The 72,089-nt window shown below is 40.3% G+C and overlaps 1 protein-coding gene across 1 annotated transcript; it reads left to right on the forward strand.

The window, feature by feature from the left end:
* Positions 1 to 31,392: 31,392 nt before the first annotated feature.
* Positions 31,393 to 45,408, forward strand: LOC128736795 (chondroadherin). Its single transcript, XM_053831288.1, has 4 exons — positions 31,393 to 31,452; positions 33,824 to 34,309; positions 34,400 to 35,064; positions 45,147 to 45,408. Exons 1-4 carry the CDS (start codon positions 31,393 to 31,395, stop codon positions 45,406 to 45,408), a joined length of 1,473 nt encoding a protein of 490 aa, XP_053687263.1.
* The last annotated feature ends 26,681 nt before the right edge of the window (positions 45,409 to 72,089 follow it).

The following is a 72,089-nucleotide window of genomic DNA, read 5'->3' on the forward strand; positions in this document are numbered from 1 at the left end:
GTTGGTAATAAAAACAACCCTTGATTACTTTAGGGTAACAGGAGAGCAGCAGTTTAGTTCTTGATTTTGTTAAATTGTTTGCAAATACGCATTTTCACCTGGGTAACTCTGATGTTTTCTCATGGTTTGGTTCAAATGTCTAAATACATTAAAGCGCAAAAGCGCGCTATTTAAATTTACAAATCCAATGCACGCTATGATCTTTATGAGCAATGATTCGAAAATCATTAACTAAAGGCTGTTTCTATGATACTTCTGGACTGTAACAGCGAGTTTGGAAGACGTAGATACCAAAGGATTGATATCTTTCAAATTTGATATCTTTATACGAAATCTGTAGAAAGGTCCGTAGTAGGTATCAACATTAAGGGATTTGGAAGTGCCGTGCAGTATTGCAGGCACTTGTTTCAAGTACCACATCTACCACAGTGGTGGTAGAAAGGCAGTATTGTGGGGAAAGCAAAAGCAACAAGTTATGCGGTGGAGGCCCTTAGATGACCGCATCTCTGTGTGGATAATTAAGGGCAAATTCTACAGTCTAATTAACGTATACGCACCGAGGAATGATAAATCCGATGATGGTTAGGACGAGTTCTATGACAGACTCCAGTAGATCTATGGAGAGTGTCCAAAACATGCTTAAAATGCGCAAATCGAAAGGGAGGAATTTATCCTGTCAGTGAAAGACATACCAAAGTAACAATTCTAAGTTTTATTACGTTCGTATAGTGGTTTTCACGACCAATTTTGTAAAACCGCTAATAAAACTATGAGCTCCACCAGAACTTTGATGACCGCAATAAAACTGCTTTCCAATCAAGTGGCCCACTCCTCAGAATGTTTTCATAACCTCTACAAGAATCAGGTTATTAGCTCAAGTAGTCGTATCACGCTTTACTGACAGCAGCTATAAAACCGATTAAGCTTTAACTGCTTGACAGCCACCGCCATAATATAATAAAGCTTTTCGCTCACCGCTCTGATAAAAGCTAAATCAGTTAGCCAGCTTTGTCAACTTGAAAATACATCCGTGAGCAGATAAGTTAAAGTTTTACTGTCGGATCCTTCTGAATGATTTTGTTCATAGAATAAATCTGGCCTGATTTTTGAACAGGTCATAACTGCAAATGAGAGATTCTTTTCGTGTCTCCTCACTTACGGCTGCATGAAAGCATTCCAATGCAATTTTTCTTAACGATTTGCTAGTCCTATATGACGCCAACAATCATGTCGTGCGAAAAAAAAAATGCCGTCAAGCGCATTTACAGCGTCGTGATAGACGTAAGAGAGGAGAATCCCTCATTTGCATTTGCATTATGATCTATTCAAAAATCAGGCCAGAAATAATGTATTTTGAGCAGCCTTTTCAGCATGTGTGCATTAAATTTTATCGTGCTTATTCATATAATAGGTAGATAAAATTACGGCGCCACTGAAATTTTGTAATTTCTGAAAACTGGTTGTTTTAACAAAATTAATATATTCAGTTAGTCAATCTTAATATCTAGCAAAATCATTTTAGTTGCTTCCTGTGACAGGAAAACCGATCGATAATAACTTTCTTTCTGCAAAACACTTTGCTTTGATGAATTTTGGTTTGCAAGCTAAAACAAAATACTAGAATATGGCAATATGGCCTCCCAGAATAAAAATGATTTTGGTGTTGAACTTCAGTATTCTTCATAATAGCAGCAAAAACCTGTTTGGTCAGGGTTTCGCGCTTTAATAGTACTATAAAACCAACAGATTTATTGCGGTTTGGCTAGCAACCGCGATAAGATCGATTTTAATGGATGCCGGAGGAGTGAATGGATGGCCTCATTTGACCTATTTTTAAAACAGGACTTCGAGTCGAATATAAAAACTATCGAGGCATCAATTTAGGCACTTTAACAACTTTTCAGATCATAATTGTACATGTATATTATCACTTATATACGATCTTCGTAGCCCGATTTCGTCGATAACCTTACCAGTCGAACCGTGCATCAAATGCGTTCTGGTGCAAAATACGCTACGAATGTGTTTTCGTACAACCTCCTGTTCAACGGACCCCCGGATCAAGTATTTACGAATTTCTCCAAACTATACGTTTTTTTTGCCAAAAAATGCTATTGAGCTTCCGCGTCAAAGTGCTCGACGAAACTCATATGTACAATAATTCGAGACATCTGAAAAATGTGTTAAAAAATATTATTTTTCTATATGGAAATATGCTACATTCGAAAATAATTACCTCAGATTACACTCCACTAAGCCGAAATATTCTGACAGATTCAATCGGGTTGGCCGCACGTTAACGACAAAAACAAGCAATCGAAGCCGCTTTCAACTAACTACGCTCGTATACGCTTGTAACGTTAATTGTTTCAATTTACAACTGCTCCACCCTTCGTGCCTCGTAGGTACTAATGGATTAAAACTTACGTTTGGCCAATTTTCGCTGATGATGACCGTGTCATTCGAATTCCTCTTCATAATTTTTCATATCTATCAAACGTTGAAAACCGTTAAAATAAAATAAAACGAATTGAATGTTACTTGCAGCGTGCCAATTAACCCGTGTAACCTACCGTTCTATGCAAATTGGGCTCGAACGCGCGAAGCCAACCTCGTTATCCGGCTGGAACCAAATTTTTATTGCCCGAAATATTTCACCGCAAATAACCATGATTTTCGAAAACGTTGATTATGCTCATCAGCCGCGGCAGGTACCGCGGTGGCTTTCCTTCGAACGAACGCACGAACGTCCTCCGCCGCTGCTGCCGTGTTCTTACCTGCTGACGCCGCAGAAACCCTCGCCAGCCAGTCATTCCGCATAAACCTTGTAATCAAGCAAGTCGAGAAAATTAGATACTCTACCCCGGCTGCTTTCACCCCCGGCTCCGGGGTACGATGGGCCCCCTTTTTCCAGCCTATCGCCGCCCAACCATCCATTGACGAGCGAAGGATAATTTGAAAGTAATATGCGAAGTAAATTACGGAAGCGATTGTCGGGATGCTTGGCGCTTGGCGCTTTGAAAGCAGGTCCTCTGCTAGCTTCGGTTCCGCATTTCGTTACCACATATCTATTGCCAACCGAAAATGCCTTCGGTACGGGCGAATTATTTTTCCTCTGTGTTTGCTCTACTTCGTTAGCTTCGTTGCTTCCGTCCAAAAAGGGAACTCATGCCAATGTTTTAGTTTTCCACTGGGGAAGCTGGGGAGTTTAGGAACGAATTAAGTTTGATGAGTTTTGATATCTAACTATTTCAAAATATAGAAACTAAATTTGGAATAATATTTTCACAGTCAAAAATTGTAATCTAGAAGAGGTACATTTTCGTATGTTTATTCAACATTTTAAAATAATGGTAAAGTTCCGGAAGCTAACTACCGACGGGCGGACCTGGCGGACCAAAGAATGCTCGCCGCTAATAAGGTTATAGTTCATTATTCAAACTGATACACCACTTGGTGGCATTGGAACTCCTGCATGCCAAATTTTCACCAGCTCCACGCTTACCATAACGAATTCGTTCCACCCTATCAAGTAAAGTCAAGTCGAATCCGAGCGTAACCGAAACCCTAATGCAGTCGAGGGTTCGAAAATCGTCGGGCATTCAAGCAAATCTCGCACCGCTGCTGTGCTGCTGCTGCTGCTGGGAAGAAAGACGCTCCTAGCAAGCAATCCTACCGTGTCGTATCGCGTCCCGTCATCGAAGGCAACGTTGCATGAAACAAAGACCCCACTTGGTCTCTAGCCTGCCGGGCCGCGCCGTCACGACTGTGGATGCCATCACGGCCGGAAAAGTCCCTAGGCTCGGTTGGTGTAGCGGAATTTTGAGTTAACATAGGTGTACGTCTTTCCGCTAGCAACGTTTCTTGCCTTTTTCGTTCCGGCAGTGCTATCATCGGGCAGGACGCGATGTTCAACAAAGTGTGAAAATAGTTTCTGTCAGCAAGTGTAAAATTTTCGGATGGAGATACAGCCGGTTTAGGAAAAGCCAGTAGCGTCGCTACGGCGGAGGAAAAACTTGAATGAAATTTTTCTCAGTTGGGGGAAAATTTACATTTCAATTCACTCACTATGACCGAATAGGGCATTGATTAACACTTTTTGTTAGCCAATTTAAATTGCTCCTCAGAATGGTCAATAGACAATGATTTTCGTGTATGACTAAGGAACAAATTTGACGAGGAATTCATTAAAGGACGATTAAATAGAATGATAGTGGATGAACTTTGTAAATCAAGTGCTTTTTTTTCAAGCGAGGGGTATGGTTCGACTGTGATCTTAAAATCGACATTTGTTACCGACTGATTTCGGCCAAAAATTTCCTCCGCGTGTTAACTGGCATTTAATTTTATTATTTTACTTGTTTTAGGGTAACTAAAACATCGTGGATAAAAACGAATATTCAAATCAACTAACTTATTCATGTTTTCATGATACGACATGATTAGCATAAACTAACAGACCTAACACCTGCTGTCTCATTATTCCGAATTAACTTGGTTAATTTGTCGTTCTTCTTAGAAAATTGCTTTTATCTCACAAACTTATTTTTATGTAACCGATTCAATTCCAAAGCTAGAATCACCACTAAACTTGTGATTAAACCACGGAAAACACTCCATTCGGTTTGAAGTTTGCGGAATCAAACTTCCACTTCATCTTGCTAATGTGTAATTAATAGCTTAGGCACCTCTCTTTCACACCTTGTTTGAATACAATGACTGTGAAAAAAATTCTGTAAAGTTCAATATAATTCAAACCAGGTAGGTATTACACAGATTCAAATTACTGTGCCTGAACCAACCACGGTTGGCCTCCATGTTCATGCATACATCGCAGTGCGGTACCTACATGGCAGTCTCCGTATGCCACTCATGATGGTGCCGGGACGTGAAAATAACCCAAGAGTGACTGCAAACTCTAATTACATCGATATCGGTGTACCGATTTGCCCAATGGAAATCGAATGGTAATTTACACCTCATTGGCATTTGTGTAGGGAAACGATCTGAGAGCACGACATATGCGGCACTACTAATCACGGCACTTGAAGGTGGGAGACTCTTCAAACCAACGAAACAGTGTATGGGTGTTCGATGCATAGCGCAAACTGTGAATTAAATAAAATACAAAGTTGCACGAGTTGCAATTAACGAAACGATTCAACTTAAGCATAATAGGTTTATTTTCTAAATGTAGTTATACGACCGCTATTAATAGACTGCTTGTTAATTCTAACGACCTGTAACCGACTAATGTTGTTTATGTTGCTTTTGTGAACTATTCTGTCAGTTATCAGGTTCCCAGCAAACAAATTGGTTTGTATATTTCGGTTGCAACTGAGAAATACGAAATCATATCTGCACGAAAAAGTCATATTTTACACCACATAAGAACATATAAGTACCAAAGTGGAGGCAATAAACGAGCGAAAGTTTTCATAATCATTTGTAATTCTTTGTTATTATTTGTTATCTGGGTTAGGGTAACACTTTAAATAAAATCGAAGTTTAAGACTTGACCCTTCTTTATCGACAGACTTCACAACCTTCTATTAGAGTATAGGACAATTACGGGGCTAGTGCAAAAATCCTACTGGCCCTATCTAGCAGCACCGCACAGTGGTCCAAAAGGGCGGAAAGCGGAACTTTTTTCCTAGAGTTTTTGCTTTCATTTTATCATTTATGGTCTTCAGCACTTTTGTTCGTATAAATATCCCCCTTAATCTAAAGTTGTCTAAAGTTAGTCATTGCTTACTATTATGAAAATAAAAAAACAACTTTTTTTGCGTTAGGAAAAATAGATGTAGTTTTTTTCGGCAAAGTTCTTTATTGAGTGCTGAGCTATAGGGCATATTCTTTGAAATTTCTTTAAAAATTAGTTTTCCATGCTTAGCTTTTGTTAGTTGCATTTTACAAGAATACAATGTTCTAGGCAATTATCGAAGCTCGCAAAACACACGTTTTTGAGGAAGCACACAAACCTGTGGGACTTTTATTTTCTAAGTTATCATATAGTCAAGCTTTAAATTTCCATAGTTTCACGAGCCCATGGGGTAAAATGGGGCAAGCGGATTTATGAAATCAGCACTTCATCTTAAAGCTAAAGGCTCGATACACGTCCATTTTTTGTGTTAGTAGATAGACACATGGTTTCTTCGGCAAAGTTATGGAAAATATAAAGGCAAACAGCTTTGCTAAAGAAATGACATTTCTATAACTATCGAATGCAGAGTTATAGAGCATTTTCCTTGGAAATTCTTTAAAAATTAGTTTTTCATACTATCGCGGTATCGCGTTTGACTCGTGAAGTTAAGGAAAAATAAAGCTTAAATAAGCGGTAACTTTGTAAGGAAAGGTCCTAGAGATTTGCAACCTTCTGCCAAAACATGTGTTTTGAGTCTTTCAATTATCGCCTAGAACCATATACCCCTGTAAAATGCAACCGACATACGCTAAATATGAAAAACTTATTTTTTAAGAATTTCCAAAGAAAATGCTCTATAGCTCTGCACTCAATAGAGAGAGAAATGTCATTTCTTTAGCAAAATTGTTAACCTTTATATTTTCCATAACTTTGACGAAGAAACCATGTGTATCTACTAACATAAAAAATGAACGTGTATCGAGCCTTTAGCGAACGCGAAACACATAAAACGTATGCTTGCCGTACTCTCATTTGGGTAGTTGGGGACAATCGGAACCCGTATAAGTTTATGGTACTCAACTTAACCTTTAAGATGAAGTGCTGATTTCATAAATCCGCTTGCCCCATTTTACCCCACGGGCTCGTGAAACTATGGAAATTTAAAGCTTGAATATATGATAACTTGGAAAATAAAAGTCCCACAGGATTGTGGTCTTCTGCAAAAACGTGTGTTTTGCGAGCTTCGATAATTGCCTAGAACATTGTCTTCTTGTAAAATGCAACTAACAAAAGCTAAGCAAGGAAAACTAATTTTTAAAGAAATTTCAAAGAATATGCCCTATAGTCCAGCACTCGATAAAGATAGAAATTTTATTTCTTCAGCAAAGTTGCTTATCTTTACAATATTTACAACTTTGCCGAAAAAACTACATCTATATTTCCTAGCACAAAAAAGTTATTTGGTTATTTTCATTATAGTAAGCGATGACTAACTTTTGACAGTTTTCAATTAAGGGGGATATTCATACGAACAAAAGTGCTGAAGACCATAAATGATAAAATGAAAACAAAAAACTCTAGGAAAAATGTTCCACTTTTCGCCCTTTTGGACTACTGTGCACCGCCTAGCCGAAATTCGAACATACGACGACTGGCTTGTTAGACTAGCATCGTACCTCGAAACCAACTGAGCAGTTCTACCGAAATGAATAGATATCAAATTAAAGCCAAAGATACGCACTCAGGGTAAAATGACCGAATTTAGCTGGACACTCAGATCAGAGATTTAGTTGATTTATCCAATGGTATACGTCAAATAACCATAAAAACAATAGGTCGTTAAGAATGTTCACCATACGAAAACGAGTAATTTTCCATGTGACATATTCTAGCGTTACGGGACATCATCTCTACTATGCAAATCAGTTGCTATTTCCTCAAATCCCTGGCATTCAAGTGGAAGATAATGTCCTCGTTAATTAACTATTTTACAAGATATTTGTCAAAAAATTGGTGAAACAAGATGCAGCTCACACAGTAAAAAAGTCTAATTGTGTCCCGTAACGTTGGAATGTGTCGTGTACATTTTTGAAGTGTAGGATATGTTGAACGTAATGATAATGGTTGAACCATAATATAAATGGTTACACCGTTGAAAAATTCGGCTTTTGGAATGTACTGTAACCTTCGATCTTATGGTGAATATAAACATTACTAGTTGAGCCCGAATTTTACGATCCGGAAAATATAAATGTCGGTTCAGAATTCAGAAAACTGCGGTTACATTCCATTGGCCAGCGATTGCGAAGATGTTTAATCTTTGTATTAGTTCTTTGAGTTCTTATATGCATAATATAGCTCTAAGATGTTGTACATAAAAGAGTCATAGCCGGAAACAAATAGTTTTTATGGTCGAATTGGATTTTATATAACTGAATAAAACATTATCTCCACTGTGCTGATTCTATAGGCGGGCAATACGGCTCCTTTGCGTGAGTGGCTCTGAAACGTCTATTGTCTGCCGCAAATCGATTCATATGGTCGGTGTTAAGTCAGAAGTCAGTTAAGTGGCAAAATTCTGACTTCGAGAAAAATGCATTCAAAGTTTGGTGCATTCGAAATCATCTTCTAACTTTGGCTGTTTGCAACATTTATTTAGTCTGATTAGAGTAAAATGTTGCTTAGAAAATTCTTATCGTTTGCTATCATTAACTAATTTTTTAAAATTTTGCGGCTTGACCCAGTCTGATTTAGCATCAACCATATGATATTACGACAAACAATCGAGTTGAGCAGGCGAGTCGAGCAGTCGAATCAAGCAATCGAGTTAAGCAGTTGGGTCGAGCAGTCGAGTCGAACAGTCAAGTCGAGCAGTCAAGTCGAGCAGTCACATCGAGCAGTTCAGTTGAGCAGTCGAATAGAACAGTCCAGTCGAGCAATTCAATCGTGCAGTTAAGTCGAGCAGTCGGGTCGAGTAGTAAGTCAAGCAGTCGAATCGAGTAGTAAAGTCGAGTAGTCCACTCGAGCAATTAAATCGAGCTGTTCAGTCAAGTAGTCAAGTCAATGTGTCCAATCAAACTGTTGAGTCGAGCAGTCGAATCGAACAGTTCAGTTAAGCAGTCCAGTCGAGCAGTCTAATTGACCAGTCTAGTCGAGCAGTCTAGACACCAGTTGAGCAATCGACCACTCCAGCAGTCGACCAGTGAGGTGACTGAGAATACAACCCATCATTGCTACGAAAGCATGACGTCCTGTCAGGGACCTGTTTTTAGACTGTTTAGTCTCTCTCTCTCTCTCTCTCTCTCTCTCTCTCTCTCTCTCTCTCTCTCTCTCTCTCTCTCTCTCTCTCTCTCTCTCTCTCTCTCTCTCTCTCTCTCTCTCGCTCTTTCGTGTTCCCTATCTCTCTTGCTCTCGTTTTGTATTGCTTTGTGCCATCTATCTCTCTCGTTCTTCATAATATTCTATGTTGTTATTGGTGTTGGTGTTTTTGTTACATACAATGTCACTTGGCAGTTGCTTGCACTCATTCAAATGCATAATCTTTAAAGCATATTTTTCTCTTATATATTGTATAGACATGGTTTATTTCACAAGTGAATATTTCGTCAAAATATTGATTTAACCCTATATAAGGCCGTGGCAATTATTTTGCCACCAACGAAAAATATTTGTTTTGCGTTTATAATGACATCAGTATAATTTTAGAAGCAAAATAAAAAAATTTTGTTGGTGGCAATATAGTTGCCACTGCCTTATAAAGGGTTAAGCATTTCATCAGTGGGAACATATTAGATTCAATAACCCCAAATATCATATTATTTTGAAACATATTTTTACAATCGCAATAGCCTAACCCCAGTCAGCGGCGATGATTCATGTGCCTCCTCGAAATGAACCCTTCCTCGTGTGCCTTCGGCCATATTTCTATACGGCAGATAAATTTCCAATTATTTGCAGCGAATGAATGGGAATCCTTTCCTTCCGTAATGTCAACCAGTTACTAAATCTGTACAAACACATTTTTTTGACTTCCACCGGATTGCTGCGCGACGGCGCTCATCCCATCGGGTTGCCATAGTCTGTAGCTACGGTCTAAGCCTCGCGGATATCTGGCACGACAAATGACCCGAGAAAAAATAACTAAATATTCAGCGATAACAAATTTTAATCACCTACACTTTATAATCCATTCGGTGGGTGTGTGTGAGAAACGGGGAAAAAAATTGGGACGGCGGCGATGGGATTCCCGGTCGCGTATTCGCCAGCAGCCAGCCGGGTTGCCTCGTAGGACAATGGTATAATAGCATCGTACCTATAGTGTTGTACTTACTTAACGCTACTTGATTCACACATATTCAACGGGGGGAAATGGTGCTGCAGAAGGGCCCACCGGATCCGACTGAGCATAGAAAAATCTGTGTATTACCATTTTAATGCATACCGGATAAAGAACCCGGGGGAGCGAGATTGGCGGAACAACACTTTATAATCCGACCGCTATTCCAGCGCTACTACCTACAAACACAAACACATAGGCACAAATATGCATTGCTTTTGCATGACTTTTTTGCTGGTATGTTACGATTGTCAAGTATTAAATCACTCGGTGGTTGATTTGGGGTGGGCACATTTATATCCGCGGATTATTTTTGTGAACGTATGCGGATTGCTTTTGATATTTGAATTATACACAGAAAATGCAAGTAAAATCCGCTCTGCAATCCACAATTCGCAATCCGCCACGACACCTTGGAATCAACAATACATAAGTATAAGCCAACTGTCTTCTAGACAAAACATTATTCTGTGTGGTGAATCCGCACCTGAACTTAACCTGGACCAAGGTGGAAAGCTTCAGAACAACCAAAGGAACCGTCTCTGCTGCTGATGCTGGTAATGCTGCAGCAGGGATTTCGATTTGCACCATTCCTCGTTTGTTTCTAAGTGATTGTTTTCTCACTGTTTATTTTTCCTTCGGTCGGGTCACTATTTCTGAGGGCCAAACAACTGGATTTGAACTGGTAAAAAAAATTACACATTTCGAGTAAGTCTAACAAAGGCGTGTTAACAGTGTGGATTGAAAACCAAATGGATAGAACTAATTATTCGCTACGATGTCCCCAGTAGACAAAACTTTTACATAAAAAAATCGAACCAAACAAGAAGAAACGAAACAGCTGCTCTACTTGTGCTTAATTGTGTTAAGAATTATGCAAAGTGCATTTGGACCTTTTCCGTGGCCTTCCGTAAGTTGACTGCGGAGCAGGAAAAGATCAACATGAAAGTCACGCTGCTTGCAAACCCAAAATTAAGAAATTTCCCAGATTTAGCAAACAAGAAAGCTCATATGCTCAGCTTGTTAACATCCTACCAGCTTCGTTTGGATCTTTTCTGTTTATTTTGCGATGATCCGAAGAAGGCGCAACAAAACCTACAGACATACAGAACAGAACCGGGATGATATCTGTTTAACGTAACAGGAAAGAGGAAGGATAGCAAAAGAGGGTAGAAGTGGGAAATCTGAGCCAAAGTAAACCATATAAGCAGACGGCTGTACCCAGCGCAACCCTGCATTCCGGGAAAAGTGAATAAATATGTTTACGGGAACGCAGGACGGGAACGTTAGTAAATCCCGTCGGTATGGTTTCATGCTGTGATTCCGGATTTTCCCCGCTGAGCTCACGAATGGGTGCAGTAACCGCTTGCGGTTTTTCACCACCACCCAGTGGTACTGGTGCTGCTGCTGCTGCTGCTGCTGTTACTGCCAGGTTCAGCAAACAACCAGCCCGCAACAGTCTTTATAAGAAGAAATAATTTATGATCATTTGAATTTCTGATGTCACATCATTTATGGTTTTTGCTTTCTTCGGGTTAGGGTTGACACAACTGTTAGCAGTTTCGCCCGGCAGGATTCGATCATTAAGCAAAGGTCTCTTCATTGGTATTCTTATCTGGAGAAGATAACATTGCTGAGTATTTAATTAATTTTTCTAACGTCACATGTTACATGCGAGTACAAAATTTCTTTTATTCATATGTGTTCTTTAAGACACAAATTATGATAAAAAATATGCTTTTTTGTCTTTTCATCCTCTTGTCTTTTTGTTTTTCTATCTTTCCATTTTTTGTCATTCTGTCTTTCTGTCTTTCTATCTTTCTGCTTTTCTGCCATTCTGTCTTTCTGCATTTCTGCCATTATGTCTTCCTGTCATTCTGTCTTTCTGCCTTTCTGCTTTTCTGTTATTCTGTCTTTATGTCTTTCTGCGATTCCGTCTTACGGTCTTTCTGTCTTTCTGCCCTTCTATATTTTATTCGGTGCGGTAGGCGTACTTTTTAAATCTACGCAAATGTAAGTTTAAGTCTGGCCATCCTCCTGTATTTTTGTTTTTTTATCTTTCTATTTTTTGTCTTTCTGTCTTTCTATCTTCCTGTCTTTCTGCTTTTTTTTTGTCGGAAGCTTTGACCACTGCGACCATTATTTTCATCTATTGTGGTCATTCTGTCTTTCTGTCTATCTATCTTTCTGTCTTTCTGCTTTTGTATCTTTCTGCTTTTCTATCTTTCTGCTATTCTGCCACTCTGTCTTTTTGTCTTCCTGTCTTGCTGTCTATCGGTCTTTCTGTCATTCTACTTTTCTGCCATTCTGCTTTTCTGTCATTCTGTCTTTCTGCATTTCTGCCAATATGTCTTCCTGTCTCTCTGTCTTTCTGCTATTCTGCCATTCTGTCTTTATGTCTTTCTGCGATTCTGTCTTACGGCCTTTCTGTCTTTCTGCTTTTCTACCATTCTGTCTTTCTGTCTTTTTGTCTTGCTGTCTAGTTGTCTTTCTATTTTCTGTCTTTCTGCTTTTTTTGCCGGAAGATTTGAGCACTGCGACCATTATTTTGATCTATTGTGGTCATTCTGTCTTTCTGCTTTTCTGCCATTCTGTCTTTCTGCCTTCCTAAATTTTATTCGGTGCGGTTGGATCTATTGAAGACTTTCAGAAAATTTTCAGAATTTTCATAAGAAAATACTGAAAAAAATAAAACTTAATTTCTCCACTGAGAAAAAAGCATTTTAAAAACTAAAAATCGATTTTCCAAAAAAAGGCGTCTCAGAAATTGATGAAATCTTTTTTGAAGATAGATAATTATATGCCCTACAATTCTTTCATACATCGCAAAATGGGCATATTTAAGGGAAAAAAGTTGTTCTAACAAAAACTTTTTTAAGTCCTTTCCGGAAAAAAGGTATTCAAGTATTTTCGAAAATTATAGCACCTACAAAAAATTATGTATGAGTGACTTATAGAAAATCTTCTGAATTTTCATAAAAAAAAATCAAAAGTAATTTCTACACTGAGAAAAATGCATTTTAAAAACTAAAAACCGATTTTCCAAAAAATTTCATCTCAGAAATTGATGAATTTTTTTTTGGAGGATAGATAAATATATGGACTACAATTCTTCCATACGTCACAAAATGGGTATATTAATATTTAGGGGAAAAAAGTTTTTCTAACAAAAACTTTTTCCGGAAAAAAGGTATTTCAGTATTTTTGAAAATTACAGCATCTACAAAAAAATGATTTATGGGTGACTTTTACAAAATTTGCTGAATTTTTATAAAAAAAATACTGAAAGAAAATTAAAAATTGTTTCCACACTGAGAAAAAAAGCATTTTAAAAACTAAAGTTCGATTTTCTAAAAATGCCCATCTCGGAAATTGATGAAATTTGTTCTGAAAGTAGATATTATATGGCCTACAAGTCTTTCATATATTGTAAAATGGACATATTTAAGAGAAAAAAGTTTTTCTAGTAAAAACTTATACCTATTTATACTTTTTTCCCAGGAAGGACTTGAAAAAGTTTTTGTTTGAAAAACTTTTTTCTCTTAAATATACCCATTTTGTGATGTATAGAAGAATTCTAGTCCGTATAATTATCTATCTTCAAAAATTTTTTTTATCAATTTCTGAGATGGCTTTTTTTTTGGAAAATCGATTTTTAGTTTTTAAAATGCTTTTTTCTCAGTGTAGAAATTAATTTTTATTTTTTTCAGTATTTTTCTTATGAAAATTCAGAAGATTTTCTAAAAGTCACCCATCGGTCATTTTTTGTGGTCCTATAAGGCCATTACAAATATTTTAAAAAAATTTTGTCTCTCCGGTGTTGGGCCACTGAAGGGAGGGGGCGAAAAAAAACAAAGATAATTTTTGAATCGAGCAAAAGAAATATGGATTTTAGGCATTTTAATTTTAAGTTTAAACGTGAAAACCAACTCTATTCTTGCTTTTAATATATACGTTTCCATGCAAAAATCTACGAAAGAAAGACAAAAACGAAAGAAAATTTTTTTGGCCGATTTTCGGAAATTCCGCTGTTTGAATTTCCATTTCTATTTCATGCTAGAAGCGTGAACTCAACTCGTACAGTCATTTTTCAAGTTTTTCAGGCTGTAGAGCCAACAGACAATTATAAAATCAAAAAACAATTAACTCATATCCTACAAATTATTTGTTTGCCCCCCGATTTTTCAGGTCAATTTCCAAGGAGGGGGTGACCAAAACTTTTAAAATGATTTGCAATGGCCTAATTTTTGAGTTATATTTTTTATAATAAAAAAGAGAAAAAAATAAGCTCTTTCCAAAAGTTAGTCCAGACCGATTTTCGAAAAACTAAGTATGCAAAGTTGTTTATTTACATGAGCTCTTTACACACAAAAAGTTTCATTGAAATCTGAGAGGGTGCTGCCAATCCCATAGACGAGTTGGCGTGAAATCCGTCATTTACAAATATTTATTGATGAGTTTCTATTAAATGTTACGAACACGCTATTTTTGTCCATGATAACAACAACGCAAACGAAACAAACATAGCTGTAGGTCTAAATAATAGTAGAGCAATTTGGCGTGATTTCAGAATCAAGTGAAAGCAAATACGAAGTGCTAGGCGGTGCACAAGGTAGATCATAATTTAATCGAATTGTGCTGATTTCCAATCAATTGTCCATTGCATCGTGGTACTCAAAAATTTCTATCAACCCACTTCAGGGAACCACCCAATTTCTTGAATTGAAACTTGATATTCCCACCGAGAATAATAAAGGATATTCACTGCATTAAAGTATACTTCTTACACGAGTTCGTCTCGCTCGCTCGCTCACTACTAGACAACAAACTCGCATGCAAAACCAACAAAATACGACTGATTGCACTGCAGACAGAGAAGCAGTTACATCGTTGCGAAACTAACAGTAAAAAATATCATGACTCATACCGGGCGGCCAGGATTATCTCCTGAGGATTCACACAGGAGTTGAACTTCAAAGCGCACGCCAGAAAGGGACTTCTTTTGTGCGAGCTACACTCATTTTCCATTATGCATACGTTGTTCCGGGCTGTTTAGGGATATGTGCACACATAAACGGCAAATAGGTACGATCCCACGTACGCCCGTCGGGTGGAACGGGGCAAAATGACTTTTTCTCAAAATTTTCCACACTGGGAAAATTCTGCGCTGAAAATCGTATGACTAAATTGCTCATAATAAATTTATAACCAACCCATTCGTTCGTTCCGATACAGCCCGATTCACTGCTGAATGAAGAGCTGGACCACTGCAGAAGGGCAGAAAAACAGCTTTATAATGGCTAAACACCAACGAAAAGTGCACAAAAATTTCCTTCTACCGTAATATCAGCAAGATTGGCAAAATCTCGAAAAGCCGAAGACGGACGGTGTTCAAATAATAGTGATGTTATCCAAAATCCTAATAACGATCCGCATCAACTATTCAAGTAGCAACGCTGCATTGTTGCATTGCATTGCAGTGTTCTAAGCTCGACATAATGTTGTTGCATTCTGCACTGACAGTGGCCATCCTGCATAGTTCACAATCCGGATAACCGGTTGGTTGTAACTTTCAGTCCTTTTGTTCCAATTGTACTTTTACTACACGACGACATATAACTATGCCATGAGAATGATTTCACATTAGCTTATATGTTGAACTATTGTATACTATCGGAATTCGCACCAACTCGCCTATGGCTTTAGCAGCATTCTACCAGAAGTTAATGAAACTATGCGGGGTGTAAGGATGTATGACGTAAAACCAACAGGTATATAACTCAATCAATTTATTTGAAAAATTCGCGATAATTGCAGTAATCAAACAATTTTTTTCTATCAATCGATTAACCCTCTCAGCCAGTCCAATTTCGAAACCAGTTATAAATTAAATTTCTAGTTTAGTTTCAAGCCTAATTAACCTTAATTTCAAGTCAGAATTTATTTTATATTATAACGGAAGTTTATAAGTAACAATAAAACAAAGATGTTTATATAGTAGCCAAACAGAGTGGAACAAGACGTGAAGGAGAAAATGCAGAGGGTCATTGACGTAGCGCTTATTAAGTATGTGTGCCGTTCCTCTTTGCCCCAGCTGGGTGATCCAAACCAAGCTATGATGGGAGCCACTTATAACCGGATTGGAACCCAACTTTTCCTCCGTGCTCTGAGGTTCGTAGATATTGGTGAACCTTTGAACCTCAGTGGATTAAATTTGATTTCAAGAGTTCAATTTTTAGTTCAATTTTTAGTTCAATTTCTAGTCTATACACGTCCATTGCCAACCCAAATTTCAGCGTTGAGTCCAAAAAAACAAATACGAACTGAAGGAAACAAGAGAAAAGAGGAAAAATTCGGAAAAATAGGAGACTGGATAGAAAAACAAGGAGAGCAGAAGAATAAAGAAGAAAAATGAGAAAAAAGAAAGATAACGACAAAGAAAACGTGGAAAACGAGACAGAAAATGGGTTCAAACTGGACTGAAAAGGAAACTACCCAATGAAAAAAGAAAAAAGGATATAGACGAGGAGGAAAATAAGAGGAGAAAATATTGTAGTAAAAATTGAGAAACTAGAACAGAACAAGAGAAAAATGATGAGAAAAAATGAAAATGGGAGGCAAACGAGATAAAACGAAAAACAGAACGTGACCGCGCCATAATGCTGGTAAATTCCGCATACAAAGTACGCACCCATATCCTGTCCGGTAGGCCGGATTCGTTGGGAATTATCAGGTGGGTTTCATGAGGCACGCGCCACTACGGACCAAATTTTCTCCATTCAACTGATCTTGCAGAAACGTCGGGAGTACACCGTGCCCACGCATCATATCCTTGTGGATTTCAAAGCAGCATACGATAAAGTTGATCGAGACCAGCCATGCAGATAACGCACGGGCACAGTTTTCCGGATAAACGGACGTGACTGATTAGAGGCTACATTGGATTGACTGATGTGTTTCGTGCGCATCTTGGGGACACTCTCGAGTCCTTTTGAGATGCGACGAGGGTTGAGACAAGGTGACGTCTTATCCTGCATGCTGATCAACCTCGTTTTTGAGGAGGTGATTCGACTAGCGGGCATCGAAACGAGACCCTACTAACACAGTTGTTACAAAGTAGTTTTGGCAGCCGATATATGACTAATTCTAGTCATAAATAGGTTGATGCAACTAGAACTAGAAGTACTAAAATTGTCTTGCTTGGAGAGGCACGATTTTCACTAAGGGTAGCCAAGTTCTAAGCTTTGCAGTTGATATCATAGTCAGGAATTATGCGACGGCTAAGGCAATCTACGCCAGACTGAAAGCTGGGTTTAGGAGGATTGGACTAAAAAAACCGTCGAAGTCCAAATACATGAAAGGACGATGCTCAAAGAAGAGAAACGCACGTTTTCCATGGACGGTAACTGTTCACGATGACGGACTAGAAGTGGTAGATAAATTCGTGTATTTGGCACAATTTGTGTGTCCAAAAATAACCCAACACCAGATACGTCGCTACATTAATAAGGCGGGTTGCGCAGTCTCCTTTTGTCCAGCGCCTCTATGGTTCAAAGGCTCACGGGTACCAACGAGCCACACGACCTGGCGGGTGTTGTGGGTTCAATTCCAGTTATAATCTCAGATTATAGTTTGGTTCGACCCATGCACCCTCCAGCATTGGTCAAAAGGTAGGAGTCACAACGACAACTTGTGAAGCGTAGCTACCTATTACGCCCCCCCCCCTCCCTTTCCATTCTTTCCCCTACCGTCCCTCCATCAATTGTAGAACCATCGTCTCAAAAAATATTAATACTAAGAGAGAGACAGTTTCTATATTCAGCAAAGTTGCTTATTTTACTATGCTCTACAACAGATATGTTCAGAGCGTTGAGATCTCTCGTTTGATACTAAAATAATTGAAATCTGATTTAACTGGTTAAAATCGTTATACATTATTGTAAATTTTATTGTGTTACATACGATTACTTCCAAATTAAACGCCCAATCTAAAATCAAATCAATTGTGACCTATGAGGCTAAATTACTATTAAAATAAGACTAATAGTGCAGAAATCGGCTCGGCAATCTCGGAGAAACGTTCGACTAATTGACACTTGGTAAAAACACACTTTTAAATATAAATTTTGAACCGCATTTTTATTTTCGACAAAACTACCCTAAAAATGTTGCAGCAGCAAGACCTTTCATTTGATACTAAAATTGTTGAAATCGGTTGAGCGGTTCCGGAGAAAAACGTGTGACGTAATTTTCATACTTAACTTACAACTTTTAAACGAAGCGTCGGACCGAAAAACAATTCAATAGTGATCTACAAGGCAGTAACACCTTTCAAACAAGCTTAACGGCGATCGAATCGGTTCAGCCGTTTCCGAAACTCCAAAACAGACAACTAAAATTGAGCGTCACACACACACACACACACACACACACACACACACACACACACACACACACACACACACACACACACACACACACACACACACACACACACACACACACACACCCACACACACACACACACACACAAACACACACACACACACACACACACACACACACACACACACACACACACACACACACACACACACACACACACACACACACACACACACACATTGCTCAGCTCGTCGAACCCTATCGATTGGTATGACACTCGGCCCCCCGGACCTCGGATCAATTTCGTGTTTTTCGACCAATTTCTAAACCTTTGTTATACTATAACAAAGGTTTAGAAAAAGGATGTTATAGTATAACAAAGGTAAAAACGAGACCGAAAAGAGGAAAAACGACCACGCCCATAAAAAAGATGAAAACCGAAACAGAAATAGAAAGACAGAGGAATCAGGATCAGGAAAGTCAGGGGAAAGAATAAAAAACGGGACAGGAAAAGATGAGAAAGGGGAAAGCCGAGTAGAAAAAAGGTAAAGCAACACAAATAGAGGAAAAAGGTACAGGAAAATAAAAGAAAAACGACCGAAAAAGAGAACACACGGGAAAGAAAAAGTGGGAAACCGAGACAGGAAAAAGAAAACGAAACAGGAAACAAGAGAAACCAAAAGGGTTAAGAAGAATCGCAAAAGCGAGAAAAGAAATCCGATGGAGGAGTCAAGAAAAACGGGAAAAAGGAGATAAACGAGATGTAAAATTAGAAATATGTGACAAAATGGGAATGATAAATGGAATTGGTATGAGGAAATGGAACAGAAAAAGAAAAATAAGAAAAACCGGGCCAAAGAAAAAGACGAAAAACGAGAGATACAAAAGGAAAACTGGAGATCAAAGGGAAAAAGGTAGCCTCAAAGAGTGTAAACGTTACAGAAAATAAGAAAAAACAAGCCATTGAAAAGAGGAAAATCTTAACAGGAGGAGAGTTAGAAAAGGATTTAAGCTGGAAACGAAAAAAAGAAAAAACAGAGAGAATAGAAGGAATACAAGAGGAACGACAGAACTGAAAATAAGAAAAGATTGAATAGAAAATGAAGAAAAACCAAAGAATTAAACAGAGTACAGAAAAAATAAGAAAAAAATAAGGCAAGTGAAACTAAAAACCAAGAATACAGTACAGAAAAGGAGCGAAAAGCCTTTTTACGAAAAACCTTTTCGTGGAAAGTCGAATTTCGCAGGTGTGAGTCATTGTCGCTCGCGTCTGAACCCAACGGAAGGAAAGTAATAGAGGTCAGTAGACTAAGGAAAACAAATAAACCTAGACAGAACTGATTTCTGTTGGAGGGGCTAATGTTTTATGACACAGTCTAAAATTTCTCGAGTTCGATTAGTTCTCGAGCTATTCAGAAATTTATGTTTCATTTATATGGGACCCCCTTCCCATCCCTTGGGAAGGGTCTCGAACCATCATAAGAACCTTTCTTGTCCCCAACATACAAATTTTCATGGCGATCGGTTCAGTAGTTTCCGAATCTATGAGGAGCATCCAGACAGACCAAATTTCCAATTTCCAATTTCAATTTCAAATTCGAGCATAGTTTCGGATCCAATTTCACGTCTAATTTCAAATCCAATTTCAAATCGAATTCTAATTCAATTACGATTTCAAGTAAAATTTCGAATCCAATTTCAAACAAAAACCTTAAAACTTAAAATTTTATTTTAAGTCCGATGTCTAATTCCAAGTAAAACTACTTATCGGTCCTAACTAATTTAAATTGAAGCTCGATTTCAAATTGTAGTTCAATTTGAACTAAACTTTCAAGCCCAAAATAGTCTAAATTCAAGTATGAATTTAATACCCTATGTGTTAAACCCGCATTCCAGTCCAATTTCGACTCTAATTTCTAGTCCAGTTCCAAGTTTAATTTCTAGTGCAATTTTCATAAGGAAGCACCCTGAGCGGTACTATATTCTGCTTCGGCTTAGTTATTTGCTGGCTCGAAATGAACAATAATCTTCACGTAGGCGAAATCTACGGAGAGTACTTTTGTTGGAATTGTATTTTGTGACAATATCCCTACCCGAGAGTCTCGGGTTTATTACAATGAATCTCGATGCTTCGAGAAGTCCAAACGCAGCTACCGATCATACGTTCCACTACGACGCGTCCCTATTTCGACGGTGACCACTGAACCGGACGACGGCGCACAGTGAACAGTGAAAAATAGTGAACTAATAGCATCGAAATCTGAAGACATAGCATAATAGTTGCTTCAGAAAAGTTTCTTAATTCTAAAAGCACTTTCTAGTGGTGCAAAAATATTTGGACTTTAGGGTGTCCCTAATCAGATACAAAAAAATATTTTCTTTATTTTAAGTCAGAAATGATTACTACCTACAGAAAAGTTGTAGCTAAACTATTTTCGAGAAACTTTGTTGAAAACTGAAAATTTCTATCTCCTACATGAAAGAAGTTATAGAGCCAAACTCTTAGGGACACCCTTAAAAACAGTTTTTTCGATCTAGCTCTTTAAAAACGCTTCGTATGCTTTTCAAATGTTCTAAGAAATTATTAATCACATTAAATTGCACATTTTCGTCGAAGACAGTAGAGTTCTATCTTTTTGCCTTTAGCAGCTATCACTGGTTTTTTAATTTTTACATGTAATCTTTAAGGGGGTGTAACTCGGGGAGCAGCTAATTTCACTTATTTTTTGTGAATCAAATTATGCTGTATCTCACCATGTAGAACTTAGGGCGGAACACTGTGGAATATCTGAGAAAAGTTACCATGAAGGTAACCGTTTTTAAACCGTTCTTTTTGAATGAAGAAATTTTTCTGAAGCAACTATCATGCTATGTCTTCAGGTTTCGATGCTATTACATACGTCTCACTATTTTTAAAACCGTTCCACTGTGCGACGTTAACTGCGATTCATTCGAACGATAGTTTTCCATTCACGGAAACGATTGTGCGTCCAAAAATAATTTTCATCGTTCGGTTTCCATTTGGCAGAACTTTTTTATTAACTGTCAATAGTCAATAGTTTCCAAATCCGACCTCTAGGTGTGACCGATGCGTGGTGCGTGTCCAGATATTAAGCCAATCGAGCCTTATAATAAATTACTGCTCAAAGAAGCCATAGTTTTTGATTCAAATTTCACGAACATGTTAGTAGTATGCCCAAAGTTCAAAGTTTTTTGCAAATTTTCAATGTGTTTGTTGATTTGTTAGCGCTAAATAATTAGCGCCGATAATAACTTTCATTGTTATCTAGAAAGAATTATAGCAAATTTTGTGATTGAACAGACGATACAGAAGCTTTCTGAAACTCAACGAGTTAATCCATAATAGAATATATCGAATTAAAAAAAGTAAAATAAATTTGCGAAAAGCAAATCTTTTATGTACAAACATAGATAAAGAACTCACTTACCTTGTATTTTATATGTAAGTTGACAAATATAATTACAGTTCATCTGACGTCCCAAAAAAGACCATCTCCTAAACAGATATAAAATTATTTCAACGAACGAAAACATCCTTGCTTGGCGCCACCGAACCTAGACGGTACGGCATCGATGTCAATTTGCTTCCTATTATGCTCACTTTCCAATGAGCCTCCTATAACAATGAACACCTGCTTTTCATACAAAAAGGTTACCCGGCAGCCAGTTTTGCCGTTTCCTTCCCTCGAAAAATCTGAACCATTACCTGAACTTCCTAATTTGCACGATACTGTCATTCTTACCCGTTTTCTACCACCCCAGCAAGAAGCGGAAAAAGAAACTCGGATGCTCTAACGTCTCTATCGCCAGCCACTCAATACTGACGACGACGAGGACGCGACCGTCGAAGTTGGCAGCCAGCCTCCCTCCATCGGAGCAATAATTTCGCAGAAAATACCACCAACAGTGGAGACGTCGACTAAGTAGAAACGAGCGGAAGTAGCCCGGCAGGGTACTCGTCACGATCTTTGTGACACCAATCTTCCGTGCCTTCCGTGTTCCTGTGCCCGCGGTATAGCGCGAGCAACGCGCTAACTTCACACAAGAAAGGCAGCTTTTTTGGTCATATTTATTTAAATTCGTCTTCTTACTCACTGAACCTCTCTCGTCCGTGCTTCCGTTTCCGAATCGTAAGTACACACTCGCCCGTCGTCATGCTGCTCTCGTTAGTCGAGAGAACAGGGCTCATCTTTATGAAGTGAAAGGAGTGAAAAAGTTTAAATTAAATTGGAACTCTGTCAACATTTTCATCAGTGTGTCTGCGCTTATTCTTCTCGTTACCACCGATAAACGGACGTAAACTTCGTTTTCGAAGGACGATTGTTTCGGTGTGACCCAACAGAGCCGTTCAGCTGAACAGGAATTTACGGAATTATTTCATCCGATAATCTGTGCTGCCAGGCGGTGTCTATCTGATGCTTCACTATTGTGTTTATACAGTTGATCCAAACCAGACAGACGAATGAATTGATGAAGACCAGGTAGGATGGATATTTCGCAAATACGCTACTCGAACATGGTAGCGGAAATTATGACAGAACCCATTCCCAGTTTTTTATTTTATGCGCTTCTTTCAAATGCTACTGGGAAAATTCCTTTTTCTTCCCGAGTTTTTATCTGATTATGGCAATGGAAGTTCGAGTTATTTCAAATTAATGGCTGCAACAATGGATGTTTGACTCTCGTTTTGTATTGTGTTCGTTTTGGGAGACACAATTGGTGACATTGTGCACTGTGTTTTACCAAACATGAGAGGATTATATAATTGAAAATGGCTTAATTTGCCTAATTTGTCTGTTTAAAATTAAATCATTTAAATTGAAATGAAATTTTTTCTCTTTTCATTCCAGATTACTTGTCCCAAACTTGAAATAGATTCAGTTGCTAACATCCGCATCATGAAAAACAATATGAAGCTCACAAAATTACTGCAGTAGGACACCAAAATCCAAAATTTTGATAAGTTATAAACCCTCCAGACCCTCGTACCCACTACCCGTTTCCTCGAGTCCGGTCGAACGCTGGTGATCATGAATGTCGTCTGGCGAGTGCTGTTCTATATCGGAGTTCTGTGGCGCTTCCACGGATGCAAACACTTTATCGTCGAAGCGTGCCCGATCGGCTGTATGTGCCTGTCGCAAACCCAGGTAAGAAAAAAATTCTGCTTAGTACTAACAGGAGCAAGGATGATTCGATCACTTTGACCCAATTTTAATTCATTTGACAGTATCGTCTCAGCCGAGCAAAATTAAAAACAGTTTTGCACGGGACATGTGAAGAACTAGTTATTATCTACAATATTGCTGAATAAAGTTTTGCTGTAAGATTTGGTTACCAACGAGGTAGCAACCGTGTTGCAATATAAATACAAAAGATACAGTCTAATTTTATTTAGCAATATTGTAGATAATAGCTAGTTCTACAAATGTCCCATATATAACTTTATAAAATTTTGCACGGCATTTTGCATTTGTTGAACCAATCCAACACAATCACATCATCCCAGAACTGGAGGACATAACAATACACACCTGTCGATCGTAACTGTACAGCATTCAACAACAATATTTATTACTAATACATGCATTCAAGCTATCTCGAACCCTAGCTGTTTGGAATGAAACGTACACCTTCCCCCGGGATTGTTCACCAAATTTTAAATCTGCCACTTTCCAGCTCTCTTAAAAGTTCACATTTCCGCCTAGAGCCATTATCACCGGCATAATCGGTCCTGAAGAATGCTTTCTGTCCTTTCTCTCTCTGTGGCACTTCTGTTCTGTTCTGCCTATACGAGCGAGAAAATATCATTCCTACAGGCCGACGTGTCGCGTGTATCGCTCGAATAAATCGCACCGGAAATCAACGACTATTCCCTTGGGTCTTTTAGCATCAGGTTTGTTTTTCTTTTTTCTTTTTTTTTTGGGATTTCCTCTTTCTCCATCTGGCCTATCGCTGCTGTGTGTCCCCCTGCAGGTGATTCTGTTGGCTTTGTCCCACGATGTCACGCCCAACATCCAACAACAACAACAACAACCGGTCTAAACGGGTCCAACGTAGTCCAACGCGGATGCTTGATGTAAAACTGTCGCAAAACAATGGACTCTCCGGAGAGCACTTTTCCCGGCCAAATCCGAAAACGAAGTGGACCGCATGCTGTTTGGATTGGTATACATACGTGCACGAATGGTTTACTTCTCTTTTAGTGCCTGTCAGGGGGCTGCAACTGGCGGGACAAAGAGAGCACAGCATTTCATCGGTTGCTCGTGATCGTTTTTCACTCGTGAAATGATATTTTTTTGTGTTAATCGAAAAATTCATTTGCATCCAAGTCGATTTGTATCGTGTCGTCAGCACTAAATTGAAGTTCGAAAGTCTCACTTCCGACTACCGAACTTATTTCGGACCTTTCCTTAACTTATCATCGGTTTGATAATCTTGGATTCGTTGTTCTGCAAGAATACACACCACTGAATGCTAATGGAAGGTACGGTACGTGGGAGTATTTTCGGTCTCTTAGACCGGCTGCCTGGGAGCTCTCGGAGAGGTCATCTAACTTGCTGTGCAGTTTGGTCTTAATAAAACGCTTCAAAATTTGAGCTGTGGTCGCGAAAAATGATGAGGTTCCTGCGGCTTATTTTGGCATGCGACACTATTTTGGTTTCTGTGTAATTTGAATTTCCAGCTAGCCGAACGCACCTGTATGGTACAAGCCGTAACTATTATGAAGCAATCCTCCGAACAACTCAATGGGTTGCACTACGCGTTCACCCACCGTAATTTCTTAGTTGCGCAATCAACAATAAGCTGACTTTAGACCTATTTTTAGCACTTATCAAAGGCTTATCGCCTACCAAAAATCAGTTACATATCTATTCGAAGAAGCTTGAGAAATTGCGATGAGCAAACAGCACTACCCAAGGGCCTATTCGGTGGATTGCTGTACTTCTACAGCAACAAAACATACCGCCAACGTACCGGCAATTAAATTAATTTAGTATGGATTTTTACTCAATATGCTAGAAGCGTTCTTGGCATCTCTGCCCCGCACATTTGTCAGTTTGTTTAGGCTGCGCTGTGGTTCCAAATTAGGTGGAATAAATTGTTTACTTAGTAGTCGTTGATTGATGACTTTTTACGTGTTAGCAACATAATTTTAATTTAAAATGCCGGTTTTATTTTACATGAGCTATTTTAGGGTGACCCTTAAAATGACCAAGATCCAAAAATTATTTTGAAAACGAAACAAGATAGAGGGATATTCACTTCAGCAATTTCATAGCTTGAAGTATTTCGAGCAATATTGTAGAAGACGAAATCCCTCTATCTCAAACCGTCATCATAGTAGGGCGTTTTTCCTGAATCAAGTTAGGGTGACTGCTATTTTGCGATTTTTCTATGTAATTTTTTTACTTTGCATTTCTCGCAAAACACTTCTTTAGATGACAGACAGGAATTACCGCAATTCGGGCCTCGCCTTTTATGAGAGGCTATTATTCTTATGTGCTTCAGCTGCTTGTACATTTGTTTTCGATAAGGTTGAAAATCTTATGCAAGTAAATGTGATAAGCATAACATCTAACGCTTATTCCACTGACGCAAGCCTGACTAACAAACAACTGCTGGCACTTTGCGCATACATTCTGTTACCTACACATTCGCGAGTGTACAGCTCGAAGCATCTATCTGCACAGCCCGCCCACGAAGCCAAAGTACATGAGCTGACAACAGGTCGTGAGCGCGAGAGACACACTAGTATGTATGGATACAGATTTTTCTTTACTAAGGGGCTTTTGTTGGGGTATGAGGTGGGACAATCTTCATCTTCATCACTTCTCCTCTTCTTTATCTTACATCCTTGCTTACACACACGGGGACGAGTGTAGGTTTTTGCGAGCGATGATAGGTATAAACTACTGAATTGCAATGGCTAGCGTGAGCAACCTTTTTTCCTCATTTCTACCCTTCCCCCTGATTAGCTTTCCTCGGTCCACAGCTCCACAGCACAAGTTCACACCCGTTTTGTCCACAGCCACTTATACGTCTTATACGTCTCTGAAGATCCTTATAATGGAAGAAACCTTAATTCGAAACCCTTAATTCCATATATTGTCCTATCCCCGTAATTATGACCCTCTCATCTTTTCACACCTCCTACTCTTATCTCCCAACCATTTGTATAACGTCTAATGGTCCAAATGCAAGGTTATCGCAGCCACTTTCACTTATTTGAACATCTCCCTCTTTTTAACGAACCACCATCCTTTTGCCAACCTCCGTGCTGAATTACTAGGTCAAGAAACATGTATATGCCAAGTTTGTGACAGAAGAATCAAGATTTTCCGAAGTTATGGCGCAACACATTTTATATACTAAAATATGTTTAAACCCCGCCTATTCAAAGTTGATTTATTTGAGATAGACAAGAATCCCCTCTCCAATTGTTTGATATTATGCATAAAAAACTACGTTCTTTCAAACGTAATCAACCGATTTGGATTCTCCTTGCATCTTTCCAAGATACTAACATTTGAAAACAGCCTATTTTTAACACAAATTTTGATATAAATGTAGAAGAAAAGCAGAAAGCCAGTTTCTTTTTTCACCAAAAGTTGCGTCTTATTGAGCCTCAAAATTCATTTAAAGTAGTGTTTTGCGAGAAATGCAAAATAAAAAAGTTACATAGAAAAATCGCAAAATATGCAGAGTCACCCTAACTTGATTCAGGAAAAACGCCCTAATATAGAAACAGTTTGAGATAGAGTGAATTGGTCTTCTACAATATTGTTCAAAATACTTCAAGCTATAAAGTTGCGGGAGTGAATATCCCTCTATCTTGTTTCGTTTTGAAGATAATTTCTGGATCTTGGTTAATTTAAGGGTCATCTTAAAATAGCTCATGCCAAGAAAGCGGCATCCTAAATCAAGATTCTGTTGCTAACACGTAAATAGTCTAAAATCAACTACTACTGAGTAAACAATTTATTCCACCTAATTTGGCTTTCCGGACCACAGTGCACTGGCAGCTTTACTTACAAAGTTATCGTTATCGTCAGCAACCTAGAGCCGGGGTTTCAAGCAGTCACCTCCATTCAACTCGATCGTCGCCAATTTCCGAGACGTTTCAAACGTCTGAACTTTCGATCCGGTCGAGCCACCTTGAACGTTGAACCTCCTTATTCCTGGTGCTCGTGGAGTTGTTGAAGAGAACTGTTTTTTCGCAATGTCGTTCTGTACCCTTACGAAGTACCCGGCCCACCGTAGCCTATCGAGTTTCGCAGCTCTGTAAGGGGGAGGGCGAGCGCAATTTGAGTTTTATTGCACTCTAATTGCGGTTTTTATGACCAATTTTGATCACCAGAACCATCATAAGTGTGTAATAAAACTAGCATTGTTACTTGGGAAGCGATTCCAAATAGACGAACTCATCTACCACTTCTAGTTCGTCGCCGTCAACGATTGCCATCCGTGGGAGCAGTGTTGTCAACCTTCCAGATTTTTCAGGATTTTCCAGACTTTTTGATGTCTAATCAGACAAAAAAGACGTTTTTCAAACATTGTCTTCCATTAGATCAAATGACAGCCAAATTTTTTCCAGACATTTTTATTCTCGTTTTCCAGATTTTCGTAAAAACCGGTTGGTAACGCTGCGTGGGAGGCACGCGTTTGTTTCCTTTGAGCGTCTTCCTTTCATGTATTTGGTCTTCGATGCATTTATTTTTAGCCTAATCCTCCTAGACTTCCCTTGCAGTCTGGCGTAGATTGCCTCCGTCATCGCAAAGTTTCTGGCTATGATATCAAAATCACCTAGAAGTTGGCTACCCTTGATGAAACTCGTACTCTCATTTCGATGGCCTCTCATCGTAGCACGCCCCCAAGAACAATGTTGAAAAGCATGCAGGATAAGTCATCACCTTGTCTCAACCCTTGACGCATCTCGAAGGGACTCGATAGTGTCTTCCAGGTGCCCACGTAATACATCACTGCGTCATTTTATCCGAAAAACCGTGTTTGTGCATTATCTGCCATAGCTGGTCTCGATGAACTGTATCATATGCTGCTTTGAAGTCAATAAAGATGTGAGGCGTGGGCACGCTGTACTCTCGACATTTCTGTAAGATCTGTCGGATGGTAACAAGATCTGAGTCAGTACCTTGTAGGCGGTGTTTACCAACGTTATTCCGCGATAGTTGCAGCAGTCAGGTCAATCCACTCTTTCATCCATTCCTCCGGTTGAGTTTCTCCTCTCAAACCATGGAAATATTGGTTATTGGCGTACCCAACAAACATTGTTGTTGTATAACAACTAATCAAGCGCTTGTTACCCGGTAATTAACTATACAACGGTTGTATAAACAACTATTTAAGAAAAATGTTTGTTGGGTAGAGACGTTGCCAGTATTTCTTAGCCATGTTTATAAAGCTCTACCGGTATGTGGTTCTTGCCAGCTGCTTTGCTAATCTTCTGCAACCCGATTTCAGTTGCTGGGATATTATAATCTTCCATGGGTACTCCTAGCCCAAGTATCAATTTTTTTTTTGTATAAAAGCCTATTAAACTACCATACAGCTAATTCCCGTGGAACAATTATACAACAAAAATGTTACTTGGGAGGTTATATAACTTCCGTTTTGCCTCCTTCTGTAACTTCGCCATTGAGGTGTTCATCGAAGAACTGCTCCCACCTGTCGACCACTTCGTGCTCGTTTGTGATTAGATTCCCTCCATCGTCTCTACCTACACATGTCAGGTTTCGGTGAGTAACCCTAATGAATTTGGTTCACCTTCTCTTAATAGTTGTGCGTGTCATTAGCTCGGAATAGCTGTGCTAATTCTTTACGATCTCTGTCCTCCTTTAGATGTTTTTTACTCCTTAGAATCGTGGTCAACTGGCTCCTTGCTCGTCGGTATTTGGCCAAGTTCTCTCTAGTGACAATGCTCAGATAATTTTTCCAGGCAATTTTTTTTCTCCACCGCTTGTTGGCATTTCCCATCAAACTCATTATTTTGTAGGTATACTTCGGAGCTCTTCGCCTAGTGCCTCCGCCATTTAGTCTCCGATGGCCAAGCGTATTCTACCCCAACCGTCCCCGAGGTTTTAAACGTCTAACTCCTTGCAATTCTTTCAATATTCGTGTCCAGTGCCCCCTTCAGTGCGCGCGTGTAGTTCTTGACAGTTTGTGAGGTATCTAGCTGCCTGACGTTCCGCCGCGCCGATGAGGACGGCTTTGACATGTTGATAGTTGTTGTAAGTTGAGCGCACTTACACTGCTACGAAACGATGGTCCGGGTCAATATCCGCATCCCATAGGAAACGTGTGTTCGTGATGATAGATTGGAACCGGCTATTTAAGAGAACTTGGTTCATTGTATGTTGGTCAGGTGATCTTCAGGTGGCTTTGGGGATATCTTTACAAAGGAAGAAGTTGATATGGATCACTAGGCTTCGGGAAGCTGCGAAGTTTATACATCGATAGCCGTTATCGTTCGTGTCGGTGTGCTAGCTATGGGGTTCTATCACAGGTCTATGGATTTTTTGTGTACAGTCTACGTTGATGATGCTATGGGCGGGTTTGCACGAGATAACTGGCAAATTGAAGTCGCCCAATATAACTATCTCATCGAGCGGCGAAGCGTCCCTCGTAACTGAGTAAACTGACTGTCAGTGAGCGTCAATTAGATGGTTGTCGCGGACACGATCAGGTGAGATGTATAAGGCACACAAAAAGAGGAAGCGATCATTCATGGGCTTGATGGGCGTCCAAACCTGTTCTACGCAATTCCATGATTCCTTCTCAATGGTTCTCGCTTCCAACGGAAAACTTTGTAATCGGATCCAAAGGCTTGCCTGGAAATCGTCTGAGAGTTAAGCCACGTTTCGCAAATGACAAAGATATCATAGCAGCAATCCGATACGACTAATCGGTAGTCTTCAATATCGGAAATCATTCCACCGACGTTTTGACAGAAGATTAGGATGGATTACGGATGTGTCGGAAGAATGCTGTCCATTAGCAGAGCTGGACCCCGCCGCCGTCATTAGGCTGCGTTACCCTCGCGTCAGTAGAAGGCCTGGCCGAGACGGAGCTGTCTACGCTGAGATTAACATTATCCGCAGTGCTGTGAATTGGATTGACATCACACATCGAATGAACTGATTCTCGAGTATACTTGCCAGAGGAAGCAAGTTGTAATACTCCTGATCCACATCTAGCCACAGTGCCGGGACGACTTAGCTGAATACTGGCGGGAAACGGCAGGCCTGGGCTAGAGGAACCAGGATGTTCCAAAATGCAATCTGATGAACGTCCCGGATATAAACAAGGGTAACTCGGACACGGCCTTAGTTTTCACACTGGGGTGGATACGAGACAAGTATAACCAGAACAGTTCAACCGGAGGTGAGACGGTGCGTATGGTATGCGACGTAATGGCTTTGGTACCGGCTTGAAGTGGTAAGTTTGCCTTCAAGCTTTCCTCGCGGCGCCCTTTCTTCGGTGGTTCACTGATAGCGGTGTAGATTCAGCGACGGTGGAAAGCTTTACCAAGTGTTCGCCATTCACTTTAACCGCTTGTTTCAGCTCACTCAACTCTTCAGCATGCTTGTCATGAAACGATGAGATGGCTGAGCTTGCCGATGATATTGTCTCCTTGAAACGTACCACTTTCATGAGTTTCACGCACTCGTCGCATAGCCAAAATAAAATTGGTCGTTCGTGTAAACATTTTAAAAATGACGCATTCATTCTTGCACATTTGGCATGCACCATATGATTACAAAATCCCATGCACATAATTTGTCAGTATCAGGACGAACCGGCTCACACGAACTGCTCACAGATATTTTCCATGTTGAGACTAATGATATGGATGCTCTTAACCTTTCTACGTTAGTGTTTCGGTGACGGTTTATCTGAATCGAGCCTGTCGCACCACTAACGATGTTAACCACACAAACAACACAATAGTCCCAAACGAGCACTTTCACTCTTCACTATACTGAATACAATGTCACTTTCGATTGCACTAAACGTTCAGGATGGTTTGATTCACTTACTAAACTCCGATGTATGTACATGATGTACAATCCGGATAAATTAAATACAAAAACACAAATATAATCGGAAATGAAAATTAAGTAAACTAAACAATAACACAGTCACACTAAACGGGCAGAATTGCCAGTCCTCCAGAGATCCAGAGATAGAGATATGGTTGCGATAACTGTGTAAGGTAAGGTTTTAAGGATTTGCGGTCTTCTGCAAAAAAATTTGTTTTGAGTGCTCCGATTATTGCCGAGAAGAATGTATTTTTGCAAAATGCAACTAGCAAAAGTTAAGTATGACAAACTAATTTTTAAGGAACTTCCACAGAAAATGCACTATAACTCTGCGCCCAGCAAGTAGCAAAGATACAAATTCTATTTCTTTAGCAAAGATGCTTGTTTTTATATTTTCTTAAACCCTGCAGAAAAAATGACGTCTCTATCTTCAAATACAAAAAAGTTTTCTTGTGTTTTGTGACAATAAGCTATACCTAATCATACTATGCTACTGAGCAAAACTGATACCACACTGGCTTGGTTCATTCCATATTCCCCTTGCACTCCTTTAACCAATAAACATATAATGTTTATATGTGAAACTGATAGCTCAGGAATAGAAAACAGAAAACTTTAACGGAACAAAAGCACAGTAAAGTTAAAGACCTCACCCTCGGGCAGAGTAAAAGAGATGTTTATATTAGTTTTAAAGTAACTATTGAAAATTATCTTCCTAAGACATATCTTCAGGTAGCCCCTTTCACATATAAATATTTATGTCATGTTATTACAAACTTGAAAGCTGATAATAATGATGCTACTTTTATTCATCATATCCTATCAGACACGCCTTTTTGCTGAAGCATAATGTTCGCAAAAGAAGTGACATTAAAGTAAAAAAAATCGCATCAGTAACTTGCACGTATGAATAAAACTGGTTGCCGTTCTTTTCTCGAGTGTCTCCTATGGAGGGAAAAGTTAGAAAGAAATTTCCCTCATTCGACTAACGTGATTTAGACGAGACAACAAGCAGCCTCATCATCAACCACACTCGAAGCTTCTGCTGGCAGGAGTAAACTAGCAACGATTTGTGCACACTTTCTGTCTCACACATAAGGTCTACGAAACCACCAGACAGGTATCGTTCCTGCACTGTGAATAATAAATGAACCGAACCTAAATCGGATAGCCTTTTTATCGCCTTTATGAGGTGAAATTCTTCCTTCCTTCGTTGTCGAACCCAGCAGAGCTGAGAAGCGTTGAGGCTGATGACGACGGAGACAGCTACGACAATGGCGCCGGCCGGCGGGGTGGGGACGGGAACCTTTTATCTACTTTTTTGGTACCGCCCTCCCGCCGCCGCTGACATAATGACGATGAGTGACTCCCCGATGAGGGAACGCAGTTGCCAGCTACCGAACTAAACCTCAACCGGGTTTTCAAGTGTCCGGTAGCCATCGTTTGCTTGTTGGAAAAATGGATCAATGAAAACGGGACTGGCTCCGAAAGTCTACCTCTATTAGATGAAAGCGAATCAACATTTCAAATTATGACATCTGCTGTTGTCCAGAGAAGGTTGACACCGTACCAGGAAGGGGAATTGACGCTTGACAAGGGGACGGTTTTTGTGTGAAAAGTTTTCCAATTTCAGTAAATCGCTCCATCAAGACGAAAAGGGTTGCGGATGGCCGAACGCCGTTATGATCCGAACGAGGGAAGGTGTGGCTGGAAAAATTAGGTATGGACTTCCTTTTCGTGTGCTGGCCAGTCAGTTAGTGGCTAGATGTGTTGTGTTGTGTTGTGCACTAGCTGCTGGGTTTGCTGGGGTGTCCTTGATTGTTGAAACGTCTTCAATAATCGCACTTATGGTCCATCATCACGCACATCAAATGCGTTCTGATGCAAAATGTGCTACGAATCCGTTCTCGTACCAAATACTATTGAGATAAAATGCAGTTAAGCTTTCAAATAACCGCTTCAAATGAGAAATTCTAATTTTAGAAGTTGAAAAACTAGAAAATCAGTTTTCAAAGTTAGTAGAATTCGAACAGTCATGCTGGTACACTCACCCTCTGACTTTGATTTTTATAAATTTTGTTCATTCACGCGGAACGGTCACCCTACCAAAGAGACCTCATTACACACCGTCGTCGTTAAGGCCAGGATTACCCTAACTTTCCTACGCAATGTTTCAAACGTATCGACCTTGAAGAATTGGGGTTTTCTGTTTCTCTACTTCTATTTCCCCCAAAGACGACTTACTTAGATTTTACGATGCTTGGATTGTTTGCTCCGAAAGCGGCCCGATAGCGCTTCTAATAACCATATTTTCCGAGAAAATCGATACTGACGGGCATCCTTTTTTTTCTCTCTCTCTGTTTTTTCAACCTCCCACAGGTAATGTGCAACAGTGGCGAACTGCGTGAAATTCCCCTGAAGTCGATACCGGTGACGGTGGAGGCGTTATCGCTGCAGAAGAACATATTTCCGATAATTAAAAGTGACGCCTTTCTAGGGCTGAAAGCACTTCGTAAGCTCTCGCTGGACCGGAACAACATTACCACTATCAAACCGTTTGCATTCCGTGGGCTGCCCCGGCTGAGGGACCTCTCGATACAGCACACTCCGTTGGCGACGGTGGCTTCGTTCGCCTTTGCCGGGCTACAGAATGTTTCGCAAATTCAGCTGGCACACAACAAAATTCTGCGGATAGAGGCGTATGCCTTCGCAGGCTCGGCCGGCATTCGGATGCTCAATTTAGCGGACAATCCAACGATTCTGGTTGAAACGAATGCCTTCTCCAGCCTCAGCTCCGTCGACAGACTGATATTACCGTCGGGGATTCGCAACATTTCGCAGGATGCGTTCTTCGCACTGGACACGGTCAGTATTTGCTTCCCAAAAGTTTTATCGAATGACATTCGAAATGAAAAACAACAGCATAATTGTTCTTTTATTTCTATCTCCATCCAGGTTGGCTTCCTAAAACTATCCTTCATGGACCTGTCGGAGGTGAGCGCCTACACGTTCCGGGGGCTGACCAACGTGCGGTTGTTATCGCTGCAGGAGTCCGACTTGGGAGTCATCGCAGCCAACGCGTTCGACGGTCTGGACCATGTCGAAACATTAAACTTTTTGAACAACAAAATCGACGCCATTCAGGAGCTGAACATCACCCACTGGAATCACATCAAAACCCTACGGCTGCAGGGAAACCATCTGCTGGAAACGCCCGATCCGGGCAGCATCATCCTGGAAGGCATCGGCTTGCTGCACGTGGCAGGTAACTACTTTCCTTGCGGGTGTCACATACACACCCTGCTGGACAGTCCGCTGGCGAACGGAAGTTACGGTCCGGGGGAAGATTTCCTCTCGAAAAACTACTGCATCTCCCCGCTGGAGGTCAACGGATTGCAGATGAGCCAAATCGATATCTTCGCCATCGGCCGTTGCCACGAGCAGGTAACGCGGGAAAACCTGGAAGCTTCCGGTGCCACCAGCAACCACTGGATGCCACTATTGCTGCCGGTGGGCTCCGGTAGATCCGACCATCAGCGACACTGGCTCGCGAGGCCCCTCCGGTGGAACGAAATCAATTATTCAGCCACCGCACTGCACCTGTATGGCACTTTGGTGCTGTTAGCTTACTATAAATATTTCAGACTCAAAATCAGCTGAATTTAATGAACATGCAGCCTGTTTCCTGTTAAATTGCCTCGCGGTACGCTGTGAATTGCGTACACGTGTGTATGTGTGTATGTGCGAGTACGTGTGCACGGATGAATGAGCTCTTAGCTATAGAAAGGCGATTGTGTGTGAGCACGTCAGGCAGGAGGAAAATGGAGCAAACTAGCTTCCGCTATTCTCTGTATCAAATAGAATAACACGAATGATTATAATTAAGCTGCAACTAATTTTTGCGCCGGATGGGATTTGGCGGTTGAAATTCCCGCCGGCTTCTGTGGCAGCCCAGTTCGGGACATATCGGGGAGCGATCCGACTGCAGTAATGGCAAACGACGACTCAGGCAGGATAGGAAACGGAGCAACGGAGGATGTGTCACACAGAGTTTTCCTCTATTTCGTGTTGAGGGAGCAGCGCATGAACAAACAGGAATTTAGCTGGCTATACATCTGACGCCAATTAACTCAGTAGCAGCATCGATTATTCCGGGTTTCGATTGGAAATCCGCTTTCAAATTGTTGTGTGAATATCCGCTGCTCTATCGCTTTGTGTTAGCCCCGTAATGCTACGATGTTTGTTCTAATTTGATTTATGAATAATTTCGTATTTATGTAATGGATTTAAAAATTAGCATACCTGAGTAAATCTGAATCCATTTAGTTTACCTGTTTGGTTAGACGATTCAATAGCCGCAATAATGTTGTTCGGTTAAAGTTGTGTTGAGCCATCTCGTCAAACAATGAATGAATCTAAAATGGATGAGCAACTTTTCGCTTTGTAGCCTTTCCTATACGAATTTGCCAGTCGACACAAAAGAACATTATTTGAACTGAAATTTTGTTTTACTTTTACCAGCTTGGTTTTACCCTATCAATTTGTTATCCTAATTAAATCAAAGTTAATTAAAGAGATCCCTAAAAAGCGTTTATTATAATGTTACGGTTGAATAATCTTAATTCACTGTTGGAGTGCTAGACCCCCACTGCCACTAATTTTAACAATTGTGGTATGCCATTTTAAATCTACTGCGCACTAGAAGTGAGCCTGTCCCTTAGTGAAGAAGTGACAAGTTGATAGCTTTTACGAGACAGGTGGTTCAAATACTCTTCTATATTGCATTCAATTCTGCATCAGTTTTCGCCATTTCGTCCAGCGTTCGTGTAACATAACTGGCCTAATGTTTCTTACTGACTTTCACAATGTGTAGAATGGATATCTCTTCAAGATATGCTGCAGTTCGTGGTTCATGCCCCTGCGCCATTCTTCGCTTTTCGTTTGTACTCCGCCAAAAATATTTAGTTCGCAACACCTTTTGCTTGAATACGGTAAGTGCACGTATGGCTTCCGTAAGCAGCGTTACAATTTCAAGTCCACAGAAGACTACCGATCTGAGTACACATTATCATTACGTACATTATCATTACGTACATTATCGGGTACGTGCGGCAACGTATGCTGATCGAGACGTCTTGCGGAGGGCAAAAAGTTCTAACTTCTAGCTTGAATGTGTCGCTGAATCTTTTTACTTGTATTATTGTCAGCGGTGTCCAAAGTCCCAAATATATGAGCCCATCAACCACATCAAGTTCATCCCCGTCAATATTCACTGCGTACACGAGAGGTACACGTTTCCTCCCTTGAATCTCTACTAATAGCTTCCGCTTTTAGCCTTGCGTAGATTACCTTTACCGTCGCAAAGTTTTTAGTGATAACATCGAAATCGTGATAACGAAGCTATCCACTAATTCTCGTTTCTATGTTTACTTTTTTTACTGCTACCAGCATAGAACCAGGGTGGCTCTTGCCGTATCAAGAATTTCACTCCACTTGGTCCTGTAGATTTCAACCTGCTCGAGCCATCTAGCACGTTGGGTCCCTCTATTTCTGGTGCTGGTGGGGCTCTTGAAGAGAATGAATTTCACTGCACAATCATCCGGCATCCTTGCGACGTGGCCGACCCACCGTAGTCTCCCAGATTTCGTACGATGGGAATCTCTCTTCAAGAAGTGCCTGCAACTCGCAAACCAGCCTGGGCAAATTGTCAACTAAGCCGCCTCAAACGCCGAAAAAATGCTTGTATTGTCTATGGGCGTACCATCGTACAATGCATGTAAGCGCTACTACTTTTAGTTGGCCAGTAGTATTCTGTTTCAACTAATTTACTTCGCTGTGTCTGTGCACCATGGAACAGGGCAACTAAATTGATGCCATTTATATTGATTTGAAAGCAGCATTTGATCGAGTCGACCATCAAATCCTTTTAGCCAAACTTGACAGATTGGAAGTTTTAGCCAGCATGCTTTCCTGGCTAAGTTCTTATCTTTGTAGACGCTTATTCTTTGTAAACGCTTATTCGCTTATTCTAAGTTCTTATCTTTGTTGTTAAACTCGGCTCCTCTCAGTCAAGGTGGTTTCAGAACGATTCTGGAGTACCTCAAGGAAGCATTTTGGGAACTTTGCTGTTTGTCAAATTAAATGATTCTAGTAATATCTCGGGACTGTGAGGAGTTAGAAGTTTGTAGTCTTCGACAAAGTTGTTTATCTGGATGAAATATATCTGGCTGCGGACAACAAAATTCGAAACTGCTCGATAAATGGCGCTTATGACGAGCGAATTGATTTTTTTGGGAATAGCTCAGAATCGTGACGATATAGAATGTTACTGTAGGACACAGTTATTTATTCGTACAAGACGCATTCGGTAATGCATAACAAAGTTCGAAACTGTCTCACTAGTTGACACAGGCAGTCAAATTAGAATCTTATGATGATATCTCATGACCATGATAAGATAGATCTTCTTGATTTTTGCCAGCCGAGCGCCGGGTATCAACAATTTTTCTCCATTGTACTCGGTCCTAGGCTACTCGTCCCCAATTCGTTGAGCGTCTCGACACACCCAAGTCGGCTTCAACCTGATCGAGCCAGCTGGCACGTTGGGCCCCTCTATTCCTGGTGCCGGTGGGGTTCTTGAAGAGAACGAATTTTACTGCACAGTCGTCCGGCATCCTTGCGACGTGATCGGCCTACCGTAGTCGCCCAACTTTCGCCAGGTGTACGATGGCAACCTCTCCAAGCAGTGCAGGTAGCTCGTGATTCATGCGTCTCCGCCACTCTCCGCTTTATGTTTGCACTCCGCCAAAAATGGTCCGCAACACCTTTCATTCAAATGCGGTAAGCGCTCGTATGTCTTCCGTAAGCAAAGTTACTGTCTCAAGCCCGTAGAGGACTGCCGCTTTGATTAACGTTTTGTACATCGTCAGCTTTGTGCATATGCTCTTTGATCGAAGCGTCTTGCGGAGGGAAAAGTAGGCTCGATTTCCAGCTTGAATGTGTCGTTTGATCTCCTTGCTCGTATTATTGTCTGCGGTGACCAGAGATCTTAAATATACGAACACATCAACCATTTCTAGTTCATCGCCGTCAATAGTCACCTATTGTTCATTTTGCTATAAAAAATGTATGTTAGGCTTCTTTTATTTGAAGTACCTGTGGGCGACACAAACGTTTTACTAACGAAAAATCGACGATGAATTTGACACCATCTTGTGTATTTTTTTAAAAATCACCAAAACAGCAGAAAATCAACATAACAGTATCTATGGCTTCTTCAAACTGTTAACAACAAAATTCAGTGACTGATACAGATTAAAAATTAAAGTAACATATTAAAAAGTAGAGTAAATTAAATCGATATAGTGTTGTTGCATGTTACCCCGCTGTTGCAAGTTACCCCGTTTGACGGTATGCGCAAATTTTTAACACGATGGGAATACGCCACTAGAGATGGACATTCGGAATATACTGAACAGTGCACAGTAACCCAAAAGGGCAAAAAGTGGAACTTTTTTGCTAGTGTCTCTTATATTCATTTGCATTTTACAAGAGTATATGGTTCTAGGCGATTATTGAAGGACTCAAAATACACGTTTTTGCAGAAGGTTGCAAATCTCTAGGACATTTCCTTACAAAGTTATAGCTTATTTAAGCTCTATTTCTCCTTAACTTCTCGAGCCAAAAGCGATGACTTTGTAAGAAAAGATCCTAGAGATTTGCAATCTTTTGCAAAAACGTGTATTTTGAGTCCTTCAATAATCGCCTAGAACCATATATTCTTGTAAAATGCAACCAACATAAGCTAAGTATGAAAAACTAATTTTTAAAAAATTTCCAAAGAAAATGATCTATAGCTCTGCACTCGATAGGAATAGAAATGCCATTTCTTTAGCAAAGTTGTTTACTTTTATATTTTCCATAACTTTGCCGAACCATGTGTCTATCTACTAACACAAAAAAAATGGACGTGTATCAAGCCTTTAGTGAACGCGAAACACATAATACGTATGCTTGCCGTACTCTCATTTGGGTGGTTACGGACAAGCGGAACCCATACAAGTATTCTTGTAAAATACAACGCACAAAAGCTAAGTATGAAAATCCAATTTTTAAAGAAGTTTTAAGGAATATGGCCTATAGTTCAGCACTCGATAAAGATAGAAATTTCATTTCTTCATCAAAGTTAATTGTTTTTACAATATTTACAACTTTGCCGAAGAAACTATGTCTATATTTCCCAACACAAAAAAGATATTTTTGTATTTTCATTATATAGTTATTTTTTTATATTATAAAGTTATTGTTTTATTGTCATTATAGTAAGCATTGACGAACTTTTGACAGTTTTAGATTAAGGGGGATATTCATACGAACAAAAGTGCTGAAGACCATAAATGATAAAATGAAAGCAAGACACTTGGAAAAAAGTTCCGCTTTTCGTCCTTTTGGACCACTGTGCAGCGGCGTCAGCAAGCAGAATATGTATCTCTTCAGGAAGGATGCGGAAGGACTTCAGCATGGAAACGGCCTTTGAAATCTTCTCGCCGTTACGGGGACACGGTCGACCAAATATTTTGAAAAAATCATTATTTTTTTATTTCAGATTTTGATTCTGCAGTCTTTTCCGCTTATTAAAGACTGTAGAATCAAAATCTGATATGAAAAAGTAATGAATTTTTCAAAATTTTTAGTCGTTTATGTCCCCTTAACATTAATCTCGCTCAGTGTTTGACCATATTTTGGAACATTGCTTGCTGCTAGGACAACACTATCAACACTGAGAAGGAACGGCATATATCCTGAGGCGCGGCAGCAATTTCCCCTTGTCTTCCATAGATGACGAAAGACTGGACAACCTGCGTTGCTCGTTTACGTCGAGCTGAGTCCCCTTTTTGAAGCTGGGGCAAACAGCTCTTCCTATCCATTTTTCTGCTAGCTTCTCCTTCTCCCAAATCAAATTTTGAAAATAACCCAGTGTACAGTCGTTGCCAACATTTCTCGGTCATGTTTATAAGGCTCTGCTAGTAGACTATCCCAAAAGGCGGCTTTGTGGTCTTCAGCAACCTGATTTCCCGTCTGACTTCTTGGAGCTTCTTCAGCTGCTGGTACATAGCTATCTTCCATGGGCAGCTCTAGGTCAACTTCCGATTTCTTCTGCAGCTTCGTCATTGACGTGTTCAGCGAAGAGCTGCTTCCACCTGCCGACCGCCTCGCTCTCGTTTGTGATTAGATCGCCTCCCTCGTCCCTACATATACCAGATTTCGGTGCGTAGCCCTTATGAGATTGGTTCTCGTAAAACTTGCCCGTGTCCATAGATCGGTATAGTTGTTCCAATTCTTCACGATATCCGACTTCCTTCTGGTGCTTTTTACTCTTCAGGATCGTGATTGAGGAAACGGTCAGCTAATTTTTCTGTGCCATTGTTTTCTTTCTACCGCTAGTTAACATTCCCGAGGGGGCATTTTACTCCAACCGCCTTCGAGGGATGCCTAATTCCTCCAGCATTCGCGTGTAATTTTTGACAGATTGCAGATTACTTAGCTTCCTAATATTCAGTCGAGGTGGACGGCTTCGACGCGCCTGGTATACGGTTCTCTGTTTGGAGCGCACATATTCTGCTACTAGGTGATGGCCTAATATATGCACCCCGTTGGGAACGTAAGTTCGTGATGTTAAAGAAGAACCGGCCGTCTCTGAAAATGTGGTCAGTGTAGTTCATTGTACGTTGTTCAAGTGATCTCCAGGTGGTTCTGTGGTTATCTTGCCGCGGGAAAAGATTGTCCGTGTCGCTGTGCAGACTATCGCTGGGCTGAGTGCTCATATCTCCGTTGACGATTTTGATGTCCCGTGGCGAACAGTTGTCGTACGTTACCTGCAGCCGCCGCGTGTAGAACGCTTCCTTTTCATCGTCGGGTCTACTCTCGTGCGGACAGTGAACACGTGGATGATACGACAATCGTAGAAATTCAATCCTTTAGCTTTAATAGCCACAACTGCCTAATGCGCGACTAGTTTTCTTTTATTTTGCAACGCGCAGCTGTCAGTCCGATAGAACTGTTTTGTATAGCAACTAACAAATCTACTAAATTTAACGTTGAATTTATTTAAAAAAATTCATGTTGACCACCATTTCGAAAAGATTTAATGCTGGGGTTCACAAATTTATAAAGAACAATGAATTGCTGTTTGATTGCTGTTTGAAAAAATAGACACTAGATAGAGCCATTTCACTTAAATTTGCAGCATCAACCGTCGTCATTAGTAATGATGCACTGGAAGCTGCAGGCAGGCATACCGGTCCGAGCAATTGCCTTGCTGGGCCCGTTGGTTGCGGCTGCTGCGGTTTAATGGGTGAGAACTGTGCATTGTGTAGGCCCAGCTTGGCCAGCGGAGCTGGACGAGGCTTGCCTTCCGACCGGGCAGTACTGCATTTTTAATGCATAGCTAAAATTTTGCTTTTAATTAAAATGGATGCAGAATCTCAGAGTTGTTGTGAATATATTTTATTCGGCGGTTTAGTTCAGCTTCGAAACCACCGAAATCACCGGCAGCCAGCGTCTGGGAGAAAGCAAGCAGAAACCGAACCGAGCGGCAGAGGTCAATTTCTGCAGGAGCACCCGGACGGAACTGGCAGCAGCAAATGGTTTTAATCTAGGCGCATTGTTTGGTACCGGAAAAACTCATTGGAAATTCGCCGCTTTGCCCAAAACCCGAAGCAGAAGAGTAAATTGCTGCGGCTTCGGGCTTCATCTTGTATGACGGAATGCTAGTGGACCTAGACTTGGGAGTGGGGCTTTTACGCCGGAACACCGGAATGAATTAGTTTCGTTGCAATTTCGGAACGTTCGTTGGTTAGGTACGTACGATGTTTTGGTTTAGTATTGCTTTGATAACGATCGGATGGCGAGTTTTTGGCATCTCTTTAATTGACTTGCTGGCTTTGATTTCATAACAGGTGATTGAATGAAGTTTTCTAGTTCCCCCGATGTAGCAGTAATCGTGAATTGTTTTTATTGCACTAAAATTAAGTGAACAACGCTTCTAAAGGTTACATTATTTATTTACAATTCCGTATTTAATCGAAGCGGTGGGAGCAAACACACAGGAGTGTAACCACGTTATATCCGTTGTCGCCCTCCGGAAACTCAAACTTCAAACACTTTCGTGACCACAAAATAATTGATAATAACGGGATAACCGCCGCCGCAAAATGTTGCGAATCATTATGAAGCGTGAACATCGGGTAGCGTAATTAAATGCAATGAAAATTCACAGCCATTTCCTGATACCTCTCGCTACACAGGAAATTTAAATAATAATTCAACTTGAAAGTTTATGGCACGGTACATTATTTCATCCAACTGAACAAATAAACCATACACGGTGATTAAAAATAACGAATTGAATACTAGAAATACTAAAGTTATAAACCTTTTTCAGAACGAGCAAAAATTCAGCTCCTGCTTAACGATTTTTCCACAAGCAGGCCACGTCGTCGTTATCCACCGTAAAATACAACTTTTAGACGATAAACAAACAAACTTTCGACTGGTGCCAACATAATTTGACAGATGCCATGAGTGATACATGAAATTTCGCTTTCATGCACTCTCACAATCAACAGCTTTCGCTCATCAAAACTTTAAAATATGAACTGGTCGCAAGCCGAACCAAAATAGTTTGCCATTACTGTCGCCGGTCAGAAGCTCTCACATTTTGTTTTTTTTTTTTGTTGTGAAAATATTGCAGCCAGCAAAAAAACCACCAATTCGCTTGAGAACTGATAGCAAAAAAATTGCTCAAATTGTTTCTATAGGTACGTATGTATGTGTGTATGTGCGACAAACTCATTTTAAATCTCGTTAACTGTTGCTGTTCCTTTGTTCGGTTTGTGCTGACTTCAGGTAAGCAAGTGCTAGCTCCTTTTTTTGTATAACTGGTGGTTCCGGTGGGATCAGAATAAAAACAAATTTAGCACAAGGCAAGTTAAGCGATAGCGCAATTAGAGCTGCAACAAATTTGCTGCGTTTGATGGTTCAATTTAGACTCACTCGTGATACCTTTGTGCGAAAAACGTTTTCCTTGATTAGCACAAAATAGTTGAGTTGAGACCACCCGATAAAGAACGCAGCAAATGGTTGTTTTCGAATGAAACAAATTGACTCAAATTAAATTATTGAATAATAGACTCTATTCACATGTACATAGACATAGCTATACCTTAAAAAAATAAGTTTAAAGAGTGAAAATACACTGTAGTCGAATTCACAGTTGCTTCTTACATTGTGTACAGTTGAAAAAAAAAACAGAGAAAACCAAAAATCAAACAATTAAGAAATCACATGCCCTATCCCTGTCATCGCTATCAGCCAAACACAAAAAAAAAACACAATTAAATTAAGACAATTTGAAACCAAACTGACTACCAGCAGCAAGCAGTGAAACTGTAAGTGTGATATGAACATGTAATTATTGTAAAGTAAATAATTTAAAGCGGTTCGCGATGCAGACACAGAACTTAATGAGAATCACTGCCAAAACCTGTACCGCTGACACATGTCACTAACTTTTAATCAAATTCTGCACCGCATGCCCCCGCGGCTCACCGGCCCGCCACGCCTAGCCTAGCCCGGCCCGGCCGGTTCCATTTTATTCGCTGTGCGCTTTTCCGATGGAAATTGGGTTGTTGAATAAAAGCTTGTGTCTGTGTAATTAAAATTTTAAAACAACCATGAATACCAGTCCAGCAACTGTACCGACGGCGATTAAATCAACTGCAAACAAAACAAAATAAAACAAAAAAAAAAGGCAAAATAAGAAAGTGTAAATCAGTTCCGCTTATTTTCAAGCGAATTAATTATGCACACAGTGAATGATTTATTCATCAAATATCTGGCAAATATCGGACGAGTGCAATCGGAAGTGCGCGCGATAGAGTCGAGAAAAATGAGCGATCCCAACAATTTTGTACATATTATTCATGCTAATTATGGTGTATACATGCAGGATTGAGAGGTATGCATTGATTACGGGAGTATGCACAGTACGCAGACAAAACTTCCTATCTTTTGCTATCCCAGCCCCGACCGCCATCTTCCCCTCAACTCAACACATGAAACACATTCGCAAAGCCACGGTCCATTTCTGGCGATACAGCACAATAGAGATCTAAAGTACTTAGTACATTGTTTTCAGTTTGGTGGAAACTCCCTAATTACGTTGGAGGGATTTTAAAATCAAAACCCCATTTTTAATTAGTCACATGTATTGTTCTACTTTACCTATCGTTTCATAATTGACTTAACAACCAATGCCACCATTTTTGAAAAAACGCGTTTTTATTGTGAAAGATATTTAACCCTTCACTCTATAGTCGGAAAATTGTGATTTGCAGCCAAAATTATTTTTTTTAATGCCAAATTAATTCTAGATTTTTTTTTTTTTTTAATTCTATATTAGAGAGGTTTTCAGCCTGCGGCTGGTTCGCCTCTTAGTTCTAGATTATATTTATTAGGAAATGTTACGGACTCTTATGAAAGCTTTATTTAGGATGTATTGGCGGGAAAATGACCAAGTAACGTAAGCATTAAAAAATGGACTGTTTTCAGATGGTGATAAAAAAAGCTAAGATACCTAATTAAGTTGGATAAATTTCCCATGGAATGTAATTATATTAGCTTACTTGCTAAATTTCTGCAGCTTTATCAATCGAACTCTAACCGTGGTGGCGACAACAGTGAAGCTACTCCGTTCAGAAGTGTGCGAGTTCAAGGAACGGTACCCCGCCGCGTCAAAAACGGACGTCGTGCGGCACTTTGTCGATGGCGGATACGCCCGTTCCGGCAAATATAACATCTTAGCACTATTGGATAACAAGCATCGAAAGAAAGCCCTGTTCCGGACGGCCAATGATCTTGAGCGACAAGAAGCTCCAATGGATGCTGAAGAGGAAGACCGATGAAAAAGTAGCTACATCACTGCGTGCGCTTGCCCGGGAGGTCGGTGTAACCGGCCAAACAGTGAAAAAGTACCTGGCGAACATGGACATACATGTCAGGAAGCGGCAGTTCCGTCCACTGATCTCGGTGCTGCAGGCAATGACGCAGCGGCAGCGGCTGAATAAGATGGTCAAGAAGATTTTCCCGGCGAATCGCGACGAGGCGGTGCGGATGAACGATCAGACATATCTCACCCCGGATGGAAACGATTGGTAGGGCATTTCGTATTTTACTTCCCCAACGAAGGAAGTGAGCACCGAGGTGAAGCTCATTTCACACACCAAGTTCCCCAAGAAGGTGCTGCTGCGGCTGACAATCAGCAAGAAGTGGCCATCAAAGCCGCTCTTCTTTCGCTGCGGACTGGCCGTAAACGGGGAGATTTATAGTACGAAGTTCCTGCCCTTGCGTCGTTCATCAAGAAATACCATAAGGGCGAAGACGCAGTGTTCTGGCCGGATCTGGCGTCGGCCCACTACTCGAAGCGATCGTTGAAGGAGATAGAGTGGCTGAATTTTGTCGCGGAAACTGAGGAGAAATTGATAAATAAAACGAAGAAAGAACTCAAAAACATGCCTACACGCATGTTTTCGTCCGCCATGGCGAATGTTTCGGTTAACTGCCGGTAGGCCGCTAGCATGGGCATGGATTTTTTTTGCAAGTAAGTAAATATAATTACCTTCCTTGGGAAATTCATCAAACTCAAGCTATCTTAGTTTTTTTCATCCCCATCCGTAAAAAGTCCAATTTTTTTAATGTAACATATCATCGTTTTTTTTTGCTTGACAAAGAAATTATTTCTCTTGAGGATTCTTTCATTCTCCTCTCCTCTAACTCTAATTCTCATCGGGCAATATCTGTATCTGGCTGTATCTTGCTAAAAATATACTTACTTACTTACTTCTACTAGCATATAGCCGGTTTGGCTCTTGCGGTATCAAGAATTCGTCTCCACTGTACTTGGTCCTGGACTACATGCCGCCAAACGCTTGAGCGTTTCGACACACGAAAGTCGGTTTCTATGTGGCCAAGCCATCTAGCACATTGGGCTTCATTATTTTAGTGCCGGTGGGGTTCTTGAAGAGAACGGATTTCACTGTGCAAATCGTCTGGCATCCTTGCGATGACCCACCATAGTCTGCAAAACTTTCCATGTGCCAGGTGCCCGATGGGAATCTCTCCAAGTAGTGCCTGCAACTCGTAGTTCATACGCCTACGCCACTCTCCGCTATCTGTTTGTACTCTGCCAAAAATAATCCGCAATACTTTTCGTTCAAATACGGCAAGTGCCTGTATGTCTTCCGTGAATGAAGTTACTGTCTCAACTCCGTAGAGGACTGCTGGTTTGATAAGTGTTTTGTTCATCGTCAGTTTTGTGCGGCGGCGTATGCTCCTTGATCGAAGTGTCTTGCGGAGGGAAAGGTATGCTCGACTTCTAACTTAAATGCTTTGTTAAATCTTCTTACTCGTATGAGTCGAGTACCGGAGATCTCAAATATACGAACTCATCAATCACTTCCAATTCATCGCCGTCAATAGTCATTGTCCGCGGGAGGCAAACGTTGTTTTCTCTGGAGCCTCTTCCTACCATATATTTGGTATTCCATATATTTGGTTACTCTTGCTGAAGATCGTTCCTCTCGTCTCGATGCCTGCTCACTGGATCACACTTTCAATAGCGATATTGAATAACATACAGCACAGTCCATCCCCTTGCCGCAACCATCTGCGCGATTCCAAAGGACTCGAGAGTGCCCCCGAAACTTGCACGAGCACATCACTGGCTCCAGGGTAGCATTGATCAGCCGCGTCAGGTTGTCCGGAAAACCGTACTCGTGAAATATCTGCCATAGTTGTTTGCACTTGACTGTATCGTATGCTGCCGTCGATCCACGAAAATATGATGCGTGGGCACTCCCGTACTCCCGACTTTTCTGGAGGATTTGTCGGAGAGTAAAAAGTTACTCCGTAGTAGCACGTAAAGCCCGCCTGATATTGCGCTACGAATTTTCTCGCTATTGGGGATTGACGACGTAACAAAATCTGGGTGAGCACATTGTAGGCGGCGTTGACCAGCGTAATGCCGCGAGAATTACCTAGCCGATCGTGTTTTTTGTAGTCGAGACAAATCACACCTTCCATCGGCTCTTTCGGTATTTTCTCCTCCTCCCAAATTACCCAGTGAAGTTGCTACTGTTTTACCTCACTCACTGCAGAATATACGTTGTCTTCGCGAGATCGTGTTGGTTCGAAAGGTTTCGAAAATATCGTTAATTTTGATCACTAAAAATAACGTGCTTAAACTTTATATTTCCAGTGGTAGTAGTACGCAATGATTTTGTTTTAAAACAACAAAAACATAAATTACAAAAAAATCGGTTGATATCGATATTAGCTGCCTATCCGTTATAAATGAATTTAACGCTAATAACCCTTTTATTGCACTAAAGTAACTAAAGCAAAACGCAAAACTAAAGCAAAACTAAAGTAGCACGTATATTCGCAGTGGGTTAGGTAAAACAGTAGCGGTTCTTGGCCATTTTTGTACAATTTTGCGGGAGTCGGTCCTTTCCAGCGGTTCTATTTTTCTTCAGCTGACCGATTTCTCACCGGATCTCTTTGAGATCGGGAGCTGACACACTGTTATCGTTTGTAGGCACCCCTAGGTTAACTTCCGTTGCGTTTTCTTCGGTTACATCGCCAATGAGATGCTCACGCCGATGCTTCGCTGCGGTTTTAATACCAGAATGTTAGAGGATTAAAGAGTAAAATCGATGAGCTTTTTCGAGCTTGTATCGACCAAGATAATGACGTTATCATGCTAGTAGAATATTGGCTCGACGACAGAATCAATTCCGTACAACTATTTGGCAATCACCACGCTGTGTATTGAATGGATCCAAATCATTTAAACAGTGTCCGTAGGGTCAGTGACGGTGTAGTGTCAGTATCACGTCAGAAAGTGTCTTGACTCAACCTGTTGCGAAGTTACCCATTCCACTGGCTTAGAACCTAGGCAGCACAGCGTTAAATTTTTAGAGAACTAATGTAGGTACTTCGTTTTCTCGAGTCGGACAACTGAGATCCAGTCACAAGCTGCATCGATGTGGATGATACAACACTGCAGTTCAGCCTCATTTGTCGAGACGCAATATTAGGATATACTCCACGTTTTAAATCCATTTCAAAGCCAATATGGGGTAATGCACAGCTTCGTTCACTCAATAGACTTCGTGCTTCTGCGTTACGTAAATATACACGCCGTCGTTGTTTCATCACAAAAATGGCTTTTAATGTAGGCATCGAATACAAGCATCAGAGATAATTTGTTATTATTTTTCCATCTATCCACTTGGGCCTCCATGAAATTCAATTGGATGGGGAAAAGCCCCCCAAGTAACAAAATTCATTTTAAGGTGCACTTGAATAGGTTTCCAGCATTTTCTTCTTAAAACCGATCATAAGACTTGTAATTCTACAAAATTGCGATAAAACGGCCATAAGACCCTTACAAAACTTGGGAGGCCCACACTAAAGAAGGTTCTCAAGAATAATTCCAAAGGTCCTTTTAAAACTTGTAATTTTTATCGATATCTATTTATAGTGACTTTCAAGAGTCGCTTGAAACTAAAAGAAAACCACAACAAGTGTTGCTGATTTTATGGTTGTCTTCTCAAAGAACGCTTGCAAGACATCATACACTTTTCGCAGCCTTAAAATTTTTAATTGACTAAGAGCTATAAGAGAAAAAAGCATTCACAGATATTTCTTTTCCAAAATGGATATAGATGAAAATTGAAAATGAAAATGGTCACAAAAGCAGCTGCTTTGTTGCCCATAAATAAAAAAAATTTCATGCCAAGCTTAGTTTGTCGATGTTTTGTCACATGAAAGTTAGAAAATTTTAACGCGCCGGTTATTTTTGCTAGATTATTGAAAAATATAATTAATTAAAAAAATTCAATAGTTTCAATAAAAAGTTGATTGCTACCAAATTTTTAACAAATTGCGGCGAAAAGCCTATTATATGGTGAAACATTTATTTAAAAAGATAAGATTACTTATGGTATTGCAAAACACCATGTTTATAAACGCCTACATGCAATTGGCTACAATTTCAAAAGTAGTCCAAAATAGCCCTGTTCGCCATTTTTTCAATGGTTTTATCTAAATCAACCAGAAAGCGATTCGTAGACTAATATTTCTCGCACAAGACAAAGAAAACTTTTCCAAGAGAGCAATAAGTTCATCTATACTTATTGCATTCTTGAAGCTTCTTGAAACAAGCTGCGCTTGAATAAGAATTGTTAGAATTACTTAAGGGAACCGAGCTTTTTCGCAACCATTCTAGTATAAACAAAGAAAACGTCAACGACGTGTCGATGTTTGTGCTGAAGATCCATATACTTCCCCTTAGCGCGATAATTTTTAAGTACAGCAGACATGTTGATTGTCAATATAAATTTATTTTCGAAATTAAGAGGACTGCACGACAGTTCCTTGCGGAAAATTTCTTCTACAGAATTTTTTATACACTTTATCGTTAGCATCGCTTTTACAAAATACGCTTCAATTACTTCGATCCCTTTAATCATTTTCCAAACAAAGATACTAGTGACATTGAGGTCATTCAGTTTAAAAAATACAAACAACTCTAAAGGAAACCCTACGTACAAATCTACTACTGATAAATCATCACCGGCACCGTCATTCCCCATCTATGTTGCTCTCGTCATTCATTTTGTGACTCCGCTGATTGTTTATATGAAATAGTTTTCAAAATATTGGGCCGATTTTAGCTTAATTTCCGTTTGAAAGATCCGTATTTTTTCAATTTTCTCCAGGTTCAGACATCCGTTTTGACAGATCAGTTGTTTACGCTAGAATGTTCTTTCTTAAGAGTATGATTTATCTTTCAAGAATACACGGTTTTAAGAGAGTTTTATGGCAGTATTGCTGAGATAAACCAATCTTGCAGAAGAATGTCATAAATTTTTCTCAAATCTATTGCTAAACTTTGAGGAGCGTCGTTTTTAAGCGTAAATCAAGTATCCCTTAAAACTGCTTATAAGGTGAATTACACTTATTGATAATACAGTTTTATGAGTGTTTCTTCAAGTCTCCTTCAGTCATACTTCAGAAATATTAATCAAATAAGATAAAATTCACTTGGGGAAAAACATTATAAAATCTGATACACTTAGCAATGCTCTGATAAAACTACTATAAGAAATGAATAAGACCAATTGGCTTTTGGATTGTTACTTGGGCCCCTTGAGATAGTCTAAGATACGCAATTCTCAAAGAGACATAAACACCCCATCATCTTTTGATCATTATCATTGTTTACAAATTCTATAAAAGTCGTTTTTAAATTACTTACATACAAATACACAAAAATCATACACTGCTTAATAGCTAATCAAATTTCTAGTCGGTGTCATACATATTAAAATAATCTTTGTAATCTTGTCTTAAAACTAACACTGGACATGCAAAAATCAAAATGTACATAACATTGGTTAAAAATGTCACTTATCGCCATACCATCCACATACCACGTGGACAGCTTAGAGGGGGGTGGGGGGTATGAAAATGTCCACGCTTGTCCACGGAAGGGGGGGGAGGACGGGATACGGAAAATGTCCACGTGGACAAGTTTTTTTTTCATGCAATAGAAATTAGAAACAACTCAATAGAACTGCAATAGAAATTTTTTTACAACTCTTGCCTTCTTTGTGAAATGATAAATGTAACGGAAGAATCCACGAATATTCACCAGTTACGTGACTCATTTATCACATAGGTCGCACTTGCGCCAAATGATTGCATTTTGCCTCAAAATCAAATGCAGCTCGCCAAAAAAAGGGCTTCCATCGATAACCTATTTCCAAAAGGCTTCGCCTTCAAAAAAATTTTACGAATCACATTGCGTCGAAAAGGTCTTGTGTTGCGTTGAACTAGACGGCCAAGTTGAGATGTTCTGGATAAAGATACTCTAAACAAAGATGGACAGAGAAGAATCGTCAAGCGAAAGTCAAGCTATCAGCTTTCTTGCAGTCGATAATAATTTGCAGTAGACAAGATCATAAGAATTAAGGTCCTAACACCTTGCATACGGATTTTAATACGGTGCGGAAAGTTGACGGAAAATCCATGGAAAACTCAAATTTCCGCAACGCCTAAAAAGCCGTATGCATTGTGACGCGGCCTTTAGACTGGCGCTTCCTTTCACGTCAGTTTTTTGATAAATACTGCATAAATCAAGTTGAAAACAATATTTAGAACAATGCATTTCTGTTTTGTTAAATTTGACATAAGAAAAAAATGTCCACGTGGACAAACAGAAGAGGGGGGTGGGGGTTGAGGGAATGTCCACGCTTGTCCACGGAGGGGGACGGGGGGGTTGAAAATTGGTATTTTTCTGTCCACGTGGTATCTGGATGGCCCCTAAGCAGTATGGATCAATAAAATCTTTGGCAACTCTTACGATAAATCTCAAATCTTCTATTCACCTGTGCTATAATATGCGAGGAAAGATTTATAAAAGACATTTGTGTGTCTATTAGTACCCCAAAAGATCTTTTATTACTGTTACTCTGTTGAGTTGCTCTTCAGAAAGTGTATAATTCCAAAGAACAGGATTTTTTCTACGTGAAAAACAGATCACAGAGCACTTAGATACGCTCAAGACCAGGAGGTTTCGGGAACACCAGTCATGAAAATCATTCAGATGCTGCTGTAGTTCAATGCTGCCTGCTGTCGAATAATGTACGATAAGGAAGAGCTTGAGGTCGTCGGGATAGATAAGAAATCGGCCTGATGGTATCACATGGCAGACGTCGTTGAAGAATAATGAAAAAAGTAATTGCCCCAGTTTACTCCCTTGATGTATACCCGTGCAGTTTGTGAAACATTGCGATTCATGACTTCCTATTTTTACAGAAAGAGTTCGACCAACAAGGTATGATTTGAACCATTCTACCATGTTGGGCGACACCCCAAAGCGTTCAATTTTTGCCAATAAGATAGAGTGATCAACGCGATCAAATGCCGCCTTTATATCAGTATACACGGCGTCGACTTGGGCTCCTCCTTCCATAGCCTTAATGCTATGGGAATGGAAAGTAAACTGTGCTAAGTTTGTTGTTGTCGATCTGCCTGGGAAAAAAACCATGTTGATCCGTCAAAATGTAGGTTTTCGCCTCCCGTAATACGATGCCACCAACTAAGATTTTAAGCAGCTTGAAACCTGCGCAGAGGGATGTAATTCCACGATAGTTTGCTACGTTTTGTTTATCGCCTTTTTTAAAAGATGGGGAACATGATAGATTTTTTCCAACGCGATGGGAATATCGCCTGAGATAGCGACTGACTGGAGATAACTTTAGTGGAACACATAAGGCAGTTGCACATTTTTTAACACAATCGAGGGGATTCCGCCTGGCCCTACTGATGTTGAGGACTTCAACTTCTTCAGTGCATTAAGAATGTCTTCATCCGAAAAACTGACCGGGACTGTAAACGGGCAGATCTACCTCAAGGAGTGTCTGCAGAAACGTCTGCTTCCTCTGTCGAAGCAACTCGAGGGTCTTACGATCTTCTGGCCGGATATTGCTTCATGCCACCATTCAAAGGATATTCGGAAGTGGTACGAAGCCAACGGGGTTACTTTCGTACCCAAGGACAAGAACCCCCCCAACGCACCAGAACTAAGCCCGATGAAAAATACTAGCTTATAATGAAGCAGGCACTACGGAAACATCCCAAGGAGGTCAAATCTGAGGAAGACATGAAGAAAGAGTGGGTTTACGTACAGAAGAAGCTCATTTTCTACAGCGTTTCTTCCGTGGTGCAATTTGATGTGAGACACCCTTGTAAGCAAAAGAGAACAAGAGGATTTGACAAGAGCGAGACTTATTTTTAAAATAGGAATTCTGTTCTGTTATTCTCACATTGTTATCACATCTAACTCAACCAACTTGTCATTCGAACAGTTTGTTGAAGTTGCGTTTGAAAAAGCATGTAACCATATCTGATAAGAATTTACATTTACAATAAAAACTTTTTTTTTCTCAAGTGCGATCGCCAGAAAGCAGACACAACCATACTCACACACACCCATGAATACACGAAACGGAACCAACTATATGCTACTCTATTGCTATCCTAGGAACTAGCACATATTTATTATATACAATTAGTAAACTATAAACAATTAACGAATGAGAGTGGAGCCGCAGGAAAATAAGAAAAAATCAAGCCGACGCATCATCGACTTTCGAGCTCTGGAAAACCATACCGTAATGGAACAACAAAGTATTAATATTAAAAAAAAAATACATAAAATTTATGTACATCAAAACAAAAACGAAACAAGGGACAAATTTAATGAAGCACACACAAGCCATAAGAATAATGAAAATATTATAAATAAACAACAGGACGGATGCTGATAGAGGCAGGCTACAAATTAATTTAGCTGTAATTTTATCATGTGGTTGTAGTTAAATAAATTATGACGCAGTTTTTGTACGAAAACAACACAAAAAAAAATCGGTAAATTATGAAGTGCACCGCAAACGGGGCGGTTAATTTAACTTCAATATCACATCATTCTGTTATCTCACCGGTGCTGCGGCTGCGGTCGGTTCATGACAGGAGTGGTAACGCAGGTAACGTATGGATTGTTTTTGTTTTTTTTTTCTGCTGCATAAATCGTGTGCCATAGAAACCAAAATAATTTCGCTCAAAATTAAGTAAAGTTTTAAACAGAAAACGTTCGAATCAGACCGCCATCTAAAGTTCAATGTGGCAGTTTTCCCTTTTGTACCGGATACCTACACATCCTAACCAAAACCGCTACATGTTTGTATCAAACTCCATGGGATGATTGCAGATGCACCACCGCCACCGACACGGTAAGTGCTGTTGATTGCAAATGTGTAAACGGTGTGCGAACAAACAAACGGTTACTCTATTGAACTATCCCTTTTTTTACCTTTCATCTGCAAAGTTGTTTTTAATCAGCATTATCAGGTTAATGAAGATTGAATTCGTGTTAATGTTTATTCACGGCAGATGAATTGTGCGCATATACATAGCGTGAAAGGGTACACTTTCCTGATTGATAACTCCATGAAGTTAATCAATACGTACTTTATTTATTATATAATTCAAGCTGTTATCGTTCAAAAATGCACAGGTGATCGAAGTCTCCATAAACAGTCGATGAACAGACAGAATTGGGTCGTTTAACAGTAACAAGCTGCTGTCCGCCGTCGTCCGTTTCAGGGGTCACCGTCGAAATAGGGAAATGCGTGTTCATAAGAATTTCCAATTTCTCTGGTAATAACAGTAAGACACTAATCTTTTATTTTTAGTTTCCATAGACCATTGCAGTGATTCTTGGCTCAATGTTTTTTTGGGGTTGCGAGGCATCGAGTAGAATATGAATGCTGTCAATTGCTATCCGGCATTTTTACGACGTGTCCAGCCAACGTCGCCTACTAACTCTCTCAGCAGTGCCTGTAGTTCGTGATTCATATACCTCCGTCACTCTCCACCTTCAATTTGTTCTCCGCCAAATATCGTCCGCAGCATCTTCCGCTCGAACACGATAAGGTCGCGTATGTCCTACGTGAGCAGCGTCACGGCTTCAAGTCCATAGAGAACTACCGGTCCAATAAAGGTTTTGCACATTGTCAGCTTCGTATGGCGGCGTATGCTTCTTCATCGTAGAGTCTTCGAAGGGCAAAGTAGACCCGATTTCCTGCCCCAATTGGTCGCCGTCAATGGTTACCATTCGTGGAAGGCACGCGTTTGTTTCCTTTGAGCTTTGAGCTTCCTCTGAGCGATCAACTGTATCGTATGCTGCTTTGTAAACAATAAAGATGTGATGTGAGGGTACGTTGTACTCCCGACATTTCTGCAAGATCTATCGAATAGTAAAAATTTATTTTCTTGGGAATAACCCAGTGAGAGCGGTTTCCAGCGTTTCTCGGCTATGCTTAGAAAGATTTGCCGGTAGGCGGTCCTTACAAGTGCAGCGGCTTTGTTGGTCTTCAGCAACCCGACTTCTCGTTTGACATCTTGGAGATCAGGTGCTAGGACATTACTATCTTTATAAACTCTTGCCTCGGAAAGGCGCAGCAACTCAGAAGGGGAAACTACCAAAGCTCCGACTCCTGGTCTGGGAGTCCCCTTTTGGTTCCGAGTCCCAGGGCGTTGTGGTTACGGAGAAGATTTCGGATGTGTGGTTTGACCTATACACAGAACGTACCTTTTTTGTTAGTTTATTCGACGTGATTTGAGGAGGTGCTTGCCGTTGGCTACACGTTGATTGGTCGTGTTTGGCGTGACCAGATTGTACGATGGTCTGGTTACGTCTAGTGGGTAACAAAGCGGGCCACACGACGCTTCGATGATGTTCGATGAGATTATGTTAAAAGCTGGGGACTGGATAACGCTCTCCGTGATCCCGTTTCCACGAGATCGGTGTCTACGGTGTTGAATAATGGAAGTACTTGCGGCCCAGGAGTCCCCAAACCGCTTTTTCTATCTACCGGATGCTCAACGACGCTGGTCAATCGCCGATTCGCTGGTGCGTTCGTGATGAGGACGAGATTAGCGGCAGACGTCACCACCGCGATCCCGTTTTAACGGACTGGTTGTCCGCTGTGCTGATTGGGCCCTCCAGGGGGAACAGTCCACTCCAGAAGGTTCAGTGATGACGTTCCGGTTCGTCGGAGAAACTTGAAAACCCCGAACTTGTTTTAACGTGGCCAAGCCACTCACTTTATAACGTCTCGCTCAAGCGAAAAAGGTGCATTCACTTCAATGTCTCGATCAGCACTCTCGAGCTACGCCCTGCGCCTCGGTTCGTCCGCTCGAGATCGGCTTTACGAGAAAACTCTCCACACAGCCGACTTCCTGGCTCAACTAGACAGTTCAGTGGAGTGGCTCACCACCGCGCACCGCGGGGGTAGAATATCCCATCCTATTAATTGTTTAAAAACGCGGAAACTATTTGGTAAAATTATGAATACGTATTTTATGTTGGTGTAAAACAAGCTAATTCATAATTGTGTAGCATGTAAAAGCATCAAACATAGCCACATCCAATGAAATCAAGCGATTATCCGCGGTCTCATTCCATATGTAAGAAATCACGGTTTTCTCTTAAGATGTTACCACTAGTCGGTGCACATTTCATAATTAATACGGTCTATCTAATTGATATACTGTCATACTCCATAATTCATCACAAAAACGGCATTAACTAGGCATGTTTTTTACATTAATTGCAAAAGCTTCAAAATACAAAACAGGGGTAGAATGCATCACATCGAACAGTTCGAACAGTTATAAAATATTTTTAATCTGCAGTAGGGTATTGTCGTTATCGTCGGTCTACTGTTATGGTCGGGCCATCACGATTTTACAGTTTTAGTAACTCATGATATCTATGATACAACCATTGTAAAACTTCTTACTGTGATAGCTAACTTTTCACAATATTGTGAGTTTCAATCGTGTATTCAAAACACCCGTACTAAATTCAGTGACTAAATCTTACAAAAAAAAAATTTTTCCAAGCGCAAAGAACTTTTCTCCAAGAAATGATTCATGAAATGCAATTGTCGAGATAAATTTTAAAAATATATTAAGTGTGTTGTGCTGCACACGAAGACTATAGAAAAATCCCCCCCAGTAAGCTGCTTGCGAAGGCTAAGGTGGAATACTAGAAAAGCGCTATTTGTAAAGGTCGGGCCACTTGAGTAGTAATGGTTGGGCCACCATAATTTTAAGCGCAGAAGCGCAATAATCGCTAGAGAATGTCAGTCACGTAAAATGTGATGAAATAAAGCAAAATTAATACGATAAAAACCTAGATTTGTGTTGTTTTTTTAATTTTAGATGTACACTTAGGAAAAGGCGTAGCAATATTGATTTTACAAGATCGCCAAAATTTCGCAAAAATGCAATTAAAAATAGGGTATTAGTACCTATATGAGCCGTTGTTTACGGAATTCATTGTTGTCACGTCTTTATAAAGAATTTCAATACGTATGTCTTAGATTTTTGCGGTGGCCCAACCTGTACAACATGGCCCGACTATGACAACATTTTTTGTCTTAACGTAAATGCCTATAATTTTTTTGTTTTTCGAGCAATCAGTTCAAAACTTTCCGGAAATATACCTTATTCTTAAACCTGTGTAACGATGTATTTAGATTTCCAAAATTCTCTTTGAAACGAAAGTTATGGGCGAACTCCAAAACGTGGCCCAACCACGACGACACTCCCCTGCATTGTTCAACTTACAATATTTCATCACACATCAGTTGGAGAAAAGTAGATGATTAAATTTTATTGCCAATTATGTTGAGATATGAGCGTATGTAACAAACGCTAAAACGAACGCTTCCGCCATTTCGGCAGCCTAGTTTTAGGAGTTTACACAACACGTGATTATATGTAAATTTGCTGGTTGCGTTTAACGCCTAGCTGGGAAAACTTGGTGCGTTTTGCCCACAGGCTTTGGCGTTTTGCCCCACATAATAATTTTAACTCTTGCCAAAAATCGTCAAAAATAACAAAAAATTCTGGTTTTTGTTAGGAAATTTCACCAGGAGTAAGTGTAAAAAAGATTCCAAAGTCTTCTAGGAGTTAAAAAACGTGGAACAAACACGCCGTTGCTCTGCAAAATGATGTTTTGCTCAAGCGGTGCGTATTGCAACACCTTACCCTAAATTTAATTTTCTTTTTAACAGAATTGCACACCTCGGATTGCATGTTACAACAAATCTTACAACTTTACTGCAATTGACAACAACCAGAAATTTCACGATATATCATTTTCCCAGTCAGCTTTTAGCAACTAACCGAGGTAGCTCCAACTCAGCCCGCTAGAAGTGCCCTTACGAAAGCATGAAGGCATGATAAGTTAGGTATTCCGACATCAGGCCTAATGGACGTGAGCTTTAATGATCGTAAAGTATACTGCCAAGAGAAATACTGGACGTGAGGCCGAATGTACACGAGGCCGAATCTACTCAAGGCCGAATAAATACGAGGTCGGTAAGGCTCGAGGTCGAAACTGAGAAAAAGTGGTTTGAGCTACTTCCCAGTTAGCATCAAATCGTACATTAATGTATGAAAATTATCGTAAATATCTCTTAGCAAAGTCGGAATCGTAACTAATGCTTAATAAAGTGTGCTTCAATTGATTTTTCAATTATTCCCCTATGTATTCCCTTACTAGTGTCACCGGACGCGCGCTCACTAGCTATTCTAAATCACGAATTCATCTATCACGGTTAATTCGTCGACGTCAACGGTTACCGTGCATGGGAGGCACGCGATTGCCTCCTTTGAGTCTCTTCCTTTCATGTATTTGGTCTTCGGGGCATTTATGTTCAACCCAATTCTCCTAGATGCCACTTTCAGTCTGGCCTTCGCCGTCCCGCATTCATCCAGAAAAAAAATTGGTCACTTTATGTGAGACAAAATAATCGAGACAGGCTAAATTTTGACGAAATTCAAACGGTCTGCAAAATAAGACATTTTTAGATAAAACCCCTTCGAGGGGGAAATTTATCTAAATCTTATAAAATAATTCAGGATTCGCAGTAGTCAGCGGACACTGGAGGTATTCCGGGTTGTTCGGGGATATGTCAAAGTTGATTTTTTCATCTCTTGTATTTTTTTCTGTCATGAAAATTTATTAATATTCGAAGTTTATCCCGAAACTATATTTCATTTCCACTCAATTGGTGAAAAGAGAACTGTACTCCGTCGAAAAACAGCCGAGATATGGCCGATGCCGGGTACCTAGAACATGCTACAGGGTTGCCATGGCACGCCGCGGACCTGGAAATGCTTTAAAGCACTGGATCCAGGGTCAATGGCTCATCAAACTTTTAAGTTTGATGCTCATTTAGATATGCTTTACGTCATGTCCAAAAATGGCCAGCAATAGTAGTTATTGTTAGATTTTGAGCAGACACAAGATCATCTAGCTCGTGGTAGTCACGCTTTTCTAGAAATATCCCATAAACACAAGGGGCCTTGGGTGATTTTTCGTTGGATATGCCCGTATCGGAGCGTCTTCCACGGTCTTTCGTTAACGTATTCTTTAGTCAATTTATTGTCTCCTTCAAGTAGGGTATGTTGCTGCTACGTCGTAATTGCCTATTCCCGTCCTATCCAACACAAATTATTAAAAATAGCAGCATTTTTATGACACACAATGTAAAACTAGTATTCTCTAATATTTTAGTTTGTTGTCTATCATACGCGATCAATTAAAATGAGCTGAGATCTATTTAAATGCTTTTTACCATTAAAGAAGTCTTACTAGCCAAATTTCTGTCATTCATAAATGAAAATAACTCACGCAAGGCATTGTCGTTATTCTACAGCCAGGAAAACTTGCCTGACCTGCAAAAATTTTGCAGAATAACATTTGTCATGCCGTCCTACACAAATACATGCGCGTTAGCTTCGTAAACATTGTTGTGATTTTCAGTTCGGACGATGAAAAATTTAGATGGACGGATTTTAAAACGGTACGACGAATTTAAGAATTAAAGTCAGTTGCGTAATTTCAATAATATGTTTTAATAATCGTTTTTCAGTGATTTCAAAGTTCACGGATCGGAAGGTAAGTGTGTTTTAGTCAAATCAACACAAGAATTTTTGGAGTATTCATTAAATTCATCCAACAAATGATGAAAATTAGAATGGCTTTGCTTACTACGATGGGAATTAGAATTAAACCCTAGATTGCATTGAAATTTTTCAGCCGCGTGGTGTAGTTGCCATGAGCATATAGTTTGTTGTATCAGTTTTTTTACTAATATAATCAAACACGTCTTTCCACCTAACCTGTATATTTATTATCATTGGGACAAGATGCCATTGTGCAACACGTCGCTCGAGAACGCCTTGTACTGAGCCTCGATGAAATGGACTAGATTATCTGAAACTCCTCTACGCCTAAGTGCGCCCCAGATGTTTTCATGGTTAAGTTAGTCAAACACCTGTTCATAGTCAATGAATACTAGTAGAAGAGAGTTCTGAAATTCGTTCATCTCCTCCAATATGATGCGGAGCGTCGATCTTCACCGGCGATCATCACCTGGCGGATTTTTCTTCGTCGGCTAGAGTCAGTCCGGGCAGTCTTATGCCGCCTACAAACTCGTTTAATAGGCCTCTCCAGTTCGGTGTATTGTTAATGGGCAGCTGTCTTAGCCGCTCTGGTTCGCACTCACTCGATGCTGGCTTTCGCCTCTTTCCACTTGTCGATCTTCCTCCAAATTTCATCTGAAATCCACTCCCTCCGTCTGCTGCTCATTTTGCCGAGGGTTTCGTCACTAGTCGAGATGTATAGGCGTTCTTGATGCCGGTCCATTGCTCTTCGACAGTGCTATAGTTGATAACGAGACTCGAGATTCAAGTTGTCGGGCCTATATCAACCCTTTGCCGTAACGGCCCCCAACTTCGCATCTCAGCTGGTTTCATGTAGAATTGCAATAAACTTTTGCTCATATTGTGGCGCTCTTGGTGGACGGATTTGGAAGTTCTTGGCGCCCATCTGTCGGAAATTTTGTTAGCTTCACCTATGTATTTTTGTCATTCCGCAAAACGACTGTATTTTGTAAACAAACAACATGGAAGCCTAAAGAAGGGAAACATTGTGCACGGTTATTTGGAAAACCCATTGTGGTCTGCATCTAGGCTAGCTAAACAGCTGAAATTGCCCAGAAATACCGTGTGGCGCGTTATCAAACGGTATAAGGAAACATTGACGACGATTCGGATGTCTCAAGCTAATCATCGAAGTGGAACTGTCGACCGGAAACTGCGTGGTAAGATTTTGAAGACCATTAAGAGGAATCCCAATCTGTCGGACTGTGATTTGGCCAGAAATTCCGTGCTGCCTATAGTACCGTGAGGAGAAATCGACTCAAGTCGGAAGGAATCAAGTCGTATCGAGCTGGCAAACAGCCAAACCGAACCATAAAACAGAATAGTGTGGCCAAAATCCGTGCTCGAAAGCTATTCGACCGGGTGCTAACCAAGTTCGACGGGTGTCTTCTGATGGACGATGAAACCTATGACAAGGCTGACTTCGAGCAAATGCTAGGTCAAAAATTTCACTTGGCAACGGCTCGGGGGATGTTGCAAGCAAATTTAAATTTGTTTTTGCCGACAAATTTGCACGAAAATTTAGGATTTGGCAGGGCATTTGCAGCTGTGGCAGAAAAACGTAAGTTTTTGTTACAAATAAGACAATGACGTCGGAACTGTACCAAAAGGAGTGTCTCCAAATACGAATTTTGGCTTTCATTCGATCCCACCACCATCCCGTGATGTTTTGGTCAGATTTTGCAAGCTGTCATTACACCAAAGTCGTTCAAGAAAGGTATGCAGAGAAAGGGGTCCACAGTTTGTTCCGAAAGACCTTAACCCACCCAATTGCACCCAGTTCCGCTCTATTAAGAAATACTAGGCAATCATGAAGAGGAGGCGCCGCCTAATGAGCCATATTACAGAAAAAGTTCGAGAATTCCTCCGAAACCGTGACGAATAATTTTATCCGTATTTTTCCTTAAAAGTAATAAGAAAATGCTGCATTTGTATAAGAAAAGATCTTGAATTCAATAATAAATAACTGAACTACACGCAATTATTTTTGTTTCAATACTAAAGCAGCCTTAAATCAAACTTTAAGGCAATGAACGGATGCAATATCGGCGCTGTGCTTGTTGCGCTCAAGAAGGCTCCTTTTCTACTTGATGAAAATCTGGTCAATTTGTTTTTCTGTTCGGCCGTGCGCCGTCGGAAACCCACGCGACCTTATGTGCTGGTAAAAGCAATCCACCAATGACTATGTTACTATTACCACAGAATTCTGTAAACAGCTTTCCTTTCTCAGTTTTCTCTCCTAGGCCACGGCTTGCCTACTAGGCAAGGGTAATTAGGGTACGGGAGGGTATTTTCAGCAGGTTTCTAAATTCAGCCTATTTGCCTTTTCTTTCACCAATAAATATACTTTGCCGACATACAATTTCAATATGTTATAACTATTTTCTCAAGACTAAGTCTAACTAGTCCCAAGACTAATCTACTATTTTTTATTCATAGAACGTCAAAACCACCTGTTCTTCCACTAGAACTAGGTCATAGGCCGAAAAAATAGATGCCATCGCTTAATGGGCTGAAAACACCCTCCCGTACCCTATTTTCCATTTTCCGTAACGTTTAAAGTTTCATATATTACAAACAAAGCATATTTTCAACTTATTTCCCCTTTTATGACTATTTAGATTAGACTACTGTGATAATCATTTAATGCAACATACCGCATTTTGTACTGTTAATCTGACACTAAAGTGGCTTTTAGTTTAATCAACTTATGCGTTTGACTTCTTTTTCCTTCTTGCCGTTCTTTTTCACTTCATTTTCTTTAAGCGAAATCATGTGCGAGATTCGACTGTGATAATCGTGTAAATCGGGGTAGTCTAAATAGGGGCAAATGTCGCAATATCTTCTATCGGATTTTGGTGACTCTGGTAGTTTTAATCTGAGTATTGATTTTATTCTTAATATATCAAATCAGATCATTCTAAAGGTAAATGATAAAATACCATCATCATTGACAGCAATGACACAAGATTAGTTTTCAGGGGATATTAAAATTTGATTAATTTACTGCTTAGTAAGCGGCAACCATTCCATGGCACGCATTTAGTCTCGAAGCTGGTCTAAGACAGTCTAAGGCCACTTATTTACTAGAAGCTCGTTCGGTTGTAGAGATCTTCCGACTGACAGCTTAATCAGATCTCATCAAAACTAGTATCGAATACACGGCACGTACCGGCACCAGCGTAAACTTTATCACTCAATTTTCTCCCGGTACGGAGAAAGACGGACCCGGTAGGTAATTCTCTAATTTGTCATTTTCCCTGTTCACCTCGGAAAATCAAACGTGTGACTACTCGATGAATTGTCACTCCATCAACTTCGCCGGAGATAAGTTCCAAGGAGGCGCGAAATTGTTCCACCGTACCGCATCGCCATCGCCCCGGCATCCGCCCTCGTGCAGTCTGTTTACCTAACCGAAAAGTTTAGTTCAACAACGTCGGAATGTGATAGGAGCCCAAGCCTGGCTGCACACATTCCATGACAAGAACCGTATCGAGATTCTATAGCACATATGCCGGTGGAAAACAGGAAAGGGAACGAACGAGACACCAGCATTACACGTGTAATGAAATTATCCTCCTAAGTCCGTATTATTATGTTGCGAAAAAGCTAATAGAAATGTCGAACGTGACTAGCATTCGATATGTAGACAGCATCCCATGCCAATGATGCTGATGCTGTCGCAAATGGCAGAGCTTCTCTATGGTGTGTCCCCACTCTACGTATTAGAGCCTAGGCAATCGACGGCTTCGGCTAGTAAGTGCTAGGGATCCACACCGTTCGAGGATTGTTTGAAGGAGCCGACTAGTTGTCGATAACATTGTGCAAAAAATGCCATCCCTAGCACATTTACACCGTAATACAATGTGACGATGTCAGCTATTCCACGAGATTGTGCTCGTTTTTCGCTCTTCATTTATCTTCAGCTTTCTGTAAGTGTTATCATTTTATATCTACAACCGTTTTTTGCTCGGATACTCTCCTGTACAGTGGCAAACGCTGAAACCTGATGGCATTGGTTGGCAATGGGAGTGTGCTTTTTTCGTCGATGTCACAATCGACAGCCTGGGAATGGGGTAGAAGTGCAAAATTGTTCTATTTGGCCGGATCTCGTCCTTGTTTAATACATAATTGATGTCATTATACCAATTCGATATGTTTCTCCGACATGAGCCAGCTTAGCTGAGCCTGCAAGTGGCTGTGTGCCACACTCCGGAGCTTCAATGGACTAACTGCCTAGCTGCCTGCTGCACCATCGTCATCATCATCATCAGAACCTCGAAGCAAATTGGCAGGACAGAACGAAGCGAAAGCCAATTTTGTCCGATAAACGAAGGTTCTTTATCTAAACATTTTAGTTGCCTTTACGTTTCTAATGGATTATTCGAGGGATAATTGTCTGAACGGCCATCCGAAAGCATTGTAGAATTCAATTCGATACTTTGTCTGTTGACATTTGCTTTTTCTTAATCGCAACTAATTTAACGATCAGTCGACCTCTTGTATCACAAACCATTTCCTCTTTAATAATAATACATTTACCGTCTACGCGAGTGCTAAGCCGGGAAAAGAAAGCATTTGTTCCGAATTATCAATTCCAAACCAACCGACCGGGCCTCCGCCGGCCGGAGTCAATCCGCTCTGCATGAAACCCAGTCAGCCGCCAAGCGGATCGAATTTCCTATCCGCCGTAGTTGAGCTTCTGAACATCATCGGGTTACCCAGAATCCCGCGAGGCGAATAAATTTCCTTGTAAATCACTAACCGATGACGGAAGAAAGCTTCCGGCAACGGTGGGCTCCAAGATGTTGAACCGAGAAGAGTGACATTCGCAGTTTGAAGGATAATTGGGTACTTTTAACTCTAATATGCATATGCTTTGCCAGCTGGTTGAACGATCACACTCTAGATGGCATCGTAATACCGCAACCTTTGTATCGGTGGAAAAATCCCGTTCAGTTCTTCTTTGCTTTACACGGGCTTCCCTGCGTAAGACAGCACTTCTGTGCAGGTGACTATAAGAAGCTTGAACATTCTTTTTCATCTGGGAAAGCGTACAGATTGTTTCACTTGCAAAGTTTTCCTCCGGCAAACTGCTTGCTGTGTGTGTATTTATATGTTGCTGTAATACGCTCTACTGAGTACCCAACCAATACCACCCATACGCTCTACTGCTGTGAGGCGAAAGGTTTAGCCGAGCAAAGCTGATTTCGTGCGAAAAGAGCAGATTGAGATTCCGACTTTTCCTGGGGATTTAACCGGAGAAGGATTGCGGAAAGTGGTGATGCTCGATGCTTCTATCTTAGTTGGATGAAATTGCAAGCGATATTAAGCTATATATTATGACAGTCCATCCAGCTCTAACAAAGTTTAATCATTATTCATCACTAATTCGTATCTAGGGCCTGGAAATCAAATCAATAGTTGAATTCTTTCGAACAAACTGTTGATTAAAACTGCTATAGAAGCTCAAAATTGAAGTACCGTAAGAAAATATATACATCACTAGCGTTACCTGGCGACTGAACTTTGTATCAAAATTTTCAGAATAAAGTGATGTCGACTTTTTGAACAATTATGCCGTAGACAAAAAATCTAACATCTAGTCAGTATTCTAAACTGCGATAAAAGAAATAAAAACAAATGGAGCACCAATGCCATCTAGCGATCAAATTCTGAACCACACTATTAGCCATATTTTTTATCTGTCACAATCTCACAAGACCAAATTTACTGCAAATCTTGATTGCAAAGAGCATCTATTGATGCGTAAAATTTGTTTGAAATTTGTATAAATTTATTTGGAAAAATCAACTCACTAGTATTTTTAATCCTATACACCACTATATCTACATGCTTAAATTAACTGCTTTTCTTCGCTTTTTGCTTTTCTTGTACAATTGTGAGTAACAGCAAGTGAAGAAAATGACAATTGAAATTTGAAATCAAAGAAAGAAAAAGCTTTTCGATTGAATCCCACTATTTAATATTTATTTACAACAGATACGTAGTTCGCCTACGACGTGCAGGCTTCATCAGTGTCTTATTTCAAAGCGTATACGAATCTGTCGCGAATAAATATTAAATAGTGAAATTTAGTCGGTAAAAGATTTTTCTTTTCTTTAATTTCAAATTTCGTATTCCACTAAGAGGCTTCAAAAACTTCAGACAATTGACATGTTTCTCACTTTTCTTGAATTTTAATGCAAATTTAAAAATTTACATACATACACACATACATCACACACATTGAATACAATCAACATTTGTTTTGAATTCACACCTTTTAACGGTTTAATACACGGTGCTTAAGTGTTAAAGTTTAAATAACTTTTGAATGAACCGTCCGATTTTGAGTAACTCAGTTTCGTTTGATAGATCTCAGCAGTAATTTTCAAATAATAATAAAATGTGTGATTTTTTTCATTGAATTAATGCTTATATGTTACAAAAATATGTTTTAAATACTATTTTTTCACATTTATTTATGTAACTTTCAAACTACAAATCCAATCGTCATGAAATTTGGAAGTTAAGGGTTTGCAAGACTCCTCTTTCATATGCAATCAATTTTGTTCAAATCGGTTAAGGGACCTATGAGATAATGAAGTCCCATATTTTTCGTATTTTTATACATAACTTTTGAACTAAAAGTCCGATCAGTATGAAATTCAATAGCGACCAATGGGACATCTAGACCCTTCATTTGACACTAAAAACATTAAAATCGGTCCAACCATCTCCGAGAAAAGTGAGTGAGATTAAAAGCGTCACATACACACACACACATACACACACACACACATACATACACACACACACAGAAAATGCTCAGTTTTCGAAACTGAGTCGAATGGTATATGACATTCGGCCCGCAGGACTTTCTTTCCATTTCCGGTTTTCCAAGTGATTTCTATACCTTTATACTATATATTTATATAGTAGAAAGGCAAAAATGATTTCAGCGGTGTGCAGTGCGTGCGCGCTACGTATATCTTCAGACATTGACCGGGTGTATTGTTCGGGTAACTGCGGGACAATGTTCCACGTAAAATGCTCGGAGATAAATCTGGTTGCTGCAAGTGTGATGCGAGATCATACCGCGTTGAAGTATATGTGCTTCGATTGCAGGAAAAAACAAGCATGTAAAAAAAACCGCGTAAATTCCGAAATTCGCGTAAAAAACCGCGTAAATTCCGAAAACCGCGTAAAAAAAGCCGCGTAAAAAGCGACTTCAGTGTACTACTATTTACATCACACGGAAAAGTTAAAATTCTTCAAGGTTTTTTAAAACTTAACGCACATTGAGAAAAATCAAACAAGTGGTACACATTATTAAATTCACAAAAAATAGCATAAACAGGATCATTTCTACCGTCCGTACCGTAGTCCGCGCGTCTGAAATTCAGTCTCAAGAACTCTCTGGACCTTAGGAATACAACAGGCACGTTCAGATTGGTCTGCTCTAGAAGTCAATGTTTCAATCAATGCTTTCGAGCAATAGTTTAGCCGCAAATAAAGCTCTGGCTGAGTTGCGTCGACGCTGTAAGGTCTCCATTCCGAATAAACGTCAGCGATCCTCATACGGTGGCAGGCGTGTTGGGTCATTCCACGGAAGCAATCTTAAATCAAATCTTATGAACTGAGATTGGATAGCCTCAATTCTATTTATCCAGCAGCTTGCATAAGGGCTCCATACTACTGATGCTGTTTCCAAAATTGAACGAACGAATACGTAATATAGCGATCGCAGACAGTAGGGGTCTTGGAAACCTTGGATAAACATCTTCAGATCATCAGCATATAAAAGTTTGCAGGCATGAGGTATAAGCAGGCAAACATCATTAAAAATATTGAGAACAGTAGTGGTTCCAGGTTGCTCCCCTGAGGTACTCCGGAATTATTAGAAAAGCTGTAGGAGCGAAACGAACCCAGCTTAATATTTAGTTTGCGATTCACCAGATAGGATTTCAGCCATCCAACGAAATGTGAACAAGCACCCAAGCGATTGATTTTAACCAACAGTAGTCGGTGATCAACACGATCGAAGGCTGCTTTAAGATCAGTATTTTGTATGCATTTGGTATCCGTCTTCAATAGCCTTGATACATAGCGATGAGAATTCGACAAGATTTGCATTAATTGACCCGCCTTTGAAGAAACAATGTTGAGCAGGCGAGATGTATGATTTGACTGCAACGAAAAGTATGTCTCCTACTAAAATTTCCAAAAGTTTGGATCCAGCACACAACGAGGTAATCCCACGATAGTTGGTGATATCACGCTTATCTCATTTTTTATGAATAGAGAATATTGTGGATTCTTTCCACTTTTCGCCTGCGATAGTGACGCATTAAAAATGATGGTCAAGGGTATTGCTATAAAATCAGCGCATTTCTTGAATACGATTGAAGGAATATCATCAGGTCCAGCCGCTACGGAACATTTCAATTTTCGAATGGCAGATAAAACGTCTTCCACAGTAAAACTGATGACTCTAAAATTAATAGCGCCACTGGGCACAAATCTCAATGTCAAATTGATAGATTGATCACTGGCAGGATCAATTTTAAACACTGTAGAGAAATGGTCAGCAAACAAATTGCAGATCGCTTCGCGAGACTCAGCTATTTTTGTATCAAGGAACATGCTTGTCGAGAGCCCACTTGTTGTACGTTTTTCGCTTCAAATCTGTTTCCTTCTGCAGCACATATTTTGAGTAAAGATGACGATGTAATGTCCGGTAACTGCTACGAGCGAAGTTGAATTCATGCTTTGTAAACGGCAATGCGACAGCTCGTAAGCGTTTCAGCTCACGAAGTTGATGATTCGACCACGGTGGTTTTCTGCGAGTGCGTGGAGCAGGAACTGCGACATCAGGGAGGTAAAAATTTCCACTGCGCTGTCAATACTACCATCTAATAACTGCGACCAGTTGAGATTCCCAATAGCACGGCTAAGCGCAGCAAAATCAACTTTGTGAAAGTCGAATTCAGTCTCGTCAGCGCAGTCATGGTAGTTAATCGGATAAGTATACTGAAGGTTAGCAACAAGAGCTGGATGAAATAAATCCGCCTGAATTAGAGGCTCAACTGCCTCTGATATAGAGCACCTCGGAACAAACTCGGCATTAATAAAAATAAGGTCTAACGTACGGTCTCTGTTATTTTTAACATCGTTATTTTGCTTCATGTCCATCGTAGCCATTCCATCAACAAGAATGGAGCTCGGAGTGGAAAATCTTGATTTGGAAGGATCAGGATATAAAAAGCCAGTAGAAGAGCTTGTCCATACTAGACTCGACCCATACACGTTCACCCAAAGATGCTCTACACTGTTGCTAACTCGAGACGCGGACTTAGAAGAATTAATCTTGGACGAAACCGAAATGAGTACTCCACCTCCTCTCTTTTTCCCTGTAGCAATGGGGTCGCGATCGTTCCGGTACACCGTGTAATTGGTGCCGAACAGTTGTACAGAATGAATCTCCTCATTAAGCCATGTTTCAGTTAGAGCGCTTATGTCGCACTCTGCGTTCGAAACAGTTAGAAACAAATCCTCGATCTTTGTTCGAAGCCCTCTCACATTCTGGTAGTACACTGTAATTGAGCTCTCAGTGCAACGAATTGCAGTTCTGGTAGCCGGTGTTGTTGTATTGGTAAGAGACTCTTGTCTGGGCACAAGTTGATCCTTATGCAGCACCTCCCCGTTCGGTTCATATGGAAGAAGATCTCTTTCGGTGTGTGTAGTATCTACGATAGCTTCGGGCGGACATATACCCATTGTATATTTACCTGACGGAACAGATAATCCCACGTTGTCAGAAAGTGTGATGAAACATTGTTGTCTAAGTCCGGAGTCTGGAAGTTCGAAAGTCGATAGCGCTTTTACGTTGTCAGAAGGTGGAATTTTAAATGTCGTCGGAGCTGCGGCACACCTCGCAGAAAGCGTAGTGGATTCTAACTGCCTAGTTAGGGCTGATGTAGCAGGATTCACAGGTTTGAAGGTAGCTGAAGCTGCAGAAATGTACACATCTCCTGTTGTGCTGACACCTGCGCCGAATTGTGTTGGTGTAGCCGGAACTGGTAGAGTTGCAATGATGACAGATTCCTCACCGAAAACTCCAGGCATGCTCCAGGACGGTTCATGTGGATGGAGGTTTTTTTGAGAGTGTGTAGCATCTATGGTCGCTTCGGGCGGACATATACCCATTGTATAACTACCTGACAAAACAGATAATCCCACGTTGTCACATGGGCACTCGGATATCATTGTAGGAGCTGCGGGAAATTTCTGGTCTTCTGTTGTGTTCGTGACTGCGATGAATTGCCCTGATAGAGCTGATAGTGGTCCATTGTCCTCGTCGTACAGAACCATCGGTCCAGAGCAGGCTTCATTCCATGTTTTTTCGCGTTGTGTTGAAATCCACAGTTTTTTTACGCGAAATTTTGGTTTTTTTACGCGAATTTCGGAATTTACGCGGTGTTTTTTACGCGATTTTCGGAATTTACGCGGTTTTTTTTACGCGGGACGTTTTGCCTTTCTACTATATGAAAATATAGTATTGCCTTTCTACTATATGAAAATATAGTATAAAGGTATAGGAATCACTCGAAAAACCGAAAATCGAAAGAAAGCCTAGTGGGACGAATGTCATATACCATTCGACTCAGTTGCGAAAACTGAGCATTTTCTGTGTGTGTGTGTGTGTGTGTGTGTGTGTGTGTGTGTGTGTGTGTGTGTGTGTGTGTGTGTGTGTGTGTGTGTGTGTGTGTGTGTGTGTGTGTGTGTGTGTGTGTGTGTGTGTGTGTGTGTGTGTGTGTGTGTGTGTGTGTGTGTGTGTGTGTGTGTGTGTGTGTGTGTGTGTGTGTGTGTGTGTGTGTGTGTGTGTGTGTGTGTGTGTGTGTGTGTGTGTGTGTGTGTGTGTGTGTGTGTGTGTGTGTGTGTGTGTGTGTGTGTGTGTGTGTGTGTGTGTGTGTGTGTGTGTGTGTGTGTGTGTGTGTGTGTGTGTGTGTGTGTGTGTGTGTGTGTGTGTGTGTGTGTGTGTGTGTGTGTGTGTGTGTGTGTGTGTGTGTGTGTGTGTGTGTGTGTGTGTGTGTGTGTGTGTGTGTGTGTGTGTGTGTGTGTGTGTGTGTGTGTGTGTGTGTGTGTGTGTGTGTGTGTGTGTGTGTGTGTGTGTGTGTGTGTGTGTGTGTGTGTGTGTGTGTGTGTGTGTGTGTGTGTGTGTGTGTGTGTGTGTGTGTGTGTGTGTGTGTGTGTGTGTGGAACGCTTTTGATTGAGCCAACATTTCTCGGAGATGGCTGGACCGATTTTAATGATCCTAGTGTCAAATGAAAGGTCTGGGTGTCCCATTGTTCGCTATTTAATTTCATACTGATCGGACTTTTAGTTTAAAAGTTATGTATAAAAATACAAAAAATATGGGATTTGATTATTTCATAGGTCCCTTAACCGATTTGAACAAAATTGATTGCATATGAAAGGGGAGTCTTTCAAAACCTTAACTTCAAGATATCATGACGAATGGGCTTGTGGTTTGAAAGTTACATAAAGAAATATGGAAAAAAAGTATTTAAAACTGCTTTTTGTTGTATATAAGCAATAATTCAATAGGAAACATCCTACAATTTATTATCATTTGAAAGTTACTGTTGAGATCTATAAAACGAAACCAAGTTACTGAAAATCGATTGATTCAAAAGTTATTCGAACTTTAACACTTAAGCGCCGTATATTAAACCGTTAAAATGTATAAAATCGAAATAAATTAATCAAGGGTCGATTGTATTCAATGCATGTGTTATGCATGTGTACGTATGCATGCATGCGTCTATGTATGTATGGATGTATGCGTGTATGTGTGTATGTATGCATTTGCGATTTGCAATTTTAAAATTTGCATAGAAATACAAGAAGAGTGAGAAACATTTT

The sequence above is a fragment of the Sabethes cyaneus genome, chromosome 1, assembly GCF_943734655.1.
Source record: "Sabethes cyaneus chromosome 1, idSabCyanKW18_F2, whole genome shotgun sequence".
NCBI lineage: Eukaryota > Metazoa > Arthropoda > Insecta > Diptera > Culicidae > Sabethes > Sabethes cyaneus.

Bases quoted from the DNA above. Each gene is read 5' to 3' on its own strand.
- LOC128736795 (XM_053831288.1), top strand. From the start codon at position 31,393: ATGTCACTTTCGATTGCACTAAACGTTCAGGATGGTTTGATTCACTTA. The intron at 31,453-33,823 runs GTATGTACATGA...AACCTCCCACAG, and splicing joins TTCACTTACTAAACTCCGAT to GTAATGTGCAACAGTGGCGA. The intron at 34,310-34,399 runs GTCAGTATTTGC...ATCTCCATCCAG, and splicing joins CGTTCTTCGCACTGGACACG to GTTGGCTTCCTAAAACTATC.